Source organism: Carassius carassius, chromosome 6 (genome assembly GCF_963082965.1).
Source record: "Carassius carassius chromosome 6, fCarCar2.1, whole genome shotgun sequence".
NCBI lineage: Eukaryota > Metazoa > Chordata > Actinopteri > Cypriniformes > Cyprinidae > Carassius > Carassius carassius.
In genome coordinates, this window is record NC_081760.1 from 38,794,822 (window position 1) to 38,866,910 (window position 72,089).

General features: G+C 36.1%; 2 protein-coding genes across 2 annotated transcripts; both read right to left on the reverse strand.

The window, feature by feature from the left end:
• Positions 1–14,775: 14,775 nt before the first annotated feature.
• LOC132141745 (B-cell receptor CD22-like) lies at positions 14,776–16,379 on the reverse strand. Its single transcript, XM_059551407.1, has 7 exons — positions 16,307–16,379; positions 15,960–16,208; positions 15,808–15,880; positions 15,531–15,573; positions 15,323–15,403; positions 15,134–15,193; positions 14,776–14,972 (listed from the first exon to the last, which is right to left on the reverse strand). Exons 1-7 carry the CDS (start codon positions 16,377–16,379, stop codon positions 14,958–14,960), a joined length of 594 nt encoding a protein of 197 aa, XP_059407390.1. The 3' UTR covers positions 14,776–14,957.
• Positions 16,380–23,831: 7,452 nt separating this feature from the next.
• Positions 23,832–52,673, reverse strand: LOC132141746 (uncharacterized). Its single transcript, XM_059551409.1, has 6 exons — positions 52,449–52,673; positions 52,181–52,388; positions 26,162–26,230; positions 25,733–26,074; positions 25,359–25,636; positions 23,832–23,852 (listed from the first exon to the last, which is right to left on the reverse strand). The coding sequence occupies exons 1-6, from the start codon at positions 52,671–52,673 to the stop codon at positions 23,832–23,834; spliced, it is 1,143 nt and encodes a 380-aa protein (XP_059407392.1).
• Positions 52,674–72,089: the final 19,416 nt, after the last annotated feature.

Sequence of the window (72,089 nt, forward strand, 5' to 3'; positions counted from 1 at the left end):
TTTCAACAGAGTGCATATACACTTTTAACGGAGTGCGCCTCAAGCTATGTTTCACGTATATGTACAAAAATCGGTACACACATGTAACAAACCAATATCTACGAAAAAGTCTCTTGGTACAAAATATGAATCCAAACAGGAAGTCAGTTATTTAGAATTTTCTCTGCAAAATTGGTGTTGTTTTTGGCATTTTCAGGGGTTGTCCTTTAACGAACTCCTCCTAGAGATTTATTCAGATCAACATCAAACTTGGTCAGTTAAATCTAAAGGCCTTTGCGAAGGTAAATTGGGAAGATCTTGAGGTTTGGTTAAAGGGAGTGTCCATGGAGGCCTGACAAATTTCGATGTTTCGCCATGAAAAAGGAAGTTGCTGTAACTCAGACATACAATGTCCAATCTGCCCCAAACTTTGAATGTTAGATAAGACTTCTGCCCTTAACAGATCTACATGCCCATATTCAATTATAGTCATAGCGCCACCTGCTGGCAACAGGAAGTGACATATTTTACGCTGAGACAAACTACTCCTAGAGATTTTTTGACATTAATGTATTTTTGTGGTCAGTCTAATCTAAAGGCCTGTGTACTGTTAAATTGTGGCAATCTTGAGTTTTTGTTAAAGAGCGTGTCCATGGCAAAAATGACAAAATTTGATGTCTCGCCACAGCAAGAGAAGTTGTTGTAACTCGGGCATAAAATGTTTGATCTTCCCCAAACTTCACATGTTCGATAAGAGTGCAGCCCTGAACACATCTGAAGGCAAATATTCCATTGTAGTGATAGCGCCACCTGCTGGCAACAGGACGATTTGCACATATATGGAATAAACATTGATATATTCTACTTATATTTATGAGTTTAAACGCATATTTCTCACCGTTCACCTATTTACTAGAGCCACTCGCTGCCGGTGAGCCCGGGTGCGAGGGCCCGTTCATCGCTGCTTGCAGCTTTAATTATTAGGGCCCGAGCACCGATGGTGTGAGGACCCTCTTGGAATTGCTCCGTTTATTATTATTATTATTATTATTATTATTATTATTATTATTATTATTATTATTATTATTATTATTCTCTAAGATGAATCGCATTTTTGAGAGCCTAAACATGCTCGAAAAGTCATGAAACTTTGCACACACCTCAGAACTGGCGAAAATTTACGTCTGATATGGGTTTCAGAAGTGGGTGTGGCAAAATGGCTCGACAGCGCCACCTATACACGTTCAACGGTGTGCGCCTCGAGCTACGTTTCACGTACATGTATGAAAATTGGTATACACATGTATCTCTCCAATACCTACAAAAAAGTCTCTTGGAGCAAAATCCGAAACCCAACAGGAAGTCGGTTATTTTTAATTTTATGAGCAAATTTTGTGTCATTTTTGTCATTTCCATGCGTTGTATTTTAACGAACTCCTCCTAGAGATTAATTCAGATCAACACCAAAGTTGGTATGCCTAATCTAAAGGCCTTTGTGATGTTAAATTGCGAAGATTTTGAGTTTTCGTTAAAGGGCGTGTCCGTGGCGGCCTGGCGAATTTCGATGATTCACCATGAAAAATGAAGTTGCTATAACTCAGACATACAATGTCCAATGTGTCCAAAACTTCACATGTTTAATAAGACTCCTGACCTGAACAGATTCACATGCCCATATTCAGTTATAGTCATAGCGCCACCTATAGGCAACAGGAAGTGACATATTTTACACTGCGACTAACTACTCTTAGAAATTTTATGACATCAATGTCTTTTTTGTGGTCAGTCTAATCTAAAGGCCTGTGCGATGTTAAGTTGTGAAGATCTTGAGTTTTCGTTAAAAGGCTTGTCCATGGCGCCGTGACGAAGTTCGATGTCTCGCCAAGGGAATAAAATATGTTATAACTCAGGCATAAAATGTCCGATCTTCCCCAAACTTCACATGTGTGATAAGAGTCCTGGCCTGAACACATCTGTAGGCCAATATTCCATCGGGTGTGGCAAAATGTCTCGATAGCGCCACCTATACACTTTCAACATAGCGCGCCTCGAGCTCCGTTTCAAGTACATGTACAAAAATCGGTACACACATGTAACACACCAATATCTACGAAAAAGTCTCTTGGTACAAAATCCGAATCCAAACAGGAAGTCAATTATTTAGAATTTTCTCTGCAAAATTGGTGTTGTTTTTGGCATTTTCAGGGGTTGTACTTTAACGAACTCCTCCTAGAGATTCATTCAGATCAACACCAAAGTTGGTATGCCTAATCTAACGGCCTTTGTGATGTTAAATTGTGAAGGACTTGAGGTTTCGTTAAAGGGCGTGTCCATGGCGCTGTGACAAAATTTGATGTCTCTTCATGGGAAGAGAAGTTGTTGTAACTCAGGCATAAAATGTTTGATATTCCACAAACTTCACATGTTCGATAAGACTCCTGGCCTGAACACATCTGAAGGCCAATATTCCATTATAATGATCGACTGATGATCAGCAGGGGTGGGGGGGGACAGTCTATGTGACAAACACATTGATTATTACCTACCTTTGAATGCTTAAGTTTTTGGTATTTGACTTACTGAGAGACTGTTGTAAAGGTCATCCGATCTGGACTTGAGGTCAAGCACTGCATATGAGTTTGCACATCATCGGTCTACAGGGAAACAGTAAAGGATATTTATATATGTGTTTGTTTGAATTGTATTTAATGTGACTTAATTTCTGACTAGAACTACTGTATGATTTAATGTGGTTTTGATGAATTTAAAGGTGATGAGGTATTTTGTAAGGTTACTCTGTATAATGAGGGCAGATGTGTGAAGGTGGAGAATGCTCACAGCTTTCAATCGCACATTGTTTGACTAAACAGTTTTAACAGTTTTTTTGCATTTCTCTAGTTATTTGATCATCTCACCTCATACTCTTGTATAGTAGCTCTTCTCTTTGTCATTTTTCTGTCAGTAAATTAAATCCAAACAAATAATTTCATTCTTTAATATATAGTTAATAATCAAACATCTTTCTGTATTAGTTTGAAAGTAAATTGTAAATATACTCTTTATTTAGATTATAAATAGTATGATGATGATGATGATGATGATGATGATGAATAATCCTCCAGATGTTGCTGCGATCACAATCACATTCCTATCAGCACCAGAATGAACTGAAAGATGAAGATCATCATAATTAACAAACTGATGAAAGATGTGAAGATCCAGGAGTGTGTTAATAAAAGCTTCACCTGTGACAGCAACAGCGTCTGATCTCTGACACTACTCAAAATATTTTTCAAAAAAAATAAATATTTTTTAAGAGATTAAATGAGTGTAGAAGTGACTGTGAACCTGTTACTGAAATCCATTAAATACAATCCGGTTACAATTTTTGTTTGCTTAACCTAACTTTTTGACTTATTTTTTTACAACCCGAATTCCGGAAAAGTTGGGACGTTTTTTAAATTTTAATAAAATGAAAACTAAAAGACTTTCAAATCACATGAGCCAATATTTTATTCACAATAGAACATAGATAACATAGCAAATGTTTAAACTGAGAAAGTTTACAATTTTATGCACAAAATGAGCTCATTTCAATTTTGATTTCTGCTACAGGTCTCAAAATAGTTGGGACGGGGCATGTTTACCATGGTGTAGCATCTCCTTTTCTTTTCAAAACAGTTTGAAGACGTCTGGGCATTGAGGCTATGAGTTGCTGGAGTTTTGCTGTTGGAATTTGGTCCCATTCTTGCCTTATATAGATTTCCAGCTGCTGAAGAGTTCGTGGTCGTCTTTGACGTATTTTTCGTTTAATGATGCGCCAAATGTTCTCTATAGGTGAAAGATCTGGACTGCAGGCAGGCCAGGTTAGCACCAGGACTCTTCTACGACGAAGCCATGCTGTTGTTATAGCTGCAGTATGTGGTTTTGCATTGTCCTGCTGAAATAAAAAAGGCCTTCCCTGAAATAGACGTTGTTTGGAGGGAAGCATATGTTGCTCTAAAACCTTTATATACCTTTCAGCATTCACAGAGCCTTCCAAAACATGCAAGCTGCCCATACCGTATGCACTTATGCACCCCCATACCATCAGAGATGCTGGCTTTTGAACTGAACGCTGATAACATGCTGGAAGGTCTCCCTCCTCTTTAGCCCGGAGGACATGGCGTCCGTGATTTCCAACAAGAATGTCAAATTTGGACTCGTCTGACCATAAAACACTATTCCACTTTGAAATAGTCCATTTTAAATGAGCCTTGGCCCACAGGACACGACGGCGCTTCTGGACCATGTTCACATATGGCTTCCTTTTTGCATGATAGAGCTTTAGTTGGCATCTGCTGATGGCACGGCGGATTATGTTTACCGACAGTGGTTTCTGAAAGTATTCCTGGGCCCATTTAGTAATGTCATTGACACAATCATGCCGATGAGTGATGCAGTGTCGTCTGAGAGCCCGAAGACCACGGGCATCCAATAAAGGTCTCCGGCCTTGTCCCTTACGCACAGAGATTTCTCCAGTTTCTCTGAATCTTTTGATGATGTTATGCACTGTAGATGATGAGATTTGCAAAGCCTTTGCAATTTGACGTTGAGGAACATTGTTTTTAAAGTTTTCCACAATTTTTTTACGCAGTCTTTCACAGATTGGAGAGCCTCTGCCCATCTTTACTTCTGAGAGACTCTGCTTCTCTAAGACAAAGCTTTTATAGCTAATCATGTTACAGACCTGATATCAATTAACTTAATTAATCACTAGATGTTCTCCCAGCTGAATCTTTTCAAAACTGCTTGCTTTTTTAGCCATTTGTTGCCCCCGTGCCAACTTTTTTGAGACCTGTAGCAGGCATTAAATTTTAAATGAGCTAATTAAGTGGATAAAATTGTAAACTTTCTCAGTTTAAACATTTGCTACGTTATCTATGTTCTATTGTGAATAAAATATTGACGATTTGAAATGTGATTTGAAATTCCTTTAGTTTTCATTTTATTAAAATTTAAAAAACGTCCCAACTTTTCCGGAATTCGGGTTGTACATGGATTTTAATTACTTAGAATATTAAAGGGTTACTTCACTCAAAAATGAAAATTAGCTTGTGTTTTACTCACCCTTGAAGCATTCTAGGTGTATATTACTTTTATCTTTCAGATGAATAAAGACGTAATTATATAAAAAAAAAAATGTCCTGACTATTTCAAGCTGCTATTTCATTGGAGTCAGCTGAGTCAGCAGGTGTTGCAGATGAACATTCCACGTCATCAAATAAAGCTTGCGCATTCATAATAAAACATGCCGCAGATAGCCCTGGAGGATGAATAAAGGCCCCCTGTAGCGAATCCATGTGTTTTTGTAAGAAAAATATCTGTATTTCAAACGTGATAAAAACTTTTATCTCACTTGTGCTGACTGTCATAAAATATTAATATATTTGGTTAAACTAGACTAGAACTAGAAACTAGAAGATTAGTCAAAATAGGTAAAGTGAACTTGAGCTGTGGTATTGAAAACCTAATGCTGCTTCCCCTTTACTTTCATAAAGTTATTTTAACAAAAGTTCAATTTTTAAGTTGAAATACTTAATATTCTATGTAAACACAACTAAAATGAATTTACAAAACTAAAATTTTTATTATTATTATGATGTTTTTATTTTTGCAGCAGTTGGAGCCCACTATGTTTTTCAATGTAATTAACATACACAAAATTCAATCTGTACTCATAGGTGACAGTGAGCTGAGCATCAGGAGAGATGTAAGTGTGTCCATGTAGAGCACAGCTTTATCTGCCTGCATCCTCTCTTCTGACTGACTGCAGCAGGAGTTGATTGTTTCTGTCTATTCTCTCAGTTAATGGCTGTGAGTTTCTGTACCAGATGAATGTTGCTCTGTCAGTCAGAGTGCAGCTGCTTTTACATGTCAGACTGACATTATGACCCTCTGTCACTCTCTCAGGAGCCTCCACCTGAAGATCTGAACACAACACACACATTATATCTAGTGCTGCTGTCATACACTGATTATTATTCAACATAATGCACAGAAGAAGAGCTCAGCCTCATGAAAGTCCAAGAGTCAATCTCCAGTGTTAAATTAACACTCTGTGTGGAGTGTGGACACATATAAACAGTAAAGCATTGTTAAAAGTAACACTGAAGCAGAGTTGAAGTTAATGAGATAATTAAGAAGTTAATTGAGTTATGATTGACCATTATTGAAGACACCTAATGTTAACAAGCAGAATCACCAAATGAGAAAAATCACAATTTGTGTGTCACCATTATAGTGGTCAGTGTTTGCTTTCGTTGGGATCTTGGCTTGTAACCTTTTAATTTTCAAATTAGTGTGTCAAGCCAAGAGCAAAAATCACTGGGTGGTGATAATTATGTTTTTATAAAATCGTTGCTTGACCTTAATCAATGAACTCATTTACAGTCTCTTCTCTTCTTATCGATCATAATTGATTGTAACAGCTTTGATTCCACAACAAAAGAGTTTGTATTTTCTATACATTTTGTAGGCATCTCTTGTGATTCTATTTTTTTTTTCTTAAAGAGTTTTAATTTTAGGCACACACAGATAACAATAATCAGCATATGAATCCCAACAATGGTGACAAACAGCATATTCAGATAAACAGATCTACACTGAACATCACAAAACTAGATACTAAAAATTTACATAAAAACACCAAAAATAAAATAGAATAAAAGGTTAAAAAGACAGTTCAGCACATAATTTATTCATGCCGCAATGCATGATGGGAGCCATGGATGAGTTTTTATTGGCTACAACATGCTTTTTTGATGGTCATCGTTGTTGTAATGTTCATGCTGATTCTTGATGTCTGTTTGTCTAAACTAAAGAACTCTTTCTTTATGTAGAACTAACTTTTAAAAACATGGCATATTATGGCAAAAATGCTGGATCACTTTTTTATCCCATCTAATTTATGTACACAGTAAAGAAGCTTGAACTCTGGCATCCAGGTCACTCCGTGACAATTAGTCCTAACCACATTCAAATCCATAAGATTGCCTTGGCTCTGGTCTGTCTGTATGTTATAACTCAGTTACCAAAGCCACACAAAAACTAAAGTTAATAACTGAAGGTTCAAGATCCCAACTAAAGCAAACACTGACCACTATAATGGTGACACACAAATTGTGATTTTCTCGTTGAGTCATTCTGCTTGTTAACATCAGGTGTCCTCAATAATGGTCAATCATAACTCAATTAACTTCTTAATTATCTCATTAACTTCACCGCTTCACTGCTTCAGTGTTTATATGTGTCCACACTCAGAGTGTTAAATAAACACTGGGGATTTTGCTGTGCACGATCCTCAAACAGATCTCTAGGCTCTTCACCCTTTACAAGGTTTCTGGTCCAGAACACTTTCTCAATCGTGTATCCAGTAGGGTATGTATAAGTGCAGCTCATTATCACTGATGAGGTCTTTAGTGTACAGATGTGTGAAGGACTGTAACTCACACCCCAATCAGCACTAAAACCCCCTGAAACATAGAATTCATTTTAAATAAATGTATGTCCGCTTTAAAAAAAAATACAACAAAATAAATGAATAATGCAAAATCTCTTGAGTGTTTCTGAAGTGTTGCAGTCACTTACAGTGAATCATGAGGAGAAAGATCACGGGAAGAGGAAGAAGAGGAGCCTTTCTTACTGACATCATCATAGCAACACGTAGAGCAAATGTAGTTTTATTTCTGTAAAGAGTGTTTTAAGCTCTCACTGTAATTTCAGTAAACATGCATATATTACAGTTTGTTGGCTGTTTAGATGCCAGTGTTTATTGAGGCTGATTATTGGCTGAACTGGTTTCTATGAGGTTTCTCTTTCTGCAAATCGAGCTCCATCTAATAAAAGCGGCTGATAGAGATCATCTTGTTGCTTAAACTATAGAATAAACCCAGTGGTCAACATCTAAAACACAACATATACTGGTCCTTCAATGGGCTTACATATTAAAAACCCACATCTAATCACCACATTAAGATTTTAACAGTTTTAACCACAAATATATTTATTCACTCAGCCGGGAGATTTCGTCAAATATTTAAATAATCAACCTATTATCCAGAAAAAAAGCAAACAGTACATCTTACACAACATATTAAGGTTAAACTAGGGAAATATGTGCACTGCAAAAAAAAACAACAACATCAAAAAAACCATTGTGAATGAGTAAAAAATATTCTCTTGCTTTCAGAAAAAAAAGAAGTACAATTTGAGTTTTAGCCTGAAATAAGCAGAATAATCTGACAATGGGGTAAACTAAATAATCTTGTTTTCTGTTTGAAATGACATTATTTAATTTACCCCATTGGAAGATTATTCTGCTCGTTTCAAGAAAAAACTGACTTAATTTTGTACTTTTTACTTACTTTTTTTTTTCCTGAAAGCAATACAATATTTTTGTTCTCGTCTAGAAAATCCTTCTTGATTTAAGAATTTTTTAAGTGTTTTTTTTTTTTTTTTTTGGCTGTAATCTGGCTGTAAACCACTTCTGAATCTATAGTTACTGAGAACTTACTCTTGTGACAACTAGCCCCTGTCAAGCTCTAACACACAAAATATATTAGATGATAATCAGTCTTCCTTCTTAGAGAAAAATGGTATATGTGAGGATTTCCAGTCAGGATTTAGACTGTATCATAGTACTGAGACTGCCCTCCTTAGAGTTACAAATGATATGCTCTTATCATCTGATCGTGGGTGTATCTCTCTATTAGTTTTATTGGATCTTAGTGCTGCATTTGACACAATTGACCACAACATTCTTTTGCATAGATTTGAACACATTGTTGGCATCAGTGGAAGTGCATTAGCATGGTTTAAATTGTACTTATATGACCGCCATCAGTTCGTAGCAGTGAATGAAGATGTATAATATCGATCACAAGTGCAGTATGAAGTACCTCAAGGCTCAGTACTAGGGCCGCTACTCTTCACGCTTTATATGTTACCCTTGGGAGATATCATCAGGAAACATGGTGTTAGCTTTCACTGTTATGCTGATGATACTCAGCTCTATATTTCTTCATGGCCCGGTGAAACACACCAATTTGAAAAACTAATGAAATGCATAGTTGATATAAAAAACTGGATGACGAGTAATTTCTTACTGCTAAATTCTGAAAAAACAGAGGTCCTAAAAACTCCGCTTGTAATAACCTAGAACACTGTCTAAGACTTGATGGTTGCTCTGTCAATTCTTCGTCATCAGTTAGGAACCTAGGTGTGCTATTTGATCGCAATCCTTCCTTAGAAAGCCACGTTTCTAGCATTTGTAAAACTGCATTTTTCCATCTAAAAAATATATCTAAATTACGGCCTATGCTCTCAATGTCAAATGCAGAAATGTTAATCCATGCATTTATGACCTGAAGGTTAGATTATTGTAATGCTTTATTGGATGGTTGTTCTGCACGCTTATTAAACAAACTACAGCTAGTCCAAAATGCAGCAGCAAGAGTTCTTACTAGAACCAGAAAGTATGACCATATTAGCCCGGTCCTGTCAACGCTGCATAGGCTCCCTATCAAACATCGTATAGATTTTAAAATATTGCTTATTACTTATATAGCCCTTAATGGTTTAGCACCTCAGTATTTGAATGAGCTCCTTTTACATTATAATCCTCTACGTCCGCTACGTTCTCAAAACTCAGGCAATTTGATAATACCTAGAATATCAAAATCAACTGCGGGCGGCAGATCCTTTTCCTATTTGGCGCCTAAACTCTGGAATAACCTACCTAACATTGTTCGGGAGGCAGACACACTCTTGCAGTTTAAATCTAGATTAAAGACCCATATCTTTAACCTGGCATACACATAACATACTAATATGCTTTTAATATCCAAATCCGTTAAAGGATTTTTAGGCTGCATTAATTAGGTAAACTGGAAACACTTCCCATAACACCCTATGTACTTGCTACATCATTAGAAGAATGGCATCAACGCTAATATTTGTCTGTTTCTCTCTTGTTCCGAGGTCACCTTGGCCACCAGATCCAGTCTGTGTCCATCAGAGGGTCACTGCAGTCACCCGAATCTAGTACATATCCAGACCAGATGGTGGATAAGCACCTAGAAAGACCTCTATTGCCCTGAAAGACAGCAGAAACCAGGACAACTAGAGCCCCAGAAACAGATCCCCTGTAAAGACCTTGTCTCAGAGGACCACCAGGACAAGACCACAGGAAACAGATGATTCTCCTGCACAATCTGACTTTGCTGCAGCCTGGAATTGAACTACTGGTTTCGTCTGGTCAGAGGAGAACTGGCCCCCCAACTGAGCCTGGTTTCTCCCAAGGTTTTTTCTCCATTCTGTCACCGATGGAGTTTCGGTTCCTTGCCGCTATCGCCTCTGGCTTGCTTAGTTGGGGTCACTTCATCTACAGCGATATCGTTGACTTGATTACAAATAAATGCACAGACACTATTTAACTGAACAGAGATGACATAACTGAATTCAATAATGAACTGCATTTAACTATCATTTTGCATTATTGACACACTGTTTTCCTAATGAATGTTGTTCAGTTGCTTTGACGCAATGTATTTTGTTTAAAGCGCTATATAAATAAAGGTGACTTTGACTTTGACTTTGACAGAAGGATTATAAAATCCTGTTCTTACCCATTCACCAAAACTCATGACCAGTAACAGCACTACAAATGATCAGGGTGAAACCAGTAAAGAGGTTTTTATGTTGTCAACGCCTTATATTTTAGCAGGAGGATGTAACACTTCACAGCATAAAGCAGAAGAAGAGTTTTAACAAGAAAACTGAGTGTCATCACACAGACGACATCAGAATAACACCAAGAAGTAAAATTTCAACTGAGAGAAACTATAAATCAGTCTTTAAAGATGATCAATCTTATATTTATATTGATCTGTTCCTGAAAATCATTGCTTGATTTTTCATTTGATAAGCTTTGGATAATTTATTAAAAATGCTTTAAACATGCTAAAGAAGTAGAACTAACACATTATAACAGGTCAGCCCAATTAAAGGTTTTTATTTTTTTTTAAATTTAATACATTTTAATTAAGTAGAAATAATCATTCAAAATGAGTAGAATAACATGAAAAAAATAAGTAAAATTTACACAAAATATTGATTTCATTGGACAAAAAAAAAAAAAAAAAACCCTAAAGAATACTATGTTATGCATGCCAGGCCAGTAGTTGGCGATCATGAAACACCCTTCGAAAACATTATATGCATCCACATGACATCAGCCTTTTTACAAATTCACATTTTTGTTGCTTACATAAATATGATACAGGCATCATGTTCAAAAGGATATCAGTTACTCAGTTATAACAGCTAGCCAAGCTAAGAAAAAAGATGATCAGGTGGTGTTGGTTATGCTTTTACATAATCTTTGATTTTCCTGAATATCTGAACTCATTCAGAGCCTGATTTCTGAGTTACATTAACATTCATTATAGCAGCTCTGTGATTCAATAAAAGGCCTGGAGTTTTCACTGTAATCAAGAGTTTAAAAATTCTAATTGAGAGAGGGGAACTTTCTTTTGGCAGACAGTGACATCAAGAACCAGCACATGAATCTCAAGAATGGTGACAAACAGCATATTCAGACGAAAAAAAACAACCCTAGATAGCCTAAGGGAAGGGAAGGGAAGTCGTGGCCTAATGGTTAGAGAGTTGGACTCCCAATCGAAAGGTTGTGAGTTCGAGTCTCGGGCCGGCAGGAATTGTGGGTGGGGGGAGTGCATGTACAGTTCTCTCTCCACCTTCAATACCACGACTTAGGTGCCCTTGAGCAAGGCATCGAACCCCCAACTGCTCCCCGGGCGCCGCAGCATAAATGGCTGCCCACTGCTCCGGGTGTGTGCTCACAGTGTGTGTGTGTGTGTTCACTGCTCTGTGTGTGTGCATTTCGGATGGGTTAAATGCAGAGCACAAATTCTGAGTATGGGTCACCATACTGGCTGAATGTCACTTCACTAGATTAGGCCCATATTCAAATGTATTAGCTATGGAAAGAAATATCTGATATTCAGATTGTCAAATACATGTAAGTGGAAGATCAAATGATGATGCAAAAACAAACAACACCATCTGATCTCATTTATTTCTTGGCTTGTCTAGCAGCTGTATCACAACTAGCAACAAAAAAAATTTTAAGGGTCAAGAGTCCAACTAAAGCAAACACTGACCACTACAATAAGCAAATAAATTATTTTTTTTCCTTCAGTGATTCTGTTCGTGAACTATAGGTGTCTTCAATAATTCTGTTTTGGGGGCCTTACAACCTTTTGAACATGCTGCCTTTATCATATCTATGTGAGCAACAAAAATGTGAATTTGTAAAAAGGCTGATGTCATGTGCATGCATATAATGTTTTCGAAGGGTGATTCAAGATCGCCAACTACTGGCCTGACATGCATAACATAGTATTCTTTAGAATAGTGTTTTTTTTTGTTTGTTTGTTTTTTATCCAATGAAATCAATATTTTTGTGTAAATTTTACTTAATTTTTTCATGTTATTCTACTCATTTTGAAGGGTTAATTCTACTTAATTAAAATGTGTTAAATTTAATTAATAATATTGCTTGTAAATTTTTGACAATTTTATTGAATAAATATAGAGAATCACTTTTTACAGTGCAGACTAGTGATGGGAGAAAAGAAGTTTTCTGAATTGAATCAGCTGAACTAATTGCTCTGTAAAATGATACACTGGCTGATTCCGAAATATTAGGCGAAAAACTGAATGTGACAAATGTAGTATGTCCGAATTCACAGTACAAAAATCACTGGGATGACCGACTACTTCAGGTGTGACTCAGAAGTATAATGACTTATTCACCTAGTAACTACAGGTACCTACTCTAGAGAGTATGAGATCTCAGATGCAGCCAATGTTCTGAACACCTGAGGATGCTGAGGACATCTGCTGCTCAAACACGTGCAAATACAGAGGAAACACTCAGAACAAAAGCTGCAGTACTACAATACAGTTTATTAAAAGGGCAATATACAATCTTTAAATAAACTGAATAAGCAGAATATGTAACACTTTGCATACAGTGAGGCTTTACACTGTAAACCCGACAAGTTAACTTAACTCAAACCGTTTGAGTAAAGAGATTGCCTTGATTTAAACCATGTAAGTTTTAAAACTTTGCATTCAAGTAATTAAGTGATTAACTAAGTGATAATTGTTAATTAGTGATGAACAGCTGCTGTTAACAAACAGAATCACTGAAGAAAAGAGAAACACAAGAACTACTACAACTGACTTCAGACACAGCAATAAAATACATGAAATCTCTCAAGATCTGATTAAACAACCCCACAAACAGCAGCACCAGCTGCACTTATTAATAAACAGACTGACTTTATTTCTGTCAGACGTCTACAGAAGATCTTATTGAGAATGAACTAAGGTTTAGATGTTGATGTATTGTTTCATTTGAAGTAACCATGTTAGAGATCAGTGTTTGCTTTAGTTGGGCTCTTGACCCTTGACTTCTGTCTTAGTCTTTTCTCTGGCTGTTATAACCGTGTGTTTCTAAAACACATTTGTTGTAATCCAAAAGCCCAGAAGAAATGCCATCAGGTGTTAACCTGTACCTAGGGGTGGCTTGTTATTCTTTATATTGGTGATGATAATCATCAATTATTGAACTGCTTGGAGTCTAATTTCTGATGAAATAGGTATAATTTGTATAATTTGATTTATTACAGTAAAAGTGATTCTAAGAGCCAGTGGTTCTGTAATAATCAGATAATACAAAGACTTTCCAAACAGTTTGGTCTTCTATGATGTCAATTAGTCACACACAGACATCAATAATCAGCATATGAACCTCAACAATGGTGACCATAAAAATGCTGCAGAGCATGCTGGGAGCCATGGATGAGTTTTGTACTACATTATTACCCAGCATGCATTGCAGCATGTTTTTTTCGGCACCATTGTAGAGGTTCATATTCTGATTATTAATGTCTGTGTTTGACCAACTACTGGCATAGAAGAAAAAATTAAGTTTAATAAATGTTAAAAAATCTTTTTTATATTAACTGATAATCACAGAACCACTGCCTCATAGTGTCATTTTTACTAGAACCACTTCTACTAATTACACAACATTTATTTAATCAGAAATTAGACTCCGTACGGATCAATAATTGTGAATAATAATGAATAATTATCATCCCCAATATAAAGTATAACAACCTACACCTAAGTACAGGTTAACACCTGATGGCATTTCTTCTGGGCTTCTGAGTTACAACAAATGTGTTTTAGAAACACACAGTTATAACAGCCAGAGAAAACACTAAGACTGAAGTCAAGAGCCCAACTAAAGCAAACACTGATCTCTAACATGGTTACTTCAAATGAAACAATAAATCAACATCTAAACCTTAGTTCATTCTCAATAAGATCTTCTGTAGACGTCTGACAGAAATAAAGTCAGTCTGGTTATAAATAAAAGCTCATTTATCACTCAATTAATCACTTAATTACTTAATTGCAATGTATATCTTCTTTCAGTGAACTCAACTGAATTAAGTTCAGAGTACTCATAACTGTTAGTTTTTTCAACTTAAATGGTTTAAGGCAATCGGTTTCCTCAAACGGTTTGAGTTAACATAACTTAAGGATATCTGTTTACTCAAACCGTTTGAGTTAAGTTTACTTGTCGGGGTTTTACAGTGTACATGATTATATTAGTTTTTAGATGCAGTTTTTGTTTCTTGTAAATCAAGACTGTTTTATACCAATTAATAAGATATTTTAATGCTTTAACTCAAATAAAATTACAGCATATTTAAGGCTCATCGTCTGCAAGTCTCTCTGGATAAAACCAATTGGTAAGTACATTTCTGTAAATCAAGACACTACTGTCAATCATTCAGGGCTCCTCCCACAGAGAGACGAAAAAGGCAGTGTCCCAAACACTACAGCTTGTCATGCTGAAAATAAATTAATAACTTAATAAATTATATAGTTCAAATTCGTGGACAGTATAAAAAGGAATTTAATTACTTGATCTTGAGAAGTAAATTATATTGTCTGCACCATATACTTAGTAAATAGACATTTGATATTCTAGGTAATAAGTGAAAACACTTACTATTGTATTCTCATACACAGGTTCAGTCATCTCAATATCACAAGGTCTGGAATGATTCATCTTTGCCAATAAAACAAAATGGAGAAAAAATGTAATAAAAAATGTATCAACATACAATATATATTAGGTCACCTATAATAATAATAATTTCATTAGCGTTCACATCAACAGATTTAAACAACAACTTACCGTAACATTCTCATATAAAGGTTCAGTCGACTCAACATCAGATGCTGTACATATTTGATTATCAGGCCTGGAATGATTAATCTTCAACATTAAAGAAACAAAGAAAAAATTGAGACAAATAAATAACTTATGATTATAAACTCACTATAAAGTCATAACTCTTAGTTATTGATGAGGCTATTGATTAAAAAACTCATTTTTTTCTCACCTGAGTATCAAGTGTGTTTTTTCTCTTTTTCATCCTGCTTCTCCTTAAAACAATGAATGTGTTATATAAAAGAGTAGAGAATTAATATGTTACATTATAACAATATTAAACTTGCATTTCTTGCATTTCTTCTGTGATAATATTTCTTTGGTCAATACCAATTACATTTTATTCCTAAGGTTTTCAAACAAAATTAAATATGTCCAAAAAGTTAACCTTACAACTATTTTTTTATTCCTTTACTGAAGGTTATATCTGTAAATTTAACACGTCTTACCAAATAAGCATTGTTATGATAACTGCAGCTCCAAAGATCACACCGACAGATATGTACAGTTTTACCAGACGTCCTGCAACAGAGACAACAGAGTAAAACATCTGAACAGATTCACTTCAGAAAGAGTAATGTAAATGTATGAGCTGTTCTACCTTTAACAGTGACAGTAATAGCGTCTGATCTCTGAGATCCATGTTGATTGTTAGCCTCACAGTAGAAGCGTCCACTCTGTAGTGCACTGAAACTCTGTCCAAATCCAACAGCTGAGCTTTGATTCTCCTTAAACCAGCTGAAGTTCAGAGCAGGAGGGTTTGAATCACTGCTGCAGATCAGAGTCACTGAATCTCCCTCCACTATTACACCTGATCCACTTATAGACACTGAGACATTCTTGGGAGGATCTAAAAACAATCAACATATCATTAAAGACCTCTAATGCATTTTTCTTTTAAATACTAATATGAGCTGAAATTATAAAAAACCCATCTAATAAACTAACACATGACATGCAGAGACACAGCATCAGAATATTTCTCTCCATGTTCATTGATGGATCTGATGATATCGGTCATCTTTGGCAATATTGCATTATTTGTAAGGTCTCAACTCACAAGCTGTAGTAAGATACTGTGCAGATCTTAATGTCAAGATATGATACAGTCCATTATACTGTAAATTAAGTAGATTTAATATTGTGTTCATTGTGTGCATTTTAAATAATCATACTCTTAAACTTATAACCAAAAATATGTAAGTATGATGATGTAATATAATTGTTGTTATGATTATTATTGGGTTGATATAACATAAGGCTTTTTATAATGCATTATGCATTCATTATAACGCCTTAAGAAAACATCTCACTGTAAACCCTAATGTTGTCTTGACTTAAAAAATCAAGTAATGTTGACTAAACATTACTTAAAATTTAGCATTTTGGCCCTGTCACTTAAAAATATGAGTTAATTTAACTAATTTACCTTCAAAATGCATAAACTTAAGATTTCAAGTGTTGTGAGCTCAAAATCATGAGTAATCCTTTGGAAAAACTCAATGTCACTCTGTTCTTCCTTTAATGTGATTGGCCATGGGAGGAAATCTGCCTAGCAATAAGAGAACAAAAGCACTGATTGGTGGATTACAAAATTCGTCCTTTTGGTCTGTTTGGTTGCTGAACTACATTTCAAGAGGAAGTTTTTCTTCGTGTATTATGTTCGGTGACTAAAATTATGTAGATATAAAGTTGTTTTGCATGATTTCTACTAGTGAAATATGTTAATTTAAATCCTTGTGGTACGTGACTTTGAGATGGTATGATTATTGAAATGACAACTTAAGTATTTGATGAAGTGGCTCAATCGTTTCCTTTGAGAGAAAGAACATGGCAGCTAACGTCACTGCACTGTAAAACCCGACAAGTTAACTTAACTCAAATCGTTTGAGTAAACTGATTGCCTTGACTTTAAAACCCGACAAGTAAACTTAACTCAAACGGTTTAGTAAACAGATATCCTTAAGTTATGTTAACTCAAACCGTTTGAGGCAACTGATTGCCTTAAACCATTTAAGTTGAAAAAACTAACAGATATGAGTACTCTGAACTTAAATCAGTTGAGTTCATTGAAAGAAGATATACATTGCAATTAAGTAATTAAGTGATTAATTGACTGATAATTGAGCTTTAGTGATGAACACCTGCTGTTAACAAACTGAATCACTGAAGAAAAGAAAGGAACTACAGCTGACTTCAGACACAGCCTCACTCAAACCTGACAAGTTATGTTAACTCAAACCATTTGAGGCAACCGATTGCCCTAAACCATTTAAGTTGAAAAAACTAACAGTTATGAGTACTCTGAACTTAATTCAGTTGAGTTCACTGAAAGAAGATATACATTGCAATTAAGTAATTAAGTGATTAACTGAGTGATAATTGTGAATTAGTGATGAACAGCTGCTGTTAACAAACAGAATTACTGAAGAAAAGAGAAAGACAAGAACTACAACTGACTTCAGACACAGCCTTAGATGAAATCAACTGAAAAAAAAAAAAACATGAAATCTCTCAAGATCTGATTAAACAACCCCACAAACAGCATCACCATCTCCACTTATTAATAACCAGACTGACTTTATTTCTGTCGGACGTCTACAGAAGATCTTATTGAGAATGAACTAAGGTTTAGATGTTGATTTATTGTTTCATTTGAAGTAACCATGTTAGAGATCAGTGTTTGCTTTAGTTGGGCTCTTGACCCGTTGACTTCTGTCTTAGTGTTTTTTATCTGACTGATATAACCGTCTGTTTCTAAAACACATTTGTTATAATTCAAAAGCCCAGAAAAATTGCTGTCAGGTGTTAACCTGTATCTAGATGTAGGCTGTTATATTTTATATTGGTGATGATAACTATTCATCATTATTCACAATTATTGATCCAACGGAGTCTAATCTCTGATGAAGTAGGTGTAGTGTAATTTGTAGAGGTGGACCTAGTAAAAATGACACCAAGAACCAGTGGTTCTGTGAACAGTTAATATAAAACAGACTTTCTACACATTTTGTACACATAAATATTTCTTCTATGCCAGTAGTTGGTCAAACACTGACATTAATAATCAGAATATGAACCTCTACAATGGTGACGAAAAAAACATGCTGCAATGCATGCTGGGTACTATTGTAGTACAAAACTCATCCATGGCTCCCAGCATCCTCTGCAGGAATTTTTTTTATGGTCACCATTGTTGAGGTTCATATTCTGATTATTGATGTCTGTGTGTGACTAATTGACACCGTACAAGACTACACAGTTTGCAAAGTTATTCAGATTAACTGATTATCACAGAACCACTTCCACTTGGAATCACTTTTACTATAATCATTCAAATTACACAAGACCTGTTTCATCAGAGATTAGACTCCGTACAGTTCAATAATTGATGATTATCATCACCAATATAAAGTATAACAACCTACATCTAGGTACAGGTTAACACCTGATGTCATTTCTTCTGGGCTTTTAAATTACAACAATTGTGTTTTAGAAACACACAGTTATAACAGCCAGAAAAAACACTAAGACAGAAGTCAAGGGTCAAGAGCCCAACTGCTTGCTTTTTTAGCCATTTGTTGCCCCCGTGCCAAATTTTGAGACCTGTAGCAGGCATTAAATGTTAAATGAGCTAATTAAGTGGATAAAAGTGTAACATTTCTCAGTTTAAACATTTGCTACGTTATCTATGTTCTATTGTGAATAAAATATTGGCTCATGTGATTTGAAATTCCTTTAGTTTTCATTTTATTAAAATTTTAAAAACGTCCCAACTTTTCCGGAATTCGGGTTGTAGTTACAATTCCTTGCGCTCAGAAAGTTTGGCGGTACAAAGTCGTTAGTCGTGGTATTAAAATAGTGATTACGAGCTCAAAAACCTGCCTGGAACACGCGCAGCATCAGAACTATAGCGACTAACTGACGTCTATTAGCGAAAATGTGCTTTGATGCACTTGTTTGATAACTTGTGGTTAAAGCGCCACTCAGCGGTCAAAGGCTGCAAATGCACTTTATACCTCCGCGGCGGCGGATGTTGATGTTTTATGTACCCTATGCCAAGGGTATAAAGTGAAGTGAAGTGAAGTGAAGTGACATTCGGCCAAGTATGGTGACCCATACTCAGAATTTGTGCTCTGCATTTAACCCATCCGAAATGCACACACTGTGAACACACACCCGGAGCAGTGGGCAGCCATTTATGCTGCGGCGCCTGGGGAGCAGTTGGGGGTTAGGTGCCTTGCTCAAGGGCACCTCAGTCGTGGTATTGAGGGTGGTGAGAGAACTGTACATGCACTCCCCCCACCCACAATTCCTGCCGGCCCGGGACTCGAACCCACAACCCTTCGATTGGGAGTCCGATTCTCTAACCACCAGGCCACGACTTCCCCTCCAAATGCTGTACCCTTGAGGGTACACTCTCAGAAAATAAAGTACATAATTGTTCCTTTAGGGGTACAATAGCTTGTCACTAGGTCTGTACCCTCAAGGGTACAACTTATGTACCCTTGGCATAGGGTACAAATTTGTACCCTTGTGATTTGTACCTTAAGAGAACAGTTTTGTACAGAGGTGGGAAGTCCAGGGGCCAGAGAGTAAAAGTCCAGCAGCCGATTTAACCAGAGGAACTAAGTCATTCCTTCCAAGTGATTGTGAATTAGTGATTAACACCTGCTGTTATTGAGAATTACAGAGGATCAGATGTTGATGTTTTATTGGTTAAAATGATGCCACCATCATGTAGATCAGTGTTTGGTTTAGTTGTGCTCTTGACCCTTGACTTGTGTTAGATCTGTCTCTGTAGCTCTGCATGTGGTGTTGTGGAGAAGACAGAACTGTGACATAGGAAGAACATATAGTCACAATGAGCTAGTTTAACTATGTCTCAAATTTTTTTTTTTCTTTCTTATCACACGTTTAGGTTTTCATTAATTGCAGTGAAGCTACAGCATGCACAAAAAAAAAAATAATTGCTCTAATATTTACAGGGTATTAATTTTAAATTTGTGTAACACATATAGACGTTTCAATTCCAGTGCTTTTCAGGCACACATATATCAAGAACCATCATTCATTCATTCATTCAAACATATCATGTGATTCTCTACAATGGCGACAAACAACAAAATGCTTGATGTTGCAATACATTAATAACTCCCATAATGCACTGCAGTATGGATATTAATTTTCACCACTGTTGAGGATCACATGATAAATGTTCATAGCTAAATGCCTAATTCCAAAAAGTGTTATTTTTCCCCTAATATTGAAGCATTATATGGTGGCGTTTTCATAATGAGATTTCTCTCCTTTTTGTGAAAGGGGAATACAGTTGAGTATTGTGACCCGTACTCAGAATTTGTACTCTGCATTTAACACATCCAAAGCGCGCACACAGAGCAGTGAATACACTGCAGTCCTCTCTAACAACTAAGACACAAAATCTTCTCTTTGAACGTCTTAATCAAGAAATTTAATTGAGATCTTACAATCATCAAAAACATAAGTCACCTGCTAGATCAAGAGTTGCATTAGCATTGCACAAATTACACAAACAATGCAATTGTTTAGAAGCAAATTTATAAAAACTCCTTAAAGGCTCAAGAGCACAACTGAAGCAAATACTCACCACAATTATGGTGGCAAAGTTTTTTTTTTTTTTAATTGATTTCATCCAAGGCTGTGCTTAAACTCAGTTGTAGTTCTTGTGTTTCTATTTTCTTCAGTGATGTTGATTGTAAACAGCAGGTGTTCATCACTAATGCATCTTCATTTAATTAGTCACTTAATTATCTCATTAACTTTTACTCTTTGAGGACTTGGGATTTGACTGAAGACTTGTTTTTGACTTGGAAGGAATGACTTGGTTCCTCGTAGGGCTGCACGATTAATCGCATTCGATTGTCATGCATGTCTTGTCAGTAAAGATGGTTCTGTGATTAGCGGTAAATGTCCATCAGCTGCTTTCAAATTGGAGCTGCACTTAATAAACAGAGCCGTAGATCGCTGACAAACTACGCAATATCGCGGTCATAACCGCATGCGATTTATCTGTGATTATGAACGCGATATTGCGCAGCTTTTCAGTGAACTACATTTTCCCATCACACTAGATGTGGACTGACATTGCTCAGAAGTCAGATGTTGGTTGAAAGTGAAATCCCAACCTCAGTTTTATGCCAAACTCTAGCGTAAATACTCCATAAACAGTATTACCAACTTCACTTTTTATAATCAAGATTTATTTCTGGCTGGATGTAAAAAAGTTGTTATTTAGATTAACAGAGGTGTTGATGGTTTATTTAAAATAATATAGTTTGGCAGTATAAGTCTTTTCAGTGTTACTATTCATTTTTCCACTGTAATTATATTTGTTACTGCGAAAACAGAAAGAGAGAAAAATGTCGTCAAGTGATGTTGGTTATTTGCTGACATTAAAGATTATTGCATGTGACAGTCTGTTCAACTGGTAAAATCAGGAGTGTGAACTATGCTATTAATTTAATATTAGTGACTATAGCAGATGTGTTACAATACACACAATCCTGCATACTTATGTCTTTTTTTTTTCTAATCTTTTTAAATTACATTGTTCATGTAACACATCAAACCACGTAATGCATAGACACACAGAGACCTCAAGAATTAGTGTATGAATCTCAACAATGGTGACATGTTTCATGCCGCAATGCATTCTGGGTGCCACAGATAAGTTTTGCATGATGTACCCAGAATACATTGCTGCATGAAGCATGTCACCATTGTTGAGATTCATACACTGAATCTTGATGTTTGTGTGACAAGAAAAGTTTTTTTTTTTTTTAATCCTTGAAATTATCTGCTTTAAATTCATCTGGGTGTCAAGCTGTTGACCCATTGAGTCACTTTAAGAAACAATACTTAACTAACACCACACATCAACTTGGATGAAAACAGGGAACCAGACACACATATGTGGTGATAAATTAATCAACAGCAAGCAACCAGCACCTTCGAGCCACATGATCTTTTGCTGGTTTAGCCACAATAAAAAATGACAGCAGTTAAAGAACAACACTGACAAGTCAAGTGGCAAATTGCACAACTAAAGTGACGTGACATTCAGCCAAGTATGGTGACCCATACTCAGAATTCGTGCTCTGCATTTAACCCATCCGAAATGCACACACACAGAGCAGTGAACACACACACACACTGTGAGCACACACCCGGAGGAGTGGGCAGCCATTTATGCTGCGGCGCCCGGGGAGCAGTTGGGGGTTCGATCCCTTGCTCAAGGGCACCTAAGTCGTGGTATTGAAGGTGGAGAGAGAACTGTACATGCACTCCCCCCACCCACAATTCCTGCCGGCCCGGGACTCGAACTCACAACCTTTTGATTGGGAGTCCGACTCTCTAACCATTAACCATTTTAAATTGAGATTCAAGCAGCCAATCAGGGCTGGCTCTACAAATTGTACCTTAACCTTTAAAAGAAACGGTACATATATGTACATTTTAATGTTTGGGAACATATATGTACCTTTTTGACCCTCAAAAAAGTACATACATGTACCTTGAGGTCCAATAATAAGCCATATGGGGTACGTTAGTGTACACTGTAAAACCGAAGAGTAGTGATGGCAAGATGAAGCCTCATGAAGCATTAAGATTTTCAGCCAAGTTGGTTCACAAAAGGGTTAATTCCTGGAAACTTAATTTGCTCACAATACCACCTGGTGGCCAACGAGTGTAAAACAAGCACATATATTACAGACATAGGTGTAAAGTCCAGGTGTCAGAAAGTAAATGTCCTGCCATATTTTTGTTCCACCCATGAACTCAGCAGCTGATTTCACCAGAAGAGGAACCAAGTCATTCCTTTCAAGTCTTACACTAGTCTTGAGTCAAATCCCAAGTCATCAAAGAGTTAAAGTCAATGTGATAATTAAGAGACTAATTAAATGATGATGTGCATTAGTGATAAACACCTGGTGTTATTGAGAATTACAGAGGATCAGATGTTGATGTTTTTTTGGTTAAAATGATGCCACCATCATGGAGATCGGTGTTTGCTCCAGTTGGGCTCTTGACCTTTGACTTCTTTTGTTAGATATTTCTCTGTAAAAGTTTTGGAAATGCCATATGCAAATGTAGTATTGGTTTTTTAACAGTTATAATGAATTATTTTGAAATCTAATTTATGCAATGAATATACATTTTTGCAATGTTTTCCTAATTAGACGCACAGACATCATGACCCAGCATATGAATCTCAACAATGGTGACAATCAACAAAATGCTTCATGCTGAAGTGCATGCTGGGTAACACCATAGTAAAAACTCCCATCATGCACTGTAGCATGAATAATTATTGTCACCACTGTTGAGGATCATATGATAAGTGCTCATATCTAAAATCCCAATATTTAAGCATTAAGATAATATTTGATTAATAGGACTTTTTTGTAGTTCAGTAATAGCTGAACATTGTTTAACAAATGAAAGGCACAATCTGAACACAGACACCATCATAAAGTTCATTTTAAAGTTTTAGAAGTAAAAAGTTCAATTTTATTTGTCATTTCAAGCTTTTTATTCAACAATGTGTTAACATTTATTATGTAACACAATCACAAGTGTTGAGAAGCAGATTGCTTTGAATTATTAAAAGGGTCAAAAGCCCAACTAAAGCAAACACTGATCTCCATGATGGTGGCATCATTGTAACCAATAAATAATCGAATTTCATTTAATTAGTCACTTAATTATCTCATTAATTTTAACTCTTTGAGGACTTGGGATTTGATTTGAGACTAGTTTGTGACTTCAAAGGAATGATTTGGGAGTTAATGAGTGGAGCAAAAATATGGCAGGACTTTTACTTTTTGACCTCTGGACTTTACACCTCTGTCTGTAATATATCTGCTTAGTTTACACTCGTTGGCCACCAGGTGGTATTGTGAGCAAATTAAGTTTCCAGAAATTAACCCGTTTGTTAACCACTTGGCTGAAAATCTTAATGCTTCAAGAGGCTTCATTTTGCCATCACAACCGAACAGTGAAACTAATCAAATGAAATTAGTTAATTGCACTCAAATAATAATGAAAGTTCATTGGACTAAATTTGAATAAGTTCTGTAAACTCAAAATTTTGTTGTAGTAAGGTGAACTTAAAATAATTGCGTTTTCAAGTTCCCAGCATGCTTTGCATCAGAAAACAAGGAAAATAAATGTAGAAAATATGTGTTATTTTGTGTGTTTTTACACAAGATTAACATAGAGGGACTTAAGTTAGTATTTAAATGTTGTGTTATGTTAGAACTTACAAAGGTTTCTATTATGCTGTTTTTGTAGTGTTACCGTTGTGGTGAAGAGTAGAGTATGTGGTTAGGTTGAGGATGGACAACAATAGACTAATGTTGAGTGTATTTTCTTCATTATCTGAGTTGAAAAATAGAAAATATTTTGAGTAAAGTACTCTCTAATTATAAGTTGAGAAATATTAACATTTATAAGGTAACTGAGATAGTTTAGAACACAGGAATTGTGGGTGGGGGGAGTGCATGTACAGTTCTCTCTCCACCTTCAATACCACGACTTAGGTGCCCTTGAGCAAGGCATCGAACCCTCAACTGCTCCCCGGGCGCAGCAGCATAAATGGCTGCCCACTGCTCCGGGTGTGTGTTCACAGTGTGTGTGTGCACTTCGGATGGGTTAAATGCAGAGCACAAATTCTGAGTATGGGTCACCATACTTGGCTGAATGTCACTTCACTCACTCACTTCACTCACTCACTATAATTTCTAATTTAATGTAATCTTAAGGGTTCTGTGATCTTATTAGGGTTTACAGTGTATGGTAACAGACACTTAAAATATATATATTTGAATGAAAAAAAAAAAGTTTATTTGACTTAAATTTTTTGATGTAATCTGTTTCAACTATTTTTTTGAGTTAAGTGAACTTGCTGGGTTTTACAGTGTAGATTGTATCTTGGGGGACAGAAATGGACTCTTACTGTACCCTTATTTCTGACAGTGTACTCACAGGTGATAGTGAGCTGAGCAGCAGGAGAGATGTAACTGTGTCCATGTAGAGCACAGCTGTATCTGCCTGCATCCTCTCCTCTGACTGATTGCAGCAGGAGTTGATTGTTTCTGTCTCTTCTCTCAGTTAATGGTTGTGAGTTTCTGTACCAGATGAATGTTGCTCTGTCAGTCAAAGTGCAGCCACTTTTACATGTCAGACTGACATTATGACCCTCTGTCACTCTCTCAGGAGCCTCCACCTGAAGATCTGAACATATCACACACATTATATCCAGTGCTGCTGTCATACACTGATTATTATTCAACATAATGCACAGAAAAAGAGCTCAGCATCATGAGTCACCTGTGACAGTAAGATTCACTCCTGGTTTACCAAGCCATTTATCTATATTAGTTATGAATCTGAAATAGTACATGTGTTGGTCCTTCTGTGTCACATGACTCAGTCTGATGGTGCAGTTCTGCTGTTTGTCTCCCAGATACTGAAGCCTCTGACTGTATTCAGGATCCTCAAACAGATCTGTAAATTCTTCTTTTGCTTTAACATTTGTTTTGGTCCAGAACACTTTCTCGATTTGATGTCCAGTGGGGTATGTATAAGAGCAGCTCATTATCACTGATGAGTTCTTTAGTGCACAGATGTGTGAATGACTGTAAATCACACCCCAATCAGCCATAGAAACCCCTGAAACACAGAATTCATTTTGAACAAATGGCATCAAGGCAACTCTCCCTCTCTCTTGAGTGTTTCTGAAGTATTGCAGTCACTTACTGAGCATCATAGTAAAAAAGATCAGAGGAAGATGAGGAGCCATTCTGACAGATATCATCATAGCAACACCTACAAATAAATGTACAGTTTTACAATGTGTTTGTAATATTTGTATGTAACATTGTAATTTTTTTAGAACAATACCAAGTGAACATCTAACTATTACAGTTAGTTCATTGTCTGTTTAGATGCTTGTGTTTATTGAGGTTTAGTGTTTTTGTGTTTTACAAACAGTTAATGTGTAGTAGTAAAGTTACTAAATACATGACTTTCACTCAAATCACTGCAGTTCATTGTCAGCTATAGCACACATGTATGTGCTGAAGTACTTAACACAGAGATCACCACTGTATCAGCGACTCCACATTTACTGTCTTTATATAAAGCAGCAGAAGATCAGAATGTGTGGCTCATCATTGACTGAAGCACAGGTTCTACTCTCCAACACAATGGTGAACAACAAAACTACATTAACAGATCTCTCTTGTGCAAACACATTAATACAGTTGAGTTCAGTATTTACTCTCTTTATCAGTGTATGACTTTGCATAATTTTTTTTCTATGGATGTTCACAAATATTTTAGTTATTTTATTTATTTTTTAATTTGGTAAATCTGACTTTACATTTGACAGTATATTACTGTTTTTCCTTGACTTAACGGCAACAAACTGTAGAAAAACACTTTTTTTTTTTTTTTGCTGGCAACCATTAATTTACGGCAACAAACTGTAGAAAAACAGTTATTTACTGGCAGCAGGGGTGCCAGTAAATAACTGTTTTTCTACAGTTTGTTTCCTTTAAATTAATTACAGTTTATTACTGTTAAATTATGTTTCATGCTGTTTCTTCTTCATCTTAAATTTTTAACCATTTAAAGCCCACAACAAAATCCTCAGTTTTAAATGAACACTTATAGCGTGTGCACACTACAGAGTGTTAGAGTAACACTGAATCAGTGAAGTTAATGAGACAATTCTGTGATTAATTGATGATTGAGCATTAGTGATGAACAGCTGCTGTTAACAAACAGAATCACTAAAGGAAAGAGAATAGTCGACTTTGAACGTTGTTAATTTACGATATGTAGCAGCAGGATACCTGCACTGTTAATAATCGCTGTAAAAAAACGGCCAAATTTCTTTAATTAAAACAGTGCATTCTGGGTAATATTCATCGTTTTCGAGAAGGTAGCCTACTGCTATATCGTAAATAACAACGTTCAAAGTCGACACTCAGCGGCTGTGTTTCAAATCACACCCTACACCCTCATTCACTATTCCCTACATGAGTTTACTAATATAGTCCACCTGATAGAGAGAATGAAAACTAATGAGTGAATTCAGACAATGGTCAACAGCTGCTGTTAACGAGTAGAATCACTGAAGAAAAAAGAAACAAGACAAACACATGAACTACAACTGACTTCAGCCACAGCTTTAGATGTAATCAACTGAATATTTATACAATCAACAAACAGCTTTACCAACTTCACTCATTACTAACCAGAATGACTTTATTTCTATCAGATCAGAGATCAGAGATCAAAAGATCTTACTGAGAATTACAGAGATTTAGATGATAATGTTAGTTTCGTTAAGCGTAACCGTTGTGGAGATCAGTGTTTGCTTTAGTTGGGCTCCTGACCCTTGACTTTTGTACTTTAAATGTTCTTTCATTGCTGTATTTGTATCTTTATGGTACATCTGTTACAGCAATATAAATTTTGATAGACAAGTGATTATGGCTGTTTCTGTCAGGCATGATCTACTAGACTGATTTAAAGAGTTGCTATAGTAGTCAAATATTAGTTTGGTGTTGAAATATTTGAGTGAGTTAGACAAATTTTTTTTCCTTCAATTTTATGAGAATGAACAGTAATGTGATAATCTAAACATATTTTTAAAGCCAGTTTGAGTTTTAAAAATTTTGGGCAGTGGTGTCCGCAACACTCAAAGAGAGACATCAACAATCAGCATATGAATCTCAACAATGGTGATAATCAAAAGGTTTATGATGCAATGCATGCTGGGTACAAGCACAGGATAAAACCCATCCATGACTCCCAGCATGCATTGCGGCATGAATAAATTAAGACACTGAAATGTTCACTTATTTTCTTGAATTTTGTTCAAATCTGTTTATTTATTTTGTGGATTGTCACCATTGTTGTGATTCATACGCTAATTATCGATGTCTCTGTTTAAATTTCAGCGAAGGTTTTTTTTATGAGTGAAATTTTCTTAACAGTCTTTCATAACTTAAAGCTCAGCAGTGTTTCTTATTTTGCTGTAGTATCAATATTCAATGAGAGAAGGGACACAGGATTGGATCAGAAACAATAGAGCGTTTGTTCTTGTCAATCTATAAACAACAACACCAGATTTTTTCTTTTGTCAACTTTTTTTTTTTTTTGTTATAACAGGTTCCAAAGATGCGTTGTTACAGCATGTAAGAAAAAAAAGCCTTAGTTGTTGAGAAGTCACGTTCAAGAGCCCAACTAAAGTAAACACTGATCTCCATCATGGTAGTGAAAAAAACACCTAAACCTATTTAACTCTCAATAAGATCTTCTGTAGACATCTGACAGAAATAAAGTCAGTCTGGTTAGTAATGAGAATCTGGTGAAGCTGTTTTAGGAGTTGTTTAATCAGATCTTGAAAGATTTAATTAATTATCTTATTTCAATTGATTTCATCTAAGGTTGTGGCTGAAGTCAGTTCTTGTGTTTTTCTTTCCTTTAGTGATTCTGTTTGTTAATAGCAGGTGTTCATCACTAATGTTCAATCATCAATTAATCACAGAATTATCTAATTAACTTCACTGATTTAGTGTTACTCAAACACTCTGTAGTGTGCACACATTATAAGTGTTCATTTAAAACTGAGGATTTTGTTTTGGGGTTTAAAGGGTTAAAGATTTAAGATGAAGAAAAAAACAGCATGAAACATAATTTAACAGTAATAAACTGTAATTAATTTACAGGAAACAAACTGTAGAAAAACACCCCTGCTGCCAGTGAATAATTGTTTTTCTACAGTTTATTGCCGTACATTAATGGTTGCCAGCAAAAAGTTGTTTTTCTGCAGTTTGTGGCCGTTAAGTTAAGGAAAAAAGTAATATACTGTAAAATGTAAATGTCAGATTTACCAAATTAAAAAAAGTTAACCCTCCTGTTACCCTCAAATCTGATAACATCTGTTACCCACTGGGGTCATTTTGACCCCAGAAATCTAAACCTCAAGAATATGATTTTTTTTTTTTTTACAAAGGTTTGTCTCTCAGGTAATTTATGTCTTTGTTGACTACTTAAATAACCTTTGAAGTTGAAATCCACCCACCACCCCTTATAAATCCAGAATACCCATTGCACGACTATGGAAACATTTACAAATCACCATAAAATCTTACTGATTGACCTAAAATTTGAAAAGTATATATATATTTGGTGTTTTATTTGTTTTATAATATTTCTAAGTATAGATTTTTGTAATCTATAACATTTGAAAAGAAAAAAACAATTTATTTTATCAAGGATAGTAACCAGAGTTATGTTTGGGGTCAATTTGACCCCGGGAAAAACAAACACATTTTCAAACATTTAGAAGGATTTTATTTTTAAACAGAACATCATCACAATCAAAACATCAGTAAGGAACACATAACAGTCCTTTTTGTCATCAAGAATTGCAACATAAATAATGTGTGGGGTCAATTTGACCCCAAGAAAAACGTCCTAGGTTATGTATGTCACCATGGTTCCCCGAAGGGAATGAGACGCTGCGTCCCAAACGCTATGGTAATGCCCTTCAGCATGACCAACTCTGAATAATATGTGAAATCAGTCTCATGAATGGGCGACCAGGAAGCTATAAAAGCATGTGAGGTGGAACGAGCGTCAGCTTCTAGGAGTGAAGCGAACTCTGGCAGGGATGCCGGAAGTATGGCTTTGAGACGCAGCATCTAGTTCCCTTCGGAGAACCATAGTTACATACGTAACCTGGGACGTTCCCCTTCAGGAAATTGAGCTGGATCCAAAACGCTGTGGGAACAAGAATTCCCACGCCGCCAGACTTGCAAGTCCCTGCCTAGTGTGTATACAAGGAGCACAGCTAAGGCAATAGAAAGAAGAGCCATAAGTGGCTCGCAGATCTAAACCATCAAATCTGATGAATGTGAGGGGCGTGGACCGTCCAGCTGCGTTGCAGATGTCCTGTATAGACACACCTGACAAGAAGGCCTTGGAGGCTGCCATACTGCGGTTCAAGTGAGCCTTGACTCCCAATGGTGTGGGGAGATCAGAGGACTCAAGGTTTTAGGATAGCATCCTGATCAACCACTTCTTCTGGCCGGAGGCCTCAGCCTAAGTGCACCACAGAGGAAACATGTAACCAGAGGGTGTCTGCCCACTGAATGACCATCAAGAGGGGCACGGTAGACTGTAATGGCCGCCACATAGACCCTCAAGGTGGAGCGGGTCAAACCTGCAGAGAGAAGGAACTCCAGAACTGTCCAAACTGGGCAAATAACTGGGTCGTGCTGGCAGTCTTCGCACCAGGAGGTGAAAGGTTTCCACCTCAAGGTGTATAGTTTCCTCATGGAGGGAGTTCTGGATTGAAGGATGATCTCAGCAACCTCGGTTGAGAGACCAAAAGCTACAAGATGTGCCCCCTCAGGGGCATATTGCATTTTGCCCTTCCAGTGTCAATTTTTTGTGCAGTGATTTCTAGCAACATGTGATTATTAAAGAAAAGAAAAACCTCACTGAGCAAACGCCACCATAAATGATTATTCATACTGCATTGCTGCATTAAAAATTTTGTTGATTGTCACCACTGATGAGATTCATATGCTGCTTCTTGATGTGTCAGTGTGTCTAAATGTAAATTTTCTATTTGCATTACATAGATTAATCTTATTTTTAAAGCTAGATTAGAAACTTGTTTGCATGCTGTAGTTTAACGGAGTTAGTCATACAAAAGCAGCGGAGTCCCAGTGGAGAGAAAAGATTTTACTCTATTGTTTTATTCCGTTCAACGGGGCCGTCCCGGGGCACAAAATTCACAGGCTAGGAAGGCGTACTGATGCTGGGTGTAACTAAAAAGGTGCCATTGTCCGGTGAGTCTCATATCACATAATCTTATCAACTGTTTATCTCCTGAACTGCAACTTTCTTTACCACGCTATTTAGTGCCAATCCCACCATTCAGTCAATTTCCATGGTAAAGGTACGGTGTGGGGTAGGTTTAGGGGTTAGAATTTTTGTTGCATAATTTAGGAAACACTTTAACTTACACAACCAATAAAAACTTCAAAACTGGATTGGGGGGAAATTGTGCATGCGTGTCATACACCTGTCTCTCAATGGGAGGAAGCCACGCCCCATTTTGGAGCTCCCACTCCGTTTTGGAGTTCCCTCCCCTATTCAGAGATCTCCAGGCTGCAGTTATACCCTTCTCCCTGGACTACCCACCTCTGTCTGTAATATATCTGTTTTTTTGCACTCTTTGGCCACCAGGTGGTATTGTGAGCAAATTAAGCATCCATAAAATAAGCCTTTTGCCAACCACTTAGATGAAATCTTAAAGCTTTATGAGGCTTCATCTCGCCATCACTACTAAGCAGTCCTTCTAAACCAGGCATGGGCAAACTCAGTCCTGGAGAGCTGGTGTCCCTGCAGAGGTTAGCTCCTACCCTGAAAAAACACACCTGCCTATAGCCTTCTAGCAGAGGTGTAACTTTCAATCACAAGCAAGTCTTCAAGTCATATCACAAGTCCTCAAAGAGTTAAAGTAAATAAGATTATTAATTAAGTGACTTATTAAATGATGATTGTGCAGTATATTCATAATTCATCATAAAGTGGTCTCTCTTTATTGCAGGTGGGCCGCCAATTATAATATTGTTAACATATATAAAAATGTCTAAGTCATAACATAATAACATAATTTCATATATAGAAATAAATAACAAAAAAAATAAATATTAAACTGTAACTTTGCTTCCACTATTCGAGCTGGCTGATTATTTTAAGAATAAACCACCATTTTTTTATTTTTGCTGCATATGCTACAGAACAACAAATTCAAACAAGAATAAATGGCTGTCAACATGTTTCCTCCTGACTGCTTGCTCTGCTGACTGTCTATCCGCTGCCGAGCTCTGGCTGGATCTGGTTTTCTCGTTTTGCTGAGCGGTGCAGCCCGAGTTATTTTCTGTTCATTTCCAGTCCATTCTAGGGCTGTGCGATTAATAGAAATGGTCATAAAATCACGATTTGAGCGTGCGCAATTTCTAAATGGCTTTATAGCACGATTTTCCGCGGCCCTGACCTCCCGCAGTATGCTGTCAGAACCAATCAGAATGCAACAGAACAGACTGGGCATATGCCTAACTCCAGGTTCATACACTGTCCGTGATGCACCTTTTTTCTGAGCCCATGTTAACGGATCAGAGCATTCACACTGCACGCGGTAAAAGGCTAGAAATAAAAACGTGCGAAAATAATTAGCACATGAGCATAGAGAGAGTTGTTAGTGCGCAGAACGCAGTTTAATTGAGAGGAGACACGTTTTAAGTGCTTGCACTCTCTCCGGGCGATAGCAGCGTGTATCTGAGCAAGCACGTCTGGTTTTGTGACATAGAAAAAGGAAATCTGCATGCGAACAGAGAGATTCGCGCTCGTGCATTATTTTCATGTGCTTTCGCGTTACAATAATGCGCTCTCGCTGCTGCTTCTGAACCGCTTACACAGACTGTATACGCACTGCAGACGAGTAGGCCTATGTGTGAACCTGTATAATGTATAACAAATCTATTTTAACACCTGAAGCACCGCTACAATTAATGAACAATGCATTGAAAAAAAAAACCTGCACAAAGGTTTTATTTATATATATATATATATATATATATATATATATAAATTTTTTTTTTTTTTTTTTTTTTGCCATAAGTCTATACATTTCGTTACACCTTTACTATAGTGATTATTTTGACTTATGTCTGTTCTAGAGACGTTACAACTTTTTGAAGAAAAAATTTCAAAGAAATCGCGAGTGTTTTTTTTCTCTCCATATCGCACAGTCCTAGTTCATTCAATAAATACAGTTAACAATCTAGCTTCTGAATACTAAGTTATTAACGGGGTCAGTTAATTTTTTTTTGCAGTGGGCCGCGCAAACATATGTGCTTGGTTGTGTGGGCCGTGAGCTGAAAAAGGTTGGGAACCACTGCATTATAAAATCCTAAACAGTGGTGACATTAATTTTTCATACAGCAGTGTATGATGAGAGCTTTTACTGTCATGTAACCCAGCATGCTTTGCAGCAAAAAGGTTTGTTGATTGTCACATTTTTTTTTTATTCATATGCTGGTTATTTATGTCTGTGTGTGTCTAAAAAGAGCTTTGAATGCATTAGAAAAGTATATTTGAATGATGTGCATATATAGCACTTTGAGCACATCCTGTAGCTTCACAGAACAGATAAAACCCAAACATACAAGGTTATTTTGAAATTTATTCATTCACACGGGAGGTCAAGAGCATAACTAAAGCATACACTGATGATGGTGACACCATTTTAACCAATAAAACATCAACATCTGATCCTCTGTAATTCTCAATAACAGCAGGTGTTCATCACTAATTCACAATCATCTTCTAATTAGCCATTTAATTATCTCATTAACGTTAACACTTTGATGACTTGGGATTTGACTTGAAAATTTGCTTGTTACTTAAAAGTCCAACCTCTGTACTCATCATTAAGGAAGATTCACTCCCAAGGAACAGAGATGGGAAGTCCAGGGGCTAAAGAGTAAGAGGCCTTTCACACTGGCAGTTTAGTGCGGGACTGGGCACGGTTCGCATGAAAAATGTGAACGCGGTCATCGGATCCTGGTGTGCACTGGGGTACCGAACCTGGCTACCTGGAGTAGGTGGTCTGAATTCGGTTTCTCCCGAACTGTGCCACGGTTTGCGTGAATGTGCAAGCAATATGGACTCTAGTGCACACTTGTCCAGAAGATGAAGTACCCTGCACATTCATAACTGTTCTATATCATTGCTTCTTCAACACACGAAAACCACGAATGGAAGAAATACATTGATATGTACTGGAGACGTACTGAATTACACAATGCAATGAACATAAACACAGTTGTCATACACTATGTTGTGCATAATAGCACCAACATAACAAAAAAATTACAACTATGCTCAGTCGTGTTGTGTTCTCATTGAGTTTTCCGTGTGCGTTTGCGATGACGTAAGGTGACTGCAAACGCAACTGCGTTCGATACAACTTTTGAGTATGAAAGCAGAGCAACGCTGCGGGCAGCGCAAGGAACAATCGTGCTCGGGCTCGGACCGCAGCAAACAAGCCCAGTGTAAAAGCCCCCTAAAAGTACTGCCATATTTTTTCTCCACCCATGAGCTCAGCAGCTGATTTCACCAGAGGAGGAACCAAGTGATTATTTCCGAGTCCGAAACGATTCTCAAGTTAAATCCCAAGTCCTTAAAGTATTAAAGTCAATGAGATAATTAAGAGACTTATTAAATGATGATTGTGCATTAGTGATGAACACCTGTTGTTATTGAGCATTACAGAGGATCGGATGCTGATATTTTATTGGTTAAAATGATGCCATCATCATGGAGTTCAGTGTTTGCAGTGTTAAATATATCTCTGTAAAACTGAATGTGCTGTTATAAAGCAGTCATATCAGTGCTTTGCAGTAAAGAGCTTTGAGCTGTTTTTACATTATAAAATAAATAATAAGGTGGCAGCCTATTTATTTCCAAAACAACTTTTTTACATTTATATATGTTTAGTTTTTAAATAACCAACCTTGTGACTGTAACATTCAAATGAACTGTCGGTTTAATAGTTATAATGAATTAATTTTAAATTAATTGTATGTAATGGACATAAACATAACATCCCTTGTTCTAGCTAAGAACTAAGACACACAGACATCATGACCCAACATATGAAGCTCAACAATGGTGACATTCAGTGGCTTAATGGTGAAGCGCATGATGGATCCCTGGACTTTATTCCTCTGCCTGTAACTTACCTGCTTTTTTTTGGTAAATGTTAAATTGAGCAAATTTTTTCCAAAAAGTTATTCTTTTACCAACCACTTTGTTGAAATACTTGAAGCAATTGCCATTGCTACTGTTCAGACAGACTCAGACATCAAGAACCAGTATACAAATCTCAACAATGGTGACAATCAACAAAATACTTCATAATTCAATGCAAGCTGGGTAACACCATAGTAAAAACTCCCATCATGCACTGCAGTATGAAAAAATATTGTCACCACTGTTGAGGATCATATGATAAGTGTTCATGTCTTAAAGCCTGAATTTTTCATGTTTTTTTTGGTAAGTTGTTTTGTTTTGTACCTGCACAATTAGTTAAACTCAAATTTTCAAGGCAAGTGTCTGCACAGAAGTTTTGAGTTAAAAATCTCAACTTATTTTTTAAGATTTGAAGAACTATAATTATTAATTTGTGTCAGTTAAGTTTTTCAAGTTGCTGGAAATTTCAAGTCTGTAAAAGCTTACTCTTTTGATTTCAGATTACCAGGTATTTTTCTAATAGAAAAATTATTGTCACAGAATCTGAAAAAAAACAATTACTATTGTTGAAATAAACAAACTTTTTTTAAGTCACCACATTTAAAGAAGCTATGACTGTTTTCACATGACAAAGCCATGATAATCGAATAAGCAGACAACACTGACTTTTTTTTTTTGTAAAACAACTTACAAGAGTGTTACAATCAGAAATTTACATAGCCTGTTCAACATAATCTAGGGCTCAATACCAGACACAAAAACCTCAAGAATGGTGACAACAAACACATGTTAAAAAGATGAGCTCTTTACATCACAGAACAACAAATAACTAACAATAATAAAAAGTTGAAATTAAGTCAGCGGACAGCAAAACAATAATGATATGACAGTAACTGCATAATTTATTCACAACTGTTGGGGCAATATTTGGGGTAATTTTGTTGGTCTGACAAGGATTTTTGTGTACACTTTAAAAAGTGATTATATTTATTCAGTAAAATTGTCTCAAAAATTTACAAGAAATATTATTAATTAAATTTAACACATTTTAATTAAGTAGAATTAACCATTCAAAATGAGTAGAATAACATGAAAAAATTAAGTAAAATGTACACAAAAATAGTGATTTCATTGGATAAAAAACAAACAAACAAAAAAACACTATTCTAAAGAATACTATGTTATGCATGCCAGGCCAGTAGTTGGCGATCTTGAAACACCCTTCGAAAACATTATATGCATGCACATGACGTCAGCCTTTTTACAAATTCACATTTTTGTTGCTTACATAGATATGATAAAGGCAGCATGTTCAAAAGGTTGTAAGGCCCCCAAAACAGATTTACTGAAGACACCTATAGTTCACAAACAGAATCACTGAAGGAAAAACTAATAATAATTAATTTGCTTACCATTGTAGTAGTCAGTGTTTGCTTTAGTTTTACTCTTGAGTTAAGGTGTAAAGTTTAGGTGTTTTCAGCATTATCTGAGAAATTCTTAGAAGCACCTCTTATCAAAACCTTGTTAAAAAAAAAGTTTTTTTCATTTAGGCACATTTTTTCATCAGACATCAAGAATCAGCCTGAGAACCTCAACAATGATGACAATCAAAAAGCATGTTACACTGCATTCTGGGTGCCACCAATCAAAACTCAATTATGGATGCCATCATGCTTTGCGGCATGAATAATTTATGAGCAACAATTCTATAGTAGCTTGTTTTGTGATTCTTACAGTGTTAGCTTTCACTGTTATGCTGATGATACTCAACTCTATATTTCTTCGCAGCCCGTTGAAACACACCAATTTGAAAAACTAATGGATTGCTTAGTCGATATAAAAAACTGGATGACAAGTAATTTCTTACTGCTAAATTCAGAAAAAACAGAGGTGTTAATTATAGGACCTAAAAACTCCGCTTGTAATAACCTAGAACACTGTCTAAGACTTGATGGTTGCTCTGTCAATTCTTCGTCATCAGTTAGGAACCTAGCTGTGCTATTTGATCGCAATCTTTCCTTAGAAAGCCACATTTCTAGCATTTGTAAAACTGCATTTTTCCATCTCAAAAATATATCTAAATTATGGCCTATGCTCTCAATCTCAAATGCAGAAATGTTAATCCATGCTTTTATGACCTCAAGGTTAGATTATTGTAATGCTTTATTGGGTGGTTGTTCTGCACGCTTAGTAAACAAACTACAGCTAGTCCAAAATGCAGCAGCAAGAGTTCTTACTAGAACCAGGAAGTATGACCATATTAGCCCGGTCCTGTCAACACTGCACTGGCTCCCTATCAAGCATCGTATAGATTTTTAAATATTGCTTATTACCTATAAAGCCCTGAATGGTTTAGCACCTCAGTATTTGAATGAGCTCCTTTTACATTATAATCCTCTACGTCTGCTACGTTCTCAAAACTCAGGCAATTTGATAATACCTAGAATATCAAAATCAACTGCGGGCGGCAGATCCTTTTCCTATTTGGCGCCTAAACTCTGGAATAACCTACCTAACATTGTTCGGGAGGCAGACACACTCTTGCAGTTTAAATCTAGATTAAAGACCCATCTCTTTAACCTGGCATACACATAACATACTAATATGCTTTTATTATCCAAATCCGTTAAAGGATTTTTACGCTGCATTAATTAGGTAAACCGGAACCGGAAACACTTCTCATAACACCCTATGTACTTGCTACATCATTAGAAGAATGGCATCTATGCTAATATTGGTCTGTTTCTCTTTTGTTCCGAGGTCACCGTGGCCACCAGATCCAGTCTGTGTCCAGATCAGAGGGTCACTGAAGTCACCCGGATCCAGTATGTATCCAGAACAGATGCTGGAACAGCACCTAGAAAGGACCTCTACATCCCTGAAAGACAGCGGAGACCAGGACAACTAGAGCCCCAGATACAGATCCCCTGTAAAGACCTTGTCTCAGAGGAGCACCAGGACAAGACCACAGGAAACAGATGATTCTTCTGCACAAACTGACTTTGCTGCAGCCTGGAATTTAACTACTGGTTTCGTCTGGTCAGAGGAGAACTGGCCCCCCAACTGAGCCTGGTTTCTCCCAAGGTTTTTTTCTCCATTCTGTCACGGATGGAGTTTCGGTTCCTTGCCGCTGTCGCCTCTGGCTTGCTTAGTTGGGGTCACTTCATCTACAGCGATATCGTTGACTTGATTGCAAATAAATGCACAGACACTATTTAATTGAACAGAGATGACATAACTGAATTCAATGATGAACTGCCTTTAACTATCATTTTTTCATTATTGACACTGTTTTCCTAATGAATGTTGTTCAGTTGCTTTGACGCAATGTATTTTGTTTAAAGCGCTATATATAAATAAAGGTGACTTTGACTTTGACTTACAGTTCCTCTGAATATGCTGTTTGTCAACATTCTTTAGATTCATACACTGGTTCTTGATGTCACTGTCTCCCAAAAGAAAGTTCCCCTCTCTCAATCAGAATTCTTAAACTCTTGAGTACACTGAAAACTCCAGGACTTTTATTGTTGAATCACAGAACTGCTATAATGAATGTTAATGTAACTCAGAGATTAGGCTCTTAATGAGCTCAGATATTGAGGTAAAACAAAGATTATGTAAAAGCATAAACAACCCCACCTGATCATCTTTTTTCTTAGCTTGGCTAGCTGTTATAACTGAATTACAACTGCAATGCGAAAAGTAATGTTAAAATATCAAGGGTCAAGAGCACAACTAAAGCAAACACTGACCACTATAATGGTAACCAATAATTTACCCTTTGATTCTGTTTGTGAACTGTAGGTGTCTTCAATAACTGTTTTGGGGGCCTTAAGACACAGCCTTTTGAACATGATGCCTGTATCATATTTATGTAAGCAACAAAAATGTGAATTTTTAAAAAGGCTGATGTCATGTGTATGCATATAATATTTTCGAAAGGTGTTTCATGATCGCCAATTACTGGCCTGGCATGCATAACATAGTATTCTTTAGCATAGGGTTTTTTTGTTTTTTTGTCCAATGAAATCAATATTTTTGTGTAAATTTTACTTAATTTTTTCATGTTATTCTACTCATTTTGAATGATTATTTCTACTTAATTAAAATGTGTTAAATTTAATTAATAATATTGCTTGTAAATTTTTGACACAATTTTATTGAATAAATATACCCTTACGAAAAATAACCATGGTTTTATTATAGTAAAACTATGGTTTTTTGGCGTGTTGACTACCATTTGTATAACCACAGATTTACTACAAATACCATGGTTAAACTATGGTTAATTTAGCAAAACCATGGTTAATTTGTGGTTACCATGGTTTAACTATAGTAACCATGGTTTTTTGGTTTTATTTGTAGTAAAACCATGGTTAATTTTCATAAGGGTAGAGAATCACTTTTTACAGTGTAGTTTCAGTAAAATAACATTTTTTGGTATTTGAGACTCAAAGGTTTTTTTAAACTGGAAAATTAGAAGTTTCATTTTTACAGTGTTGTTGAGACCTTACAAATAATGCAATATTGCCAAATATGACCGATAAACAGTTTTGTAGTCCCTAAGTATTAATTCAGAAATGTGTAAACCCCCAGCTGAAAAAGCCAAATTATCTGAACTTTCTGAATTATCTGAACTAAAATTAGAAGGAATGTTTGTTTTCGACAAAGACTTCATGGAAAATTACCGCTGGCATCGTGACAAGATGGCAGACTCAAATTTTCAAACTTTCGAAGGAAGCTCCAGGGAAAATCTTGAGAAGGGTATAACTGCAGCCTGGAGACCTCCAAATAGGGGCGGGAACTCCAAAACATGGTGGGAGCTCCAAAATAGGGCGTGGCTTCCTCCCATTGACAGACAGGCACAATTTTCCCCCAATGCACTTCAGTGCAAACTCCGCCCCACAGCTGATTCTGAAGTTTTATTGGTTGAGTCAGTTAAAATTCTTTTAAATGCATTCTTCTTTGCCTCTCAACGGAGGCGGACACTTTTCTCTCCCTCTCCTCCCCTTGCCTTCCCTGCTTGCTCTCTTGTCTCGTCTATTCTGATAGAGTCTCTCTGCACTGGTCCCCTAAACTGGAAAACATGGATTGGATTTGATTTGATTGACTGTCCTATCAATGAAATTGACACCATCTTCTCGAAGAGAAGCTTGGGTTTGCTGGAACGTTCTCAGCTGACTACACGATGAATGTGTGTGTCAGTCAACAATCCAAAGACAAAGACTATTTCATGATGTCCAATCAATAAAGAATAATAAGCAGAAAAAGCACCTGTTATAAGATTATCTGTTATTGCAAGATTTGATTCATCAATGTATACATGTTTGCTGTGAAAACAATATTGTAACTGTTTTGAATCAAATTGCTTTAAGTTAATAAAAGGGTCAAGAGACTACCTAAAGCAAACCTTGACCACAATTATGGTGGCGTAGTGTTTTTTTTTTCTTCAGTTGAAGGCTGTGGCTAAATTCAGTTGTAGTTCTTGTGTTTCTCTTTACTTCAGTGATGCTGATTGTTAACAGCAGATGTTCATCACTAATGTACAATCATCATTTAATTAGTCACTTAATTATCTCATTAACTTTAACCCTTTGAGGACTTGGGATATGACTTGAAGACTTGCTTGTGACTTGAAAGTCTCACCTCTGGTCAGTATGCCTAGTGAGATCTTGATTAGCTGGTTCAGGTGTTTTTAATTAGGGTTGGAGCTAAACTTTGCAGGACAGCGGCCCTCCAGCACAGAGATTGGTGACTCCTGAATTAAATGATGTGAATGATGCATTAGTGATGAACGCCTGTTGTTATTGAGCTTAACAGAGGATCGGATGCTGATGTTTTATTGGTTAAAATGATGCCATCATCATGGATATCAGTGATTGCTTCAGTTGGGCTCTTGACCCTTGACTTCTTGTGTTAAATATATCTCTGTAAAACTGCATGTGCAGTTATAAAGCAGTGAGATCAGTGCTATGCAGAGAACATATTATAGCTGCTTTAACATGATGAAATAATAATTAATAACTTTATTTCATTTTTAAAATAAATTTTTAAATAACCAATCTTGTGGAACTGCAACATGCAAATAGACAGTTGGTTTAATACCTATGAATTAATTTTAAATCTAATGGAAGTGTTTTAGAAAAATATTTGAACTCTTGTTTTAATAAAACGCACAGGCATCATGACCCAGCATATGAATCTCAACAATGATTCCAGTAAAATGCTAAGAGAAAATATGTTCAAGTGGTGCTAGTTATGATTTTACATAATCATCGTTTGGCCTGAGTGTTATAAATAGAGCCTGTTCTCTGAGTTAAATTAACACTCATTATAGCAGCCCATGTAATTCAACAATAGAAGTCCTGGGATTATCTGCAAAATCCAGAGTTTTGATTGGTGGCACCCAGAATGCAGTGCAACATGCTTTTTGATAGTCACCATTGTTGAGTTCCTGTAGCACAAGTGGTAGAGCATTGCGTTAGCAAGCGAAAAGTTTGAATCCCAGAGAACACATGTTAGGAGAAAATTGTTAGCCTGAATGCAATGTAAGTCACTTTGGATAAAAGTGACTACTAAATGCATACATACATACATGTTTGTGTGCCTAAATGGAAGTTAATTTCTTTAAAAAAAAAGGGTTTGATTAGAAATGCTTCTAAGAATTACTCTGATTATGCTGAGAATAACAGATCTCATACTCTACTACAACCACAGGACGTCTTTTGTTGATAAGACACAACCAACTCAGAAATCCAGAGCAAATGGTGTCAAAACAAACAACACCACCTGATCTTATTCTTTATTGTCTTTTCTAGCTGCTGTATCACAATTACAGAAACAACAACAAAAAGTTTGTTTAAAAGTTTAAGGGTCAATAGCACAAATAAAGCAAACACTGGCCACCATAATGTTAACCAAAATGTAGATTATTCTCCCTCAGTGATTCTGTTTGGGGGCTTGAAAACAAAAGCTTTTGAACACGATGCATGAAACATGAATTCCAGAATTACATTTTTGCGCTGTGTTTCTTAGTCACCAACTACTGGCCTGGTATGCATAACATAGTATTCATTATCATAGTTGTGTTTTTCTTTCTCAAAGAAAGTTATTTTTTTTTTATCTTAAATTTTTTCACACACTCTTCAACAGTACGCAGATATATCACTTCATCATAAATAAGCCGCACAAGAAACTTTGAGCATAGGCTACATACCTCGTTCTGTTAGCTAAGTTATGAAATCACCAAAAAGCTGATTAAAATTGCAAACTGCATGTACGCAGCACACAAGAACTTCTCTCAAATACGTACTAAATGTACTAAAATATATTCTGCAATTTGAGATTACCATATAAGGCACAAGATGATATGTTTTTTTTTTTTTTTGTAATTTAATGCACAAATAAATGTGAGCACAGTGCACTTCCTACTGAGCAAAGTTATGTCCAGTTGACGTCTTGTGGACGTCTTTTTATGTCTTTGCAGACGTTGAAAAGACGTCCACTGAGGAGCCAGAATGAAAGTTTTTGTGACGTCTTTTTTGACGTCTTCTGTTCGTCCGATTTAGACGTTCAGAGAACCTCCTTACAAGGTTAAAAAGTGGTCAGTAGAACTATTTTCAACATCATTTAAGGTTCATTTAGGCATAATTTATACGTAATTTTCCGGACCAAATCAACACTCTCAATGACTCAATGACAATCAAAACAAACAAAACCGCTTCATAGCACAAACTCATCCTTATTTTCCGGACCTTTTTGTTTTAATTGTTACCATTGATGTGATGCATATCCACAATCTTAATGTCTGTGTGTGACTACATGATGTGTTTTTTAAAAATAAGTTCATTCCTTTTTTTTACAAGGTGTCTGTCCATGAAAATAAATAAAGAGTTGCAACAAAACATTAATAACGTATTGTGCTATAATCACCATTAAAAGCAAGATGATAACGCTTAATCTTAATGCTTAAGAGTGTTTTATAACACACAGTTACAACAACCAAAGACAATCTCACACAAGCAGCATGAGGACCAAGATCCCAACTAAACCAAACACTGTCCACCACAATGGTGACTTTGACTGATGTTGATGTAAATGATGTAAATTGATCCTCCTCTGCTGAGATCTTCAGAGATTTAATGTCTTTGATTTGCAGTTGATTTTACCACATGCTCAATCATCAGTTAATTCATTATTTCATGAAGATTATTTTATTTTCTTGATTTTAGGACAAACACAGTGTCTGGAAATTACATTGAAATAACATCTAAATCTAATGCATCCTGAGACTGTTGATTTGGTCCAGAAACAGTATAAATTATGTCTAAATGAACCTTAAATGATGTTGAAAATATTTCCGCTGACCACTTTTGAACTAGTTTTGAACCTTGTAAGGAGGTTCTGTGAACGTCTAAATCAGACGTACAGAAGACGTCAAAAAAAGACGTTATAAAAACTTTCATTCTGGCTTCTCAGTGGACGTCTTTTCAACGTCTGCAAAGACATAAAAAGACGTCCACTGGACGTAACTTTGCACAGTGGGTTATAATAGAAAATATGAGAAAATGAAACTATGATATCTAATTTTATATTCTGGCATTTATGACTGTTGACTTCAACCTTTTTAAAATGTTTATCAATAAGCATGCCGCATCCAGGAGTATGCAATTTGCATGGAGAGCAAGCATTTGGGAGTTTCTAGAAGCTGAATAAACAATAAAGCTATAGGGAGCCCCTTTATTAGAATACCTGGAGGAGAGGAATAAAACAAAAATTGTCATATGTGAATATTAGTCATATTCACCCAGTATAACTTGATCTAATTTACAAATATCTTAATTAGACTTAAGTAGAAATTAGTTGTGTGTTTGAGGCCCTAAAACATTATAATCAAACATATTTTATATTGAAATAATGAAGATTTCTGTGCCACCCCAGACTGGTGTCTGGTCCCTCCCTGGCCACCCCTATAAAAACACATATTTTTTTGGCAAGAACCAGACATGGGTGTCCTGTAGGGTAAATATTTTTTTTTTATGGGAAATAATTTTTATTTAATGAGATTACTATTTAATAATAAGGTCAGAAATGTATAAAGTATAATGTTTCCTTTCCACGATTATTCAAACAGAGAATAAATTATATATAGAGAGTGACATTATCACTAACACAGAAGTATCATGAGTTAAAGCATTCTCAAGATTCAAGTTATTCTTATTGTTTCGGCTGATTTTCTCAAAATATTATATATATATATATATATATATATATATATATATATATATATATATATATATATATATATATATATATATATATATATATATATATATATATATATATATATCGTTATAATCAGTAAAGCTGTATAAACTGTGAATTAAATCTCTTGGTACATACATCTGCGCTTTGTTGTTTATGATGAGGGAATTCACAAGAGTCCGGAATTCAGTCAGCGAACGTGCAGGCGCTCAACAAAACTAACGAGGACTCATCTGAACGCTTCTGTTTTGCCATTGCATTCTTAAACTCAACAGAATTGTGTGTGATTGGTTAAAATGCGCAACACTATAAAAATGCCTAAAATAACGTAATAGATGTAACAGACGTAATAGATTTTATTTGTTTGTGCAGGGGCATTTTTTGTCCAATTAAGTGACATTTTTGCCCTAGGTCCCGATTAGTGGCCACAGCCTTAACAAGCTCCGCCTATGACTGAGATGACTTGTAGAGATAATAAATGCAGCGCTCTTTGCTGGCATTGTGCCAAACCATGCACCAGCAGCCGCTTGCTTTAGTTAAAAATAACAGTGTTCTGTGAATGTTGATGATTTAATAACAATTTTTTATCGGGAGCGTGTATGCTGGGATTTCATAAATTTTATAGAGAAAAAGTAATGTAACTAGTAATGTAACTAAATACTTTTGAAATAAAGAAATCAGAACAGTAACGTTATTACTGTTAAGGAGTAATCTGTAATCAGTAATTTCATTACATTTTCAGAGTAACATTCTGAACACTGTGTATGCCAGGGCTAGCTGTCCCATTTTTAACTATTTTAACCATTTGGAGGGCAGAAGTTACCTAAAATATTTTTGAATAGGTGTTTGTACTGTAAACAACATACAGAAACACTTGGTCTTCTGACCTTAAACTTATTTACTGGGAACTTCCTCTGTGACAACCAGCCCCAGTCTCCCCTATTCCACACACACATACACACACACACAGAGAAAGAGAGAGAGAGAGAGAGAGAGAGAGAGAGAGAGATTTGATGATAATCAGCCAAAAGAATTATTATAAAATCATGTTCTTACCCGTTTCACCAAAATTCAATACCAGTTACAGCACTACAAATGAACAGGATGAGACCAGCAATAGGGTTTTTAAGTGGTCAACGCCTTATATTCTAGCAGGATGTAACACTTCACATAGTACAGAAACAGCAGAAGCAGAGACTAAACATGGCAACCAGCACAGAGTAGACATTAGACTAACGTCACACAATAGGTGTAAACTTTATCTTTATGAAAAAAATGAAACTGTCAGTCCATCCATAGAAAGGCTTATTATGTTTTCAAACTTACGTGAATATTTAATCTTATTCTGGGTAAACAAGAAAATAAATGATTTAATAAGAACTACTCTAGAATTACGTAGTAGAGTAAATTAATATTGAAGTTGCATCCTCGTGCACCAAGCTTTTTATTCTGACTTTGGCCTTGTTTCTCTTCTCTGTTGTCACTGTTTATCTTTTGAACCTCTAAATAGGGTCATAAATGCATTTTCCTCTGTAGCGACCACAGAAGTGAGAGAACAAGCCATGTGCAAACCCACAGCAGCATAGTGTTGTTTACTGTTTGATCATGTGACCCTCATGAGAGATGGACAGAAGAGTGCTGACGTCACAGTCCCATTGCTCTGACATCGAAAGGCAGATATTGCTGATACTGTTTAAAGGGATAGTTCCCTTTCAAATTAAATTTTGGTATGTTTTAGCTTACCTCAAGGGCATCCAAGATGTAGTTGTCTTTGTTTCCAGAGTAGTTTCCATTTGGATATTTTTAGGTCAAACATTTCTTGTCTGTGACTCATATAATGGAGGTCTATGGTCACCACCTCAAAGAGCATGCACAGCGAAGTCCAAATTAAACCATTCGTAAGTACACATTGATTACCTAAGACACGAAACGAGCGGTTTGTGTGAGAAAACGAACAGTATTTATATAGTGTTTTATCTCTTGTACACAACCACGTCCAACTGATCACTCATTTATTACTGTTTACCACACGATACGCCACCAATCTGCACTGTCTGAAATATAATTCAGTAATTGTAATTAATTAATTGGTTTATAATGCACCCTATAATCATTGCAATTATAATAAAAATACAGCACATTACTCAATCTATTGACAGCGTGCCATTGGTTCCCTCTGGCCTTGGACGTCACCTCCAGTTTATACATGGCAAACTAAAGACAGCATGCATAAAAAGGTAACTGCCATCTCCTGACCTCAATTCAACTTAGCTTTCTTTGTTGCCGCAAATGTTTTTAACAAACACACCATCACAGCAGCCAAAAAAGACAAAAGATAGAATAAGAGTTAAGAGCGCAACTAATGGAAACTAATCTCCGTTATGGTGAAACACATTAGAGTTAAAGCTCTGTTAATTCTCAATAAAAACTTTTGTAGATGTCTAACAGAAATAAAGTCAGTCTGGTTAGTAATAAGTGAAGCTGGTAACGCTGTTTGTAGAGTTGTTTAATCCTCCTCTGGGGAGATCTCCAGAGATTTAATGTCCTCTATTATCTACAGTTGATTTCATCTAAGGTTGTGGCTGAAGTCAGTTGTAGTTCTTGTGTTTCTGTTCATCTGTTTTTCTGTTCTCTTCTTTCCTTCAGTGATTCTGCTTGTTAAGGCTGAAATTACTTCATATTTAATATACACAGATTCTGTGGCTCAGATAAGGTCCGTTTCTGGTTAATTTCTTAACTCTTGACTGACATGTGGCATTGCTATGGCCTGCTTGTGGCTCAAATCTTGCAAACAGGAATGGTCCACCCACACTGTAAAACCCGACAAGTAAACTTAACTCAAACCGTATGAGTAAACAGATTGCCTTGATTTAAACCATGTAAGTTTTAAAACTTTGCATTCAAGTAATTAAGTGATTAACTGAGTGATAATTGAGCTTTAGTGATGAACACCTGCTGTTAACAAATATAATTACTGAAAAAAAGAGGAACACAAGAACTACTACAACTGACTTCAGACACAGCCTTAGATGAAATCAACTGAAATAAAATACATTAAATCTCTCAAGATCTGATTAAACAACCCCACAAACAGCATCACCAGCTTCACTTATTAATAACCAGACTGACTTTATTTCTGTCAGACGTCTACAGAAGAACTTATTGAGACTGAACTAAGGTTTAGATCAGGGATAGGTAACTCCGCTCCTGGAGGGCCACTATCCTGCAGAGTTTAGCTCCAACCCTAAATAAACACACCTGAACAAGGCAATCAGTGTTTTCGGGATAACTAGATAAATACAGGCAGGTTAGTTTTTATGAGGGCTGAAGCTAAACTCTGCAGGATAGTGGCCCTCCAGGACCGGAGTTGCCTATCCCTGGTTTAGATGTTGATTTATTGTTTCATTTGAAGTAACCATGTTAGATATCAGTGTTTGTATTAGTTGGGCTCTTGACCCTTGATGTATGTCTTAGTCTTTTCTCTGGAGGTTATAACTGTGTGTTTCCAAAACACATTTGTTGTAATTCAAAAGCCCAGAAGAAATGCCATCAGGTGTTAACCTGTACCTAGGTGTAGGGTGTTATACTTCATATTGGTGATGATAATTATTCATTAATATTCACTATTATTGATCTGTACAGAGTCTTATCTCTAATGAAATAGATGTTGTGTAATTCGTAGATGTGGTTCTAGTAAAAATAACACTAAGAGCCAGTGGTTCTGTGATAATCCGTGAATATAAAAATGACTTTCTAAACATTTTGTACACATACATTTTTATTCTATGCTAGTAGTTGGTCAAACACAGACATTAATGATCAGCATATGAACCTCTACAATGATGATGAAAAAAACATGCTGCAATGCATGCTGGGTACTATTGTAGTACAAAACTCATCCTTGGCTCCCAGCATGCTCTGCAGCATTTTTTTATGGTCACCATTGTTGAGGTTCATATTCTGATTATTGATCTCTTTGTGTGACTGTTTGACAGCGTAGAAAACCACACTGTTTGAAAAGTCATTCAGATTAACTGATTATCACAGAACCACTTGCTCTTAGAATCACTTTTACTATAATCAATGAAATTTCACAACATCTATTTTATCAGAGATTAGACTCTGTACAGTTCAATGATTGATGATTATCATCACCAATATAAAGTATAACAACCTACACCTAGATACAGGTTAACACCTGATGGCGTTTCTCCTGGGCTTTTGAACTACAACAAATGTATTTTAGAAACACACAGTTATAACAGCCAGAGAAAAGACTAAGACAGAAATCAAGGGTCAAGAGTCCAACTAATACAAAAACTGATCTCTAACATGGTTACTTCAAATGAAACAATAAATCAACAGCTACACCTTAGTTAATTCTCAATAAGATCTTCTGTAGACGTCTGACAGAAATAAAGTCAGTCTGGTTATTAATAAGTGGAGTTGGTGATGCTGTTTGAGGGGTTGTTTAATCAGATCTTGAGAGATTTTATGTATTTTACTTCAGTTGATTTCATGTAAGGCTGTGTCTGAAGTCAGTTGTAGTTCTTGTGTTTCTCTTTCCTTTAGTGATTCTGTTTGTTAATAGCAGGTGTTCATCACTAATGCTCAATCATCAATTAATCACAGAATTATCTCATTAACATCACTGATAAGCGTTACTCTAACACTCTGTAGTGTGCACACATTTTAAATGTTCATTTAAAACTGAGGATTTTGTTGTGGAGTTTAAAGGGTTAAAGATTTAAGATGAAGAAAAAAAAGCATGAAACATAATTTAACAGTAATAAACTGTAATTCATTTACAGGAAACAAACTGTAGAAAAACAGTTATTTACTGGCACCCCTGCTGCCAGTAAATAACTGCTTTTATACAGTTTGTTGCTGTAAATTAATGGTTGCCAGCAAAAAAAAGTATTTTTCTACAGTTTGTTGCCATTAAGTCAAGGAAAAAAGTAATATACTGTAAAATGTAAATGTCAGATTTACCAAATGAAAAAAAAGTTAATTTAACTAAAATATTTGTGAACATCCATAGAAAAAAAGTTATGCAAAGTTGATAATGAGAGTAAATGCTGAACTCAACTGCATTAATGTGTGTTTGCACAAGAGAGATCTGTTAATGTAGTTTTGTAGTTCACCATTGTGCTGGAGAGTAGAGCCTTCAACAGATTTTCAACAGATCTCTGGAGTTGTGTGAAGTGCCTTCCTGCTTCAAACGCTCCACTATAATCCCCATTCCAAAGAAACCCAAGATAACAGGGCTTAACGATTACAGACCTGTGGCTCTAACATCTGTCGTCAGGAAGTCGTTTGAAAAACTGGTTCTGGCTTATCTGAAGGACATCACTGGACCCTTACTGGACCCCCTGCAGTTTGCGTACCGAGCAAACAGGTCCATGGATGATGCAATCAACATGGGATTGCACTTCATCCTGCAACATCTGGACAAAACAGGGACTTATGTGAGGATCCTGTTTGTGGACTTTTGTTCGGCTTTCAACACCATCATCCCAACAACCCTCCAGACCAAACTGACCCAGCTCTCTGTTCCTAGCTCTATCTGTCAGTGGATCACCAGCTTTCTGACAGATAGGCAACAGTTAGTGAGACTGGGGAAATTCATGTCAAACAGCTGCTCCACCAACACTGGTGCCCCTCAGGGATGTGTTCTCTCCCCTCTGCTCTTCTCCCTGTACACCAACGACTGCACCTCTAAAGACCCCTCTGTCAAGCTCCTGAAGTTTGCAGACGACACTACAGTCATCGGCCTCATCCAGGATGGTGACGAGTCTGCTTACAGACAAGAGGTTGAGCAGCTGTCTTTCTGGTGCTGTCTTAACAACCTGGAGCTGAACACGCTCAAAACAGTGGAGATGATTGTGGACTTTAGGAGAAACCCCCCTGCACTTTCCCCACTCACCATCATGAACATCACTGTGACTGCAGTGGAGTCATTCAGATTCCTGGGAACCACCATCTCTCAGGACCTGAAGTGGGACAATCACATTGACTCCATTGTGAAAAAAGCCCAACAAAGGTTGTACTTCCTTCGCCAGCTGAGGAAGTTTAACCTGCCACAGGAGCTGCTGAAACAGTTCTACTCAGCCGTCATTGAGTCAGTCCTGTGTACTTCAATTACTGTGTTGGTTCAGCTACAAAATCAGATATCAGAAGACTACAGAGAACTGTTCGGACTGCTGAAAGGATTATTGGTGCTCCCCTGCCCACCCTCCAAGAACTGTACACATCCAGAGTGAGGAAAAGGGCTCAGAAAATCATTCTGGATCCCTCACATCCAAGTCACCCCATCTTTGAACTTTTGCCATCTGGCCGGCGCCTCAGAGCCGCAAATACCAGAACAGCAAGGCACAAGAATAGTTTCTTCCCCCAGGCAATCTACCTTTTGAACAGTTAAATGTTTCCCACTTAAACTTATGCTTATGCAAAAAATGTGCAATATTTATTTGTTACCCCTCCATCCTAGAACATACCTGCATCTCACTCAATCCTATTCCATTATCATTTATAGCACAATTGTTTATACACTTATTTATTTGCCAATTTGTAATTCTCCTTTTTTGTAATTTTATTATTATTTTTTTGTCTGTGTGTTGTTGTCTCTGTGTACTGGAAACTTATGTCACTAAAACACATTCCTTGTATGCGCAAGCATACTTGGCAATAAAGCTCTTTCTGATTCTGATTCTGTGCTTCAGTCAATGATGAGCCACAAATTCTGATCTTTTGCTGCTTTATATAAAGACAGTAAATGTGGAGTCGCTGATACAATGGTGATCTCTGTGTTAAGTACTTCAGCACATACATGTGTGCTATAGCTGACAATGAGCTGCAGTGATTTGAGTAAAAGTCATGCATTTAGTTTCTTTACTACAACACATTGTGTTTGCAGTTTTATATTAAGAAAAATTCATTCTCAGTGGACTCAAATGAAATAATTTTATAGTACAAACATCATAAGAATGCTAGCATTGGGAGTGAAGTTAATTTCCATTGTAGTATTTACGGTAAAATACTGTAAAAAATAAGAGTGGTAAATTAATGGTTGAAAGCTGTAAATTAACAGTACTTTACTGGCACCCCTGCTGCCAGTACATTACTGTTATTTAACGACAGAATCTTTTACAGTGTATCCAGACTCCTGGGCCCGGTTTTTCAAAAGGTTTAATCCGGATGAAATTGATCCTGATTTAGTAATCCTTTTTTTGCGATCCGTGATCACGTAATCCAGCTTACTTTTGGAGCCAGTTTTTTTTAAAGCAACATCGGACTGGATTAATCTGATCCGGATAGGAACTTTTCAGGATCACCAAATCTGGATAACCAGTGCTCAAACAGGATAGGAAATAACAATGTAGAACTATGGATATGTAAAGAGCAACAAGTAGAATAGCCAGTGTGGGGTCAATATAAGTTTATTTTTATTTGAAATGAAAACCCACACATTTAAAAAAAAACTAAAAACAAGAAAAACTCCACCCCATCCTCTTCCAGCAGTCCGCTCATCTGAGACCTACAACACAAACATTGTACATTGAGGATATTTATAACAAGTATCAAGTATAGATGTATTGAATAAAAAAAAGACAATGTCAAATACTCCACAATAATTTCAGACTTCCTCATCTGATGTGGAAAGACCAGATTGTCGGAGCTTAGCCTTTAGGAGGCGGATCTCAACTCTGGCCTTGGTTTGCTGCAGTTTGGTCAGAGTCAGTTGTTCCTCTGCCAGACGAAATTGTGCTTCTGCCTGTTCAGTCTCTTTTTGCAGAAGTGCCTTGTAATCATTTTTGTTTGATGAAGGGCGCTTCAAGCCTTTCCTCTGAGATCCTGTGGCAACTACCACTGGCTCAACCAATGAGGATCCAGCTTCTTACTCAGGAACAGAGCTGAGATTCAATATAAATACACTCTCTGGATCAGCCTCAGGAGGAACTGGAAGATTATCCTCCTCCTCCTCAATCCAAGGCTCGCCATCCCCTACAACACCTTGAATACCATGGAGAGCTTGCGACTTCTCACCTCCATTGGAAAACTTCCCACTATTGTTCCATAATGTTCCATAATGGCACCGAACACCCTCTAGTAGTGCATTGGTTTCAGCAGCAGTGAAGTTACAGCTTCTTGAGTCCATGGTTCCGTTGCTTTACTATAATGAACATTGTTCATCAATTATAGGCCTTGGTTCCAATGCCTCAATTGAAAAGCCATAACTAATCAGTTGTAATAGGTGTGTTTGAAAAGACCAACTACACTGCCCTATAAATCAGCCTTTCTCAGAGGATTCACAGAGATACAGTGAAATGGCAGGTGTTGTCCACCGCCACCACCACTTTGCCAGGAGAGGATACTGTCAAAGTGTGTATGTTGAACGTACCAAGCCACTGGAGCAATACACCACTGAGGAGCTGTATGTCCGGTTTCGCTTTGGGAAGGCTCATATAGGGTACCTTGTGAACCTTCTCAGGCCAAAACTTCAACACAGAACCCAAAGGAGTCACGGTCTGTCTGTGGAAGACCAGATCCTCATTGCTCTCCGATTTTATGCATGTGGGACTTTCTATCAAGTTGTTGGTGACTATATGGGTGTGGTGAAATCAGCTGTGTGTGATGTGGTAAAAGATGTGTCAATCGCACTGGCCAGCCTGGTCAATGAATTTGTTTCTTTTCCAAAGGACAACCAGATTGCCCATGCCAAGCGCAGCTTTTTTCTTTTGGGGAATATGCCCAATACTATTGGAGCAATCGACTGCACACATGTGCATATACAAGCACCTCGTGAGAATGAATGGGAGTTTATAAACAGAAAGGGGAGGCTCAGCATTAATGTCCAACTTGTGTGTGATGCTGACCTCATCATCACCAACTGCCTTGTCAAGTGGCCTGGGTCTGTCCATGATGCACGCATCCTGAGGGAGAGCTCTCTATATAGAGACCTCCAAACCAACCGACCGGATGGCATAATATTAGGAGACAGTGCCTACCCACTCCTACCATGGCTGATGACTCCTTTTCTAACAGAAATTACACCGGCGCAGGCACGCTTCAACACTGCTCATTGCAGAGCAAGATGTGCAATTGATAATTTAAATGGAGTTCATAAAAGGTGCTTTGCATGCATTAACTACCTGAGAGCGGAACCACAGAAAGCATGCAACATAACCCTTGCCTGTATTGTCCTGCACACCATCGCTACTAAGCGCAATGTCCCTCTCTGTGCTGACAATGATGCACCTGAGCCCCTTGGAGACCCTAACCAACCTCCTGCATTCTGCCAGAACGAGCAAACAGGACGTGCAACAAGGGACGCAATAGTTAGACACTATTTCTGAATTGGATTTGTTTTGGATTTCAAAAATCAGTGATTGCCATTCTTTGCATTTTTTTGGTTATTCTGTAATCATTGCATGCATCACTAATAAATATTCTAAAAACAAAAATATTTTTCAATTTGTTTTTGGTCAATTTTTACAGCTGTTTGGGGGATTATTTTATGAGGCCAAACTCTTTCTACTTTGCTGTAGGCCTATACTGAAAGGCTGAATACGTTAAAGCTTACCTAATCACTGTAGCCTGACTGATGAACAAATAAAATTAAAACCTTATGAATAAATAAGATATCTTGCAAGATACTGCATGATCCAAATATAGTATTATTTGATACATTTTTAAAGTTTTCATTACATTTTGGCCATGAAATCCACGCTGAATCCACCCTTCTGATGGGATCAGTTTAATCCAGATTTTTTGGATCAAAGTGATCCAAATCCTACAAAAAAGTTCTAAAAAAACCCAAACTAAAGTTTTGATCCGGATCAAAACCAAGACTTGATTACGTGATCTAATCCGATTATGTAATCCGTTTTTTTCTTTTGAAAAACACATTTTCAAGATTTGATCCAATCCGTTATGCAAAAGCCTACTGGATTACTTTTGAAAAACTGGGCCCTGGACTTTACACCTCTGTCTGTAATATATCCCCACTGGGGAAAGTTACGTCCAGTGGACGTCTTTTTATGTCTTTGCTGACGTTGAAAAGACGTCCACTGAGGAGCCAGAATTAAAGTTTTTATGACGTCTTTTTTTTTTACGTCTTCTGTACGTCCGATTTAGACGTTCAGAGAGCCTCCTTACAAGGTTAAAAACTAGTTCAAAAGTGGTCAGTAGAAATATTTTCAACATAATTTAAGGTTCATTTAGGCATCACTTATACTGTTTCTGGACCAAATCAACATTCTCAGGATGCGTTAGATTTAGAGTCATGTTATTTCAATGTAATTTCCAGACACTGTGTTTGTACTAAAATCAAGAAAATAAAATAATCTTTATGAAATAATGAAATAGCTGACGATTGAGCATGTGGTAAAATAAACTGCAAATCAAAGACATTAAATCTCTGAAGACGTTAACTTTTTTATAATAATAAAAAAGAGGTACAGGTGCACTACCACCTCAAAGCGTATAATAACGTATTATTATAATTAACGTATTACATAAAAGATCATGGTAAGATGGTTGTATCTAACAATGAACAATCAAAATGCCATAAAACAGTAAATAAAAATTGTACGTGTTCATCATCAGAGGTGGGTAATCCAGGGGCCAAAGAGTAAAAGTCCTGCCATATTTTTGTTCCACCCATAAAGTCAGCAGCTTATTTCACCAGAGGAACCAAGGCATTCCTTCCAAGACACAAACTAGTCTTTAGTCAAATCCCAAGTCCTCAAAGAATTAAAGTTAATGAGATAATTAAGTAACTAATTAAATGCTTATTAATTATGTGCATTAATTAATAACACATGCTTTTACTGAGAACTACAGAGGATCAGATGTTGATGTTTTATTGGTTAATATGATGCCATCATCATGGAGATCAGTGTTTGGTTTAGTTGTGCTCTTGACCCTTGACTTGTTGTGTCAGATCTCTCTCTGTAGCTCTTCATATATTGCTGTGGAAAAAAAGAGTTCTGTGATATCTGAAGAACGTATAGTCACAATGAGTTGGTTTACTTATATATCAAACAATGTTTTTTTCTCTTTTTTTCACATGTTTAGGTTTTGAATTATCCCAGTGAAACTACAGCATACACAAAAAAGCATCGTTCTTGTATTTATTACAGAAAGTTAATTTTAAATTTGTGTAATATATAAAAGAAATCTAAACTCCAGTGCTTTCTTTTTTGACACACACATAGATATCAAGAACCAGCATATGAATCTCTACAACGGTGACAATCAACAAACTGCTTCAAGTTGCAATACATGTAAGACTCCCATAATGCACTGCTGTATGAATAGATATTTTCACCACTGTTGAGGATCATATGATAAATGGTCATGGCTAAATGCCTAATCCCAAACTGTGTTTTGTCTTATTATTGAAGCGTTATGGTGGCTTTTACGTAATGAGATTTCTCTCTTTTTTGCAAAAGTGACATACAGTTAAATATGGTGACCCAAACTCAGAATTCAACACATCCAAAGTGCACACACAGAGCAGTGAACAGTCCTCTATAATCACTAATCCACAAATTATTTTATTTAAAAGTATAATCAAGAAATTTAAATCAAGATCAGACAGGCATCAAAAGCATCAGTTACCTGCTAGATCAAGATTTATATCAGTATTGCACAAATGTTTGCTGCAAAACAATACTGCATTAGCGTTGAAGCAAATTTACAGAAACTGCTTAACCCCTTACTAGTCACTCCCCTTTTATGGCATGGAGACAGAAATGACATACCCAAAATAAAAAGTTTTCTGCTCATGATTCTTTCTGATTAGATACCAGAGGTGGGACTTTCAAGTCACAAGCAAGACTTCAAGTGCTCAAATGGTTAAAGATAATGAGATAATTAAGTGACTAGTTAAATGATGATTGTGTACTAGTGATGAACACCTGCTGTTATTGAGAACTACAGATGATCAGATATTGATGTTTTATTGGTTAAAATGATGCCACCATCATTGAGATCAGTGTTAGTTTTAATTGTGCACTTGACCTTTGACTGTTGTGTCAGATTTCTTTCTGCAGCAGTTGCATGATATGCTGCAAAGCAGAGCTAAGATATTATCTTTCTGTATATGATAAGCTAGTAATCATGACCAGGTCTGATTACAGTAAAATTATCATTTGTTTTATTTGAGTTATGCAACCCGGTTAAACTACAGCACGCTACAAAAATTACAGTGAGTGAATTTTAAGTCTACTAAATGCATACAAAATTTGAGCTCCACTACTCTGTAGACACACATAGACATCAAGAACCAGCATATGACTCTCAACAGTGGTGACAATCAACAAAATGTTGCATGCTGGGTAACACCATAGTAAAAACTCATCATGCACTGCAGTATGAGAAATTGTCACCACTGTTGAGGATCGTGTGATGAGTGTGAATGTCTAAAAGCCTGAACTGACATTCTTGTTTCTGTCTTTCAACGTTGAAGCATTGCAGTCGTGTTTGTTTTTTTTTTTTTTTTTTGTTTTTTTCAGTTGTAGTTCTTGTGTTTCTCTTAGTGATGGGATTTATGGCTCTTTGAGGGGATCCGGATCTTCGCGATCCGTTCCTTTCAAAGAGCCGTTCAAAAGAACGGCTCTTTTGGCTCTTTTTAAATATTTAGTCAGTTTTAAGAAGCCAGCTTGGAGGCATCTCAGTTTATCCTGGAAATAATTACTGGGAGGAAAAATGAGGTGAGATTTGTAGTCAAATAATTAAAACTCAGATATCACACACCAATATCTGAGTTTGAATTATTCTGAAATATTGATTATTACCTCGTTTGTCATGTGTGGACTATATTCCATAGGGTTGCACAAATCCCTCTGCTTAGACAGTGACAGTATTTAAAGTAGATAAAATTAGAATAAATAAAATGGAAATGTCTACATACTACATACTACTGTACTGTAAACTTTGCAAATAGGACATCAGCCCCACAACTAATAACTAATATCATCACGCTATAAAGGGTTGGCCTGCGCTGGGTGCGCCCCTCCCCCTATAACTGTTCTGTCTCGCGGAGGAGCTCATTTGTGTGCATCTGTGTGAAATACGCATAGGAAAAAAGAATGACAGAAAGAACGGCTCCCCTCCAGCCGCGACTCGGCTCCCATCGTTCATGTTTATGAGCCGTTCAAAAGAATCGGTTCGTTCGCGAACGTCACAACTCTAGTTTCTCTTTTCCTCAGTGATGTTGATTGTTACCAGCAGACGTTCATCACTAACGTACAATCATCATTTAATTAGTCACTTAATTATCTCATTAACTTTAACCCTTTGAGGACTTAGGATATGACTTGAAGACTTGCTTGTGACTTGAAAGTCCCACCTCTGCTAGACACATAATCAACATTTTTTCACAAAGCTGACACTTCAAAGTTTACTGTTCAGGAATCAGAATCACTCAGACTGTTATGATTATAGATATATATACGCTCAAACAAAAACAAAAATAAAAATATTAAAAACATATTTTTTAAATGTATTTTAAAAATTGTTTATGTAAGATATGAGTTTAGAAATACAGTGTAGCTAAAGCCACAGTCTTTAAAAATTTCATTAGAAATTTCATAATCTACTAAAACTGTAAAACTGTGAATTGTATTAAATATTTTCTAAGGCCATGTCATGTGTGTTTTTAGAGAAGGCTAATCAGATTGATTTATGGCACTTGTCATCTCTGTAAGATCTCACATGTAAACACTCATATGTGCTCTGACTATGTTTTGTCTGTGACAACTCCCCGATTCATTGTTCTATTGTTCTCACCAAACGAGTCTTTCACACCTCCGCCAAGTATGACACATTATCCGCATTATTCTTTTATCATTATTCTTTTGTTTTTATTCCACCTTTATCAGCCTTTTTTGCGGAATTTCAATGTTTACAAAGCAACAAAGCAGCGATCTCACTTCAGTCTCTGTATTCATTTAGCCCTTATTTATCCAAAGTCTTACTATAAAAATACACCAAACATTTTCTTACGACCTTACGTGAATTATTGTGACAGAAATGCATCATGAAGAAGAAATTCACCTGCTATTAGTAGCATTAGAGCTAACGTTAGCATCAAGCTACATCAGACAATTTATTAAATTATTAGTACACTTTTACTCAAAACTCACTTTGAACCCCGATCGAGTGTTTGTAATAACATCCTTTTGCGATCACGGGTGGAATTTGGTCGTTTACTATTGTAAAAATATGCTATTTGTAGCATTTTTCATCGCTGCACAAGTTAGCATTTCCGATGTACATTTTTTTTTATAGTTTATAAAAACTTTATGGGTGGAACAAAAATATGGCAGGACTTTTACTCTTTGGCCCCTGGATTACCCACCTCTGTTCATCATAGTATGAGCTACTATACAAGAAAAATTCACATAAAATAATTGAAAAAAAATCTAGAGATAACGATTTTGGGTTTTCTAATTCTATATAAAAAAATCACATTATTGGGGTTAAAATATAAAACTTAAATTAACAGTATTGGCTATACTACAATCTTCATTATCAAGATACAAATACATTCAAACCTGTCACTCATATCTTCTAACTTTGTAGGTCACATGATCAGAGGTGGGTAATCCAGGGGCCAAAGAGTAAAAGTCCTGCCATATTTTTGCTCCACCCATGAACTCAGCAGCTGATTTCATCAGAGGAAACAATTCCTTCCAAGTCACAAACTAGTCTTGAGTCAAATCCCAAGTCACAAAAGAGTTAAAGTTAATTAGATAATTAAGAGACTAATTAAATTAAGTGATGAACACCTGCTGTTAACAATCAACATCACTGAAGAAAAGAGAAACACAAGCACTACAACTGACTTTAAGCACAGCCTTGGATGAAATCATCTGGAAGAAAAAAAAACTGTACCACCATAATCGTGGTGAGTATTTGCTTCAGTCGAGCCCTTGAGCCTTTAAGCAGATGTTATAGATATATTCTAATCAATTGCTTTATTATTTGACAGCAAACATTAGTGCAATGCTGATACAAATGTTGATCTAGCAGATAACCAATGCTTTTGATGCCTGTCTGATCTTTATTTAAATTTCTTGATTACTCTTTAGATGGGTTAAAATCAGAGTACGAATTCTAAGTTTGGGTCACCATACGTGTCATTTTCACAAAAAAAGAGAGAAATCTCATTATTTACATGCTACCATAATGCTTCAATATTAAGGATTAAAAAGAAACGCAGTTTGGGTTTAGGCATTTAACCGTGACCATTTATCATATGATCCTCAACAGTGGTGAAAATAATTATTCATACTGCAGTGCATTATGGGAGTCTTTCATGTATTGCAACATGAAGCATTTTGTTGATTATCACCATTGTAGAGATTCATATGCTGGTTCTTGTTATCTGTGTCTAAAAAGCAAGCACTGGAGATCAGATTTCTATATGTGTTGCTCAAATGTAAAATTTACTCCCTGTAAATATTAAAACAACCTTTTTGGTGTATACTTTTGCTTCATTGAGATTATTCAAAACTTAAACCAGCTCATTGTGATTTCATATTTCATTCCACAACATCACATGTAGAGCTACAGAGAGAGATCTGACACAACAAGTCAAGGGTCAATAGCACAACTAAACCAAACACTGATCTCCATGATGGTGGCATCATTTTAACCAATAAAAAATCAACATCTGATCCTCTGTAGTTCTCAATAACAGCAGGTGTCAATCATTAATGCACAATCATCATTTAATTAGTTACTTAATTATCTAATTAACTTTAACTCTTAGAGGACTTGGGATTTGACTCAAGACTAGTTTGTGACTTGGAAGGAATGACTTGGTTCCTCTGGTGAAATAAGCTGCTGAGTTCATGGGTGGAATATAAACATGGCAAGACTTTTACTCTTTGGCCCCTGGATTACCCACCTCTTCACATGATCAACACTGCTTTGTTTGTGTGATTCAGATTATGGGTCAACATACTTCGCCACACATCACTTAACTTTTCTCATAGTGGATCAGTCTGGGTCAGTCTGGTTAGTAATGTGTGAAGCTGGTAAAGATGTTTGTTGATTGTTTAAATCTTCAGTTGATTTCATCTAAGGCTGTGGCTGAAGTCAGTTGTAGTTCATGTGTTTGTCTTGTTTCTTTTTTCTTCAGTGATTCTACTCATTAACAGCAGCTGTTGATCAGTGTCTAAATTCACTCATTAGTGTTCATTCTCTCTGTCAGGTGGACTGTATTAGAAAACTCATGTAGGGAATAGTGAATGAGGGTGTAGGGTGCGATTTGAAACAGAGCCGCTGAGTGTCGACTTTGAACATTGTTAATTTACGATATATAGCAGCAGGCTACCTTCTCAAAAATGACGATTACCCAGAATGCACTGTTTTAATGAAAAACAGTATGTTACTGTCGAAATTTAGTCAGTTTACATTTCCAAACTTGTGCATTTAAAATCACACTAGATTATTATTAAAATTAATGGCAAACTGATATTTCCTACTGACACACTACAGCAAAAGTTATAAATAACTGGCTTAAACCCTTTTTTGGGGTGAAAATACTTTTTGCACAGTACTGTACTTTACAAATGACATTGCTGCTACTTTATAAAGAATGACCATACAGTCATTCACAGAACTGATTAAAGACAGTGACAGACAGCACTCATCACTAAATATCAGAGTGAGTGGCAGAGATACAGTACAAGCATTATGTGTGGGGGTGGTGTTGGTGCAGTGGATAAGATGCATGCCTTTGGTGTGAGACAGCAGTGTGTCCCTGAGCAAGACACTTAACCCCTAGTTGCTCCAGAGGCGTGCGACCTCTGACATATATAGCAATTGAAAGTTGCTTTGGATAAAAGCGTCAGATAAATGTAAATGTGTGTTTTTGTATTAAATTATTACCCAGATTGTGAAATACATTTTTTAGTCTTAAATTAAGCACAACTTGGGAAATGATAGCATCCAAGGTGAAAGCTATGGATTTATTTTAAATATTTGTAATGTTCTTTAATGTTATCCATAGTTTTTTTAGTGGTTCTTTTTTTAAAGTTCATTCAGAGCTGTGAGTGTAAATTTTAACTTACAAATACAAATATTAATATGACAAGTTCTCACATTCATATCTTCAACCTCTCGAGTTTAGCTACTGATTTACCTCCATAGTTTCATGGCCATAGCCAGGCTTTGAAACTTAGTGAGGTCCAGGGGGTTTCTATAATAACCCCCTTATTATAGAATTGTGCTATAATAACCCCTATAAATACAACTAATTAAATACTCTATCACTTGAAAAGAGACAGAAATGTAGATGTTTTTGGAGGGATGCTCATTTTTAAATCATACCCTATTTATTGCATCAAAGTTTGTTAATACTATATTTATGGGGTGGATAATTTTATCAGTTGTTTATTATTCAGGCAAACATATATGTGACGGTATTTGGCCTTAGAAAAGTTGGGTTCAGGTGCCACCACAATTATTGACTTTAAATACACCATTAGCGATATTACATATAATGATGACACTATTATATTATATGGAATAAATAAAACAAGGAACAACAGGGAAGTTGATTCAAAAGTTTTCTATTCATAATCAATTCCAATTAATTTACTTCAATTCAGTACATTATATTTAACACAGAAAAATAAAATAAATAAATGGAAATAAAATAAATCACAATTGTATTGCCAAGCCCAGGAACATTTACCTTTTAAATACCTTACAAATATAAATGAGTGACAAATAAATCGGCAAATAATTAAACAATTAAATAATTCCAACAATAAGCTTACCTTGTCACTCATTAAACTGAAAAGTAATTCATAACATCACACAATAATTACAACTGAAATCGGCAACTCGAGCACCAATATAAATAAAATGAAATCTCCCTACACCAAAAAACCTCCTCAAAACACACTAAATATAATGCCCTGAATTAGAATTGCAATCACCATCATAACTTCACAACAAATTTGAAAAAGCTCTCTCTCTCAAAAACTCCATTTACACACGAATTACTTCCAATAACTTCTTAATGCTTGACGAAATTCAATGAAGTAATCACATTCCTCAAAATAGGAATCGTAAGCATTAATACACAAAAGACCGCAGCATTAAATGTAGTATGAACACATTAATGCAAAGCGGCCTACCACAACACTCACAAACCGTGCGCAAGTGTGACCAGTGGCTCAGTGGTTCATGTAGGTTGTCTACAAACCGGAAAGTTGGTGGTTCAATCCCCGGCTCCACCTGACCAAGTGTTGAGGTGTCCTTGAGCAAGACACCTAACCCCAGCTGCTCCTGACAAGCTGGATGGCGCCTTGAATGGCTGACACCGCAGTCGGTGTGTGAATGAGTGTGTGAATGGGTGAATGTGAGGCAAATTGTAAAGCGCTTTGGATGGCCATGTGGTCTGTTGAAAGCGCTATATAAATGCAGTCCATTTACCATTTACCATGACCTGGAATAACCCGCACGCCTAACCGAGAGATTATTCCTTAAATAACTTCCTACCTGGTTCCCCGTATATACGCTCAAGAGCGACACCCCCAGTACTAAATAGAAAAATACAAATCAGTGACGACGGTCACATATATATTGCAGTCGGTTTAAATGGCGCAGAAGGTAAAGCGTGAGTCATACATACTTTGACGTGATTGACCCAGGTTCGAATCTGTCTTTTGGGAAAACATTTTTCCCTTTTTAACTTTCAAATCACATCAGAAAACCATTTATTTCAATGAAAAATAAGTAAATAATCAAAAAGTTAAGGGTAATATTCATCATTTTCGAGAAGGTAGCCTGCACTGTTAAAAATCGCTGTAAAAAAACAGACAAATTTTGACAGTTACATACTGTTTTTCATTAAAACAGTGCATTGTGGGTAATATTCATCATTTTCGAGAAGGTAGCCTGCTGCTATATATCGTAAATTAACAATGTTCAAAGTCGACACTCAGCGGCTCTGTTTCAAATCGCACCCTACACCCTCATTCACTATTCCCTACATGAGTTTTCTAATACAGTCCACCTGACAGAGAGAATGAACACTAATGAGTGAATTTAGACACTGATCAACAGCTGCTGTTAACGAGTAGAATCACTGAAGAAAAGAGAAACAAGACAAACACAAGAACTACAACTGACTTCAGCCACAGCTTTAGATGAAATCAACTGAAGATTTAAACAATCAACAAACAGCTTTACCAACTTCACTCATTACTTACCAGACTGACTTTATTTCTATCAGATCAGAGATCAAAAGATCTTACTGAGAATTACAGAGATTTAGATGAAAATGTTACTGTTTCGTTTAGCGTCACCATTGTGGAGATCAGTGTTTGCTTTAGTTGGGCTCATGACCCTTGACTTTTGTACTTTAAATTTTGTATCATTGATATATTTGTATCTTAATGGTACATCTGTAACAGTAATATTAATTTTGATGGTCAAGTAAATATGGCTGTTTCTGTCTGGCATGATCTACTAGACTGATTAAAGCTTTGCTATAGATTTAATGACAGTTTGAGTTTAAATTATTTTTGGCAGCAGTGTACGCAACACTCAAAGAGAGACATCAACAATCAGCATATGAATCTCAACAATGGTGAAAATCAAAGTTTTAATTTTTAATAAATTAATAAATTATGGCGCTGAATGGTTCACTTATATTCTTAAATTCTTATGTGCTTATAATTTTGCTTTTGCCTTAAGTTTTAGTAGCATGTTCTGTGATGTTCAAACTTATCTGTTTATTATTTTGTGGATTGTCACCATTGTTGTGATTCATACGCTGATTATTGTTTTTTCTGTCTAAATTTCAGCCAAGGTTTTTTTATGAGTGAAATTTTCTTAACATTCTTTCATAACTTATGGCTCAGCAGTGTTTCTTATTTTGCTGTAGTATCAATATTTAAAACAATAGAAGTAATAGTGTTTGTTCTTGTCAATCTATAAACAACAATGTTCATCACTAATGCTCAATCATCAATTAATCACAGAATTATCTCATTAACTTCACTGATTCAGTGTTACTCAAACACTCTGTAGTGTGCACACATTAGAAGTGTTCATTTAAATCTGAGGATTTTGTTGTGGGGCAGAGACATACACTGATAATGAGAGTAAATACTGAACTCGACTGCATTAATGTGTGTTTGCACAAGAGAGATCTGTTAATGTAGTTTTGTTGTTCACCATTGTGCTGGAGAGTAGAGCCTGTGCTTCAGTCAATGATGAGCAACACATTCTGATCTTCTGCTGCTTTATATAAAGACAGTAAATGTGGAGTCGCTGATACAGTGGTGATCTCTGTGTTAAGTACTTCAGCACATACATGTGTGCTATAGCTGACAATGAACTGCAGTGATTTGAGTAAAAGTCATGTATTTAGTTACTTTACTACTACACATTAAGTGTTTGCATTTTTATATTAAGAAATATTTCTTCTCAGTGGACTCTGATGAAATAAGTTCATAGTACTAACATCGTAGGAATGCTATCTTTTAAACTCAAACTGTTTGAAGTAGTGGGAGTGGAGTTAATTTCCATGGTAGAATTTATGGTAAAATACTGAAAAAAAAATAAGAGTGATAAATTAATCGGTTGAAAGCTGTAAATTAACAGTTCTTTACTGGCACCCCTGCTGCCAGTAAATTACTGTTATTTAACGGCACAACTTTTTTTTCAGTGTACATGTACTGTCAAGGCTCTGCAATTGATCCAGAATGCAGCAGTGAGGGTTGTCTTCAATGAGTCAAAAAAAAAGCTCATGTTACTCCTCTCCTCATCAGGTTACACTGGCTACCAGTAGCTGCTCACATCAAATTTAAGGTACTGATGCTTGCCTACAAGACGACCACTGGCATGGCACCAACATACCTAAACTCACTGGTTAAATCTTATGTGCCCTCCAGAAGTTTGCGCTCTGCAAGTAAAGAAGTTCAAAATCACTCTCACAGTCCTTCTCCTGGACTGTGCCCAGCTGGTGGAATGACCTCCCAATCTCAATTCGTACAGCTGAGTTTTTACTCATTTTCAAGAAACATCTAAAAACTTATCTTTTTCACCAGCACTTAACCAATACTAGCAGTTTTCTTTATTTTCATATAAAAAAAAAACAACTGTCTATGCGTTCTGTACGAGGCTAACTGAGACTTGTCATGGCACTTGTATACTGTTGTTGTTTTCTTGTTGATCTGACTGTTTCTATTGTTCTCATTTGTAAGTCGCTTTGGATAAAAGTGTCTGCTAAATTATTAAATGTTATGTAAATTAAGAAAACATCATCAGTTTGACAACATATCTGTTGCAATACGAACAAATACAGAAGTGATCAGCAAACACACAAATTATTTAATTAATGCTGTTAATTCACAATATACTGCAGAAGGCTACTCTCTTGAAAACAACAAATATTACCCAGAATGCATTGTTTTCTAAAGTTTTAATGAAAAAAAAGGTATGTTACTGTCAGAAGGTGGCTGTTTTTAAAGCATTTTTTAAAAGAAAAAAAAATGGATTTCATTTAAGAAAAAAAGAAAATCATCCTGCCTTGTTACATGATCACCAGCAGGTGGAGTAAATACCATGCAAAGTATGGTATCTTCACTGGCACAGATTCACAAAATGGATGCTGTTTTCATACAAAATTAACCAGTATAAAGAACTGTAGGTTAACAGTTTTGTCTTGTCAAAGAAAGAAAAAAGTAAGAAATAAAGAAAGAAAGATTTAGACCATTAATACATTAATAAATAACAAATTTTCAATTTCTGGTTAAATTTAATGACTTGACCTGTCAGTAAAAAAAAAAAAAAGCATCCTCCTCTACATGGATATTAGATCTACATTGTAGTAGATGTTAAAAGTCTCAGTTAACCACATTGCAGTAGTCTGGTGCAACCTTAATGTGTTGCATGATTTGCATTGTTACATTTTATGCATTCTCCTTTAATGTACTGAATGAACTAACATTGTGTGTGTGTGTGTGTGTGTGTGTGTGTGTGTGTGTGTGTGTGTGTGTGTGTGTGTGTGTGTATAGAATAGACTTGGTAATCTAAAAAACTGACAAGTGACATTTTCATTCAGTACATCAAAGGAGAATGCATAAAATGTAACAATGCAAATCATGTGTAACACGTTTAAAAAGAGTACTTAATTTAAGTTTGATGTGTTTGAATTTCCTAAAATAAGCAATTGGTTATATTCATTGTTGTTCGAAGGCTCCCCTCCTTTGGCTTTTAATGGTACTGGAGACAGTAGGCATTTCTCAATGTCAAGGATACTTCCTTGGCAGGACTGGTCCTTCCAAATCACTTCCTTCAGAGGCTAGGCGAGACTCCTCTTTAGCATTCGGAGAACACGTAAATGGAACAGGCTAGCAAGTGCACATAATTGCATCATTTCGTCAGTGAAAAGGTCCGTTTGAATAACGCTGTGAATGGTATCGTTAAACGACTTTGGACAACTTAACTAGTTATTTTTAAAAGAAATGCCGGTGATGCAACCAAGCTAACAATTGTTAAATGACATGTCCGGTTCACTTAGCCATTTGTATTTGTATAATTTACAATATCAATATGGTAATAATTTGAACTGGCATTTAAACGTTAAACTTTACTTGTATTTACTACAGTTATAACAAATGTTTGGTAATGTAAATAAAAACCGTTAACGCTCCGACTCCGCTTTTTGAATTTTTTAACAAGATAGCAAAGCTGCACTCATAGGATTGTGGGTGGTTTAAGAGTGCGAAGGCTACACATATGCATCCTTTCCTGTGTATGGGATGTTTTTCGAACGAAGGACTCAGTCCTTGGTTGAAATTCCCGAGGATCCTCGACATTGGAACAGTCCTTCGACGGATGTCGATGACGTAGCATGCTCGAAATTCTGGCTTTCGAGGATCCTTCCTTGACATTGAGAAATGACTAGTGTATTTTGTCGCTCTTCTCTTGCCGTACTCCAGCAGATTCGAGTGTCGCTGCTGTGGGTATGTATGATTTTTTTACGCTCTAACTCATTAACAGATTAATTGTAATAATTATATGTTTTAAGTTTATCTTTTTGATGCAATTTCTTTTATACATGTATTTGAACGTATATTTAATCCATTAAATGCTTTAACCTGTTAATCTGACCCTCCATTATGGGACTCACAGCTAAAAGTGTTCTACCTAATTTATAATTGTAATAGTTACCTACTTCAGTGTGTTACAAACATAATTGTGTTGTCTTTAGAAAGAAGACCCTTTGGGCTTTACTTTTTATCAACTAGTTTTGATAATGCTCAAAAATATTAAAAGTTATAGACACTGAAGTGCCTTAAATTATTTTTTACCACTCTTAAATATTTTTTTATTTGATATAAAATACATGAAATGAGTCCTGGAGCAATCTAGAAAAGTAATGGGTTGAAAGCCACATGTCTCATGAGTTTCTATTTCAAATCTGAATAAAATATCATGAAAACTGAGACTATGTCTACACCCCCACCCCCCAAATATAAGAAAATACATTTCCCAATAGTATTGAAGGCTTCTACAAACTATTTAGTCAGTAAACATACCACTGCAGTTTTTTTCAGTTACGTGCTTCATGAGATGTCGTTCAGTGGACCCTTACCTTCCTAACAAAACCGGGATTTACAGCTGTGGATGTGTTTATGACTCGTTATTACGACGGATCTGGTATGTACAGTGTTTCTAATGTTCATGTTTTTTATGTGTACTGCTTACACAAATGTAGCAAATACAGTCTTTATAAGCTTTCCATTGAAAAACAGCGATCTGTCGTCGATGCTTGAGGCTTAGATATTTATAATGATACATAGATTGTCAAGATTAAATTTGTCCCGTTTCATTTAATCTATTCATAAACACTGACACGTGCGAGTTGAGAGGCTTTGAGGACGAGGGCGTCGGGGTGCAGGCTAAGAGGTTGTTAACACGATTGTTGAGGTTGTTATAATATGTAAGTTACTGAATTTCCACATGCGTCATGTATTCTGTTATATGTTTAATATGAATCATACGAGTTTGGTCGTACTCCAGCAGATTTGAGTGTCGCTGCTGTGGTCTTGAATGTCTGCAGTAATTTATCTTCAGCCAAAGTGATTTGTGCCATTTTATTTCCAAAAAGGTAAAGGCAAGCACAAAGAAACCCACGTGTGAGTGTGTTTGTTCACATCCGTTACACATGCAACACACTAAGGTTGCACCAGACTACTTCAATGTGTGTGTGTATATATATATATATATACATATATATATATATATATATATATACATATATATATATATATATATATATATATATATATATATATATATATATATATATATATATATATATATATGTGTGTGTGTGTGTGTGTGTGTGTGTGTGTGTGTGTGTGCATGCATTTATATCTGTTTATAAAGAGCATTTTCAAGCCAAGACCACCCAGGTGAGTAGGATTGAATAAATAGATAAAGACATAATTAAACAAGCAAGCATGGTTAAAAATTATTGTTTCATTTTGTTGGTATACTAAAGATAGAGATAATTTTGGAATCTTTTTAGATAACTTTTTAGAATGATTATGATAATTATAATAATAGTAAAATATCTGTAAAATCCAGACAATAATGGTACAGGGAACAGACAATAACTGTAATAATAACTTACCATTACATTTTAATATATATATATAGATTCAGTCAACATTACACCACAATCTTGAAGTCTGTTGTGATGAGGTCAGACATTCAGTTTTTTAGATACTAGACAGTTAACGTCATCAGTAAACTACTGATAACCAAAATAATTTTTCTCATCTTGTGTCTTTTCTCATTGTTTCTCATGTTTAATAATAGAGTATAGAAATTATATGTGCTTGTAGGGCAATCTTGGATTCAGGTGCATCTACGGGATCAAAAATCAGCATATGAACTTGAACAATGTTGAAAATGAAAACATTCAGATAAACATGAACATGACAAAACAAGCAATAAAGTCATAACAAAAAAAGCAAACATAAGAGCAAACATTAAGAACAAAAGAAAAGGGACACTTCCTAATTTATGCAGGAATGCATGTTGGGAGACATGGATGAGATTTGAAGTAAAATAGTACCCTGCATGCATTGCAACATTGCAAAAAAAAAAAAAAAAAGGTCAGCATTGTTGAGGTTCATGTATTGATGTCTGTGTATGACTGATTGTCAGAGGTGGGACTTTCAAGTCATATCCAAGTCCTCAAAGGGTTAAAGTTAATGAGATAATTAAGTGACTAATTAAATGATGATCGTACATTAGTGATGAACTTCTGCTGTTAACAATCAACATCACTGAAGTAAAGAGAAACACAAGAACTACAACTGAATTTAGCCACAGCCTTCAACTAAAAAAAAACTAAAAAACACTATGCCACTATAATAATTGTGGTCAGGGTTTGCTTTAGGAAGTCTCATGACCCTTTTACTAATTCAAAGCAATTTGATTCAAAACAGTTTCAATATTGTTTTCGCAACAAACATGTATGCATTGCTGAATCAAACCGTGTAGTGACAAATGATCTTATACTTTTTCTGCTTATAACTCATGTTGACTTGGACATCATGAGATAGTCTTCTTTGGATTGTTGAATGACACTCAGCTTTTACCAGAGGTGGGACTTTCAAGTCACAAGCAAGCCTTAAAGTCATATCCCAAGTCCTCAAAGGGTTAAAGTTAATGAGATAATTAAGTGACTAATTAAATGATGATTGTGCATTAGTGATGAACACCTGCTGTTATTGAGAACTACAGAGGATCAGATGTTGTTGTTTTATTGGTTAAAGTGATGCAACCATAATGGAGATCAGTGTTTGCTTTAGTTGGGCTCTTGACCCTTGACTGTCGTGTTAGATCTTTTTATGTAGCATTGCATGAGGTGCTGTAAAGCAGATAGAAGAAATTGATCTGAATGTATGTAGGTGGTCAGATTACAATCAAATTAACATTAGTTCTATTTAAGTTTTGCATAATCAACCCAGTAAAACTACACTTTGGAAAAAAATTACAGTAAGTGAATACTAAATATATTAAGTGCATACAAAATTTGAAAAACTATACTCTATAGACACACACAGACATCAGGAACCAGCATATGACTCTCAACAGTGGCGACAATCAACAAAATGTTGCATGCTGGGTAAAACCTTAGTAAAAACTCCCTTCATGCACTGCAGTATGAAAAATTGTCACCACTGCTGAGGATCGTGTGATAAGTGTGTTTGTCTAAAAACCTGAACTTACAGTCTCCTTTTTTGTCTTTCAACATTGAAGCATTGTGATTTTTTTTTTTTTTTACTTCAGTTCAGTAATAGCTGAGTGTCAGTCTACTATCCAAAGATAAACACCATTTCATGATGTTCAGTCATCATGACTTGAAAGTCCCACCTCTGGTAAAAGCTGAGTGTCATTCAACAATCCAAAGAAGACGATCTCATGATGTCAAGAAAAAGCATGAGATCATCTGTTATTGCAAGGTTTGACTCAGCAATGCATACATGTCTGTTGCGAAAACAATATTGCAATTAGGCTGTGGCTAAATTCAGTTGTAGTTCTTGTGTTTCTCTTTTCTTCAGTGATGTTGATTGTTAACAGCAGCTGTTCATCACTAATGCACAATCATCATTTAATTAGTCACTTAATTATCTCTTTAACTTTAATATGACTTGAAGACTTGCTTGTGACTTGAAAGTCCCACCTCTGCTGATTGTCACTGTAGAAAGAAGGTCTGTGTGCTTAAACTGTTTGGAAAGTTCTTTATATTAACTGATTATAACAGAACCACTGGCTCCTAGAATCACGTTTACTATAATCAATCAAACTAATTACACAACACCTATTTAATCAGAGATTCGTTTCTGAACAGTCCAATAATTGATGTTTGGCACCAAAACAACCACCTCTTCTCAGAGAGAGAAGGAAAAAAAACTAAAACAGAAGTCAAGGGTCAAGAGCCCACTAAAGCAAACACCCAGCTAACAGAATTTTGAATGTTCTCCAAATGTTCAGAGTTGGTTCTAGGAACATTAATGTCCAGTTTTCTTGACGTTCGAGGAAAGTTTTTAAAAGGTATGATGTTCCTCAAACTTTCTGTCAACTTAATTTGATTTAAAATTCAACATTAAGAACCTTGATTTGTAACATTCCAAGAAGATAAAAATGTCCAATTTCCTAAATGTTAGTAGAATGTTATTTAAGTTTAGTGTGATGTTCCTGAAACATTCAATAATTCAACACCTGCTGTGAACAAGCACGGAAAGAAAGAGTTCAGCCACAGTCTGTCGTGAGGCCAACACAGAAGTTACTTAACCCTATTCGCACGGGAACGCACGGGATTCGCACATCTGAATCTCGTGTGGTGGGTTCGGACGAGATAAGCGAAGCCTGTGATTTTACTCGAATTTACTGATTTATCTCCAGGATACCCGTATATATATATATATATATATATATATATATATATATATTTTTTTTTTTTTTTTTTTTTTTTTTTTTTTTTTTTTCGTGCGCTGTGTCATTTACATTT

Excerpts from the sequence above, each read along its gene's own strand:
- LOC132141745 (XM_059551407.1), bottom strand. The coding sequence starts at position 16,379 with ATGACCGATATCATCAGATCCATCAATGAACATGGAGAGAAATATTCT. Across the intron at positions 15,404-15,530 it reads AAAACACACTTGATACTCAG|ATTAATCATTCCAGGCCTGA; the intron begins GTGAGAAAAAAA and ends TTAATGTTGAAG. Across the intron at positions 15,194-15,322 it reads CTTTATATGAGAATGTTACG|ATGAATCATTCCAGACCTTG; the intron begins GTAAGTTGTTGT and ends TTATTGGCAAAG.
- LOC132141746 (XM_059551409.1), bottom strand. The coding sequence starts at position 52,673 with ATGGACTCAAGAAGCTGTAACTTCACTGCTGCTGAAACCAATGCACTA. Across the intron at positions 52,389-52,448 it reads CTGAGGCTGATCCAGAGAGT|CCAGTGGTAGTTGCCACAGG; the intron begins GTATTTATATTG and ends TCATTGGTTGAG. Across the intron at positions 26,231-52,180 it reads GGCTAAGCTCCGACAATCTG|GTGTTGCTATGATGATATCT; the intron begins GTCTTTCCACAT and ends ATTTATTTGTAG.